At 36.7% G+C, this 72,089-nt stretch overlaps 1 long non-coding RNA gene across 2 annotated transcripts; it reads right to left on the reverse strand.

Annotated features, from left to right (window-relative positions):
• Window positions 1–28,588: 28,588 nt before the first annotated feature.
• LOC149124533 (uncharacterized) lies at window positions 28,589–43,155 on the reverse strand. Of its 2 annotated transcripts, XR_016213728.1 has the most exons (4): window positions 43,126–43,155; window positions 39,854–39,937; window positions 32,419–32,541; window positions 28,589–28,879 (listed from the first exon to the last, which is right to left on the reverse strand). It is a non-coding gene; the product is annotated as an uncharacterized LOC149124533 (long non-coding RNA). The 2 variants fall into 2 exon arrangements; XR_016213727.1 differs by lacking the exon at window positions 28,589–28,879 and having other exon boundaries at window positions 32,359–32,541.
• Between the last annotated feature and the right edge of the window lie 28,934 nt (window positions 43,156–72,089).

Below are 72,089 nucleotides of genomic sequence, written 5' to 3' on the forward strand. Positions count from 1 at the left end.
AAACTATGGCAATAATTTTATGAAACTGAAGAGAATTTTTCAATAAATATGGAAATTATATTCCTTTCTTTAAATATCCACCATTGAGTAAATATATAATTTACTCTGTAAGTTAGCTCATTTATATTGTTCACTGTATAGAAATTCAAAGCTTTCATATTCCTAGTTACAAGAAACCAATTTGTTTTTCTTTTGCCTAATCTTCCTAAAATTTTCACCTCATGAAGTAAATAAAAATAAATTACAAACGAATTGTGGAGATTAGATGTATCATATGAAGCTATATGTAGAATAGAGAAATAATTTTAATGTTCCAGTATGAAACACTACATCATACAAGTATTTGCAGATCAAGGGTAAGAGAGAGAAAGTATTAGAACGAGGAAAAGAGAATAGGATTGAACAGGAGTCCTATTTATTACCCCACATTTTGGCTCAAAGCAGAGCACTGGCATTACATCAAGCAAGGTTCTTCAGAACAGAGACAGGAGCAGCTGACAGTGCTCCCCAGGTGACAGCCAGAGAACAAATATCCAGAAGGCTTCCATAAAGATACCTTCACAAAACCCTATCTGCTGAACCTGTTAAAGTAGAAGGAGTAATGTGTCGCTCAGAACCCATAGATTTAGATTTGAGCTCCAGCGACGTAACTCCACTTGACAGACCTCTGATAAGTAAAAAAGAGAGAAAGTGACTTAGATACTGAAGAATTGATGTAGTGAGTCACATGAAAAATTTTTCAGGAGTTAAAATTTGTATTGACCAAAAATATAGAAGATGCTGAGATGGTTATGCCACAGAATATTCTAAATTGTGCCTGGTGTGTTTTAGCAACTCCTTTAATTGCTAAAATTATCCCAGTTTGAACAATAAGATGATCATCAGATATAGTTGATATTCTTCAAGGGTTTTGCCACTGAAAGCATAAATATAAGAAGAGAAAATTGTTTATTTCTGTCCAGCCTACAAAACTGCAATTCAAGGCGAGAATGGTTCTTGGGTGAAGAGTTCTGCCTGACTACAATGTACAGAGAGGTACATAATCTTTATTTCATTTTATTCTGAAATTCTACTCTCATATATTTATTTTTATGGAAATTATACTGTGTCCTTTCTTTCATGCTAAATTTAACTGTTATTTCCTTTTATATGGCCTTAAATTTACTGTTACTTCTTTTTATATGATTTCTCAATGTTTTCTATGTAAGTTCTCTTTTATTAGCATCATTGGAAGAACTCTGTAACCAAATATTACCCTTAAGATACATTAGGGTTGGCCTGGTGCAAAGGATTAACCTGCTTGCAATATACAGAAGTGTTGTTTCCAGTCCCAGCTGTCATCTTTCTAATCTAGTTTCATGCTAAGGCACCAAGGAAGGCAGAAGGAGATGACCTGGATGTAGGACACCTGGATGGAATTCCTTACTCTTGGTTCCAGCCTTGCAAAGACTTGGCTATTGCAGATATTTGGGGAATATATTAGTGGATCAAAGCTCTCTTTGTCTCCTCTTTCTCTGTCTGTTTCCCCCATCTCTGTCAATCATTCTTGCAAATCAATCAATCAATCCATCAATAAACCTTTTTTAAAAAGATACATGGCAGGTTTCTGTATTCTGTAGGACTTAAGAACATGGGCCTGAAGCTAGAACCTAGAGTTGTAATTTTGGTTCCACCCTTACAAGATGAGCTGCCTTTGTTTAAAGAATTAAACTTTTCGGCTGTTGAGAATTTACCTGTAAATGCAGTTATTCGATGATGATTAAATAAGTGAATTCATGGAAAATGCTTACAGCAGTAAAAAGTATATAAGTCATGAGTAAATGGCTGGCATTATTTATACATTTTTATTCTAAGTATTGCCAGGAAGTTTCCTAATCATGCCTACATCCTATCATTTAGTTATACTTTTGCTAATTTCCAGCAATAACATCATATGCAGGGGCACTTCAAGATGATAATGAAACAATACAAATAATATATGAGCTATTTTGGTGTTGAAGTAACACCTTGACAGTAAGGACTCCATTTTGGAGCACTTGAGACTCCATTCTGGGAAGGTGCCCCCCACACACACCGTTAACTGTGGTCTGAAACAGTTGAACAATAACAGTCCAATACATCACACTTGGCAGAGCATAGAAACCCCCTAGCATGATCGCTCAAGCTTGGAAGTGCATAGGTTACATCTGGGTTAATGATAAAAACATAATTTGTCTATGCCCTACATATGATTAAAACCAATACCTAGATTAATGTCAAGATTATAATTGGAATTGTTAAGATTGTAACTGGTATTGTCAAGATTATAACAGATACTAGTTTTGCAAAGGTTTTAGGTCAGCTTGACCCCGGTAACCATGCATTACCCCCTGTTCCTAGCAACCAAAAATTCCCCTCCTGATTTTGTGGTTTTTGCCTTTATAAACCCTGTTGCTTTGGGCTTCAGGGTCAAGAGTTCTTTAGGGCATGAGCCCACTCTCCACTGCCGGCAATAAAGGACCATCAAATTTTATCAATGTGTGTACCTCCTTTGTTTGCACTCGTTCAGGTACAGCGGTGTATAAATTTGAAACATATACATTTTTACTTATAATACATTAATTCCATGAACATTTTTAAGATCTTTAACACTGCAAGAAAAATCTCCTGAAATTATCTCTTGAGAAACCAGGTTTGGTTTTGGAGAAGCCAAAGAATAATTTAGGAACTTTATGCAAGTTCATACCTCTTTTTTTTTTTTTTTTTTTTTTTTTTGACAGGCAGAGTGGATAGTGGAAGAGAGAGAGACAGAAAGGTCTTCCTTTGCCGTTGGTTCACCCTCAAATGGCTGCCGCGGCCGGCGCGCTGTGACCAGAGCACCGCTGTGGGGAGCAGCCCGGACTGGACTGAGTTACTGGAATTAAGACTTATTCTATGCATCTGCTCTCCCACAATATGGCGCTGGGAGAGAAGTAAAAGGCTTCTACACAGCTGCCTCCAGTTCAGCCAATAAACTGTAGGACTTGCTCCTGATTGGAGGAGAGCAGCGTACTCGGCATGTGGGCAGCCGAGTTGGGATTGGCAGAGGAGGACTATAAAGGAGGAGAGAGACGGCATGCACCAGGAACATCTAAGGGGAACATCTATCTAAGGGAACACCTGTGCAGCCCCCGAGAAGAGCCGGCTGGCGGTGTGCCGCTCCCCTGCGGAAGTGGGGAATGTGGCCAGGGGGAACTGCCCTTCCACGGAGGTGGAAGGGATAGTAGCCAACCCGGGAAGAACCAGCAGCAAACCCGGGAAGGGCCGAGCAGACGAAAGAACAGCGCAGGGTCCTGTGTCGTTCCTCCACGAAGAGGGGGAGCGACATAACGGTGCCGTGACTCGGATATGAAGCCTAGGCAGGGTTTAGTGTCATTCCCCCATGAAGACGGGGAGCGACATAATGGTGCCGTGACTCGGATAGGAAACCTAGGACGGATAGGAAACTTAGGAGGGAAGAAACGGAAAGAAATGGGAAAATACCGGAGAGAGAGACTAGCAAAGAGCCTAGGTGCCGGAAGAAGCTATTGAAAGCCTAGGCATAGACTCGGATATGGACTGTGGGAAAGAAGTTAGGATTGAAAGCGAAAGTGAAAGCTTTCATAGACTCGGATGCGGACTATGGCGGGGAAGCTAGGAGATTGAAAGCGAAAGTGAAACCTGGAGGAGGCTTGGACTCGGATACGGACTGTGGGGAGAAGCCAGGAGAAATGAGAGGAATATTGTTGGAAGAAAACTTAAGGAAACATACCGGGTAGAGAAAAATGTTAGGGAGGATGAAGCCGCGAGTGCAGGCCGAGGCGGAGATATAAGCCACCTTGGAATTCTTCAAGTCACCCCGGGGAGCAAGAGGCGAAGATCTGGAACCAGAGGCAGAGACGTGGGCTGCCAGGTTGAAATTCGCCAGGTTAGTCCGGGGAACTTGGACTGAATGCCGGTGGTTGCGGAAACATTCGCGGAAGCCGCCGCGTGCAGAGAGAGCACGGGGCGTGAATAGATAGGGAACGCGGGGCTGGCGCTAGGCCGTGGTGCGGGCGCGAAGTGTGTGGAGACCGCGGAGCGTGCGCGTGAAGCCGAGCCGCACAGAGCCGGGAACCCGCCTGCGGGGCGAGGCGCCGGGAAGCCGCGCAGAGCCGTGAAGCTGCCGCAGGCCAGGTGCCGAGAAGCAGCCTCGGGGCGAGCGCCGCTGGGAAGCCGCAGGGATAAGAGAAACAGAAGTTTAGAAGTAAAATGAGAGAAATAGGAATGCTGGAAGATAGAAGTAAAATGGGAGAAATAGGAATGCCTGGAGATAGAGAAATAGAGAAATAGAAAGGCCTCCCCTCAACATGGCAATGAGAAAGCTTGGATTCGGTCTGCCTGATTAGGGAGGCGGTGAGCACCTGCGGCGGCTAGCAGCTTATGCGCCGCAGGTCACCGAAAACAGGCACGTTATCAACACCAATAAGTCACCCTATAACATGGCAATGAGAGAGCTTGGATTCGGTCTGCCTGATTAAGGCGGTAAGCACCAGCAAGCAGCTCGACCAGAGTATGAGCTGCAGGTCACCGAAGATAGGCACGAACCAACACTAATAAGTCTCCCCCACAATATGGCAATGAGAAGGCTTGGATTCGGTTTGCCTGATTGTTAGGGCTTGTAAGCCCCTGCAGGCTGAGCAGAGCATGCGCTGCAGGGCACCGAACACAGGCACGCATCAGCGCCTAAAAACCTCCTCACAACATGGCGAAGAGAGGACCCGGATTCGGTTTGCCTGATTGATAGGACTTGTAAGAACCTGTGGCAACTCTAGCAAGTAGAGCAGAGTGTGTGCCGCGGGACACCGAAGACAGGCGCGTATCAACGCCAAAAAATAAAAAGAAAGGGGGATCTGTGGGGAGCAGCCCGGACTGGACTGAGTTATTGGAATTAAGACTTATTCTATGCATCTGCTCTCCCACAATATGGCGCTGGGAGAGAAGTAAACAGCTTCCGCACAGCTGCCTCCAGTTCAGCTAATAAACTGTAGGACTTGCTCCTGATTGGAGGAGAGCAGCGTACTCGGCGTGTGGGCAGCCGAGTTGGGATTGGCGGAGGAGGACTATAAAGGAGGAGAGAGACGGCATGCACCAGGAACATCTAAGGGGAACATCTATCTAAGGGAACACCTGTGCAGCCCCCGAGAAGAGCCGGCTGGCGGTGTGCCGCTCCCCTGCGGAAGTGGGGAATGTGGCCAGGGGGAACTGCCCTTCCACGGAGGTGGAAGGGATAGTAGCCAACCCGGGAAGAACCAGCAGCAAACCCGGGGAGGGCCGAGCAGACGAAAGAACAGCGCAGGGTCCTGTGTCGTTCCTCCACGAAGAGGGGGAGCGACACACCGCGCTGATCCAAAGGCAGGAGCCAGGTGCCTCTCCTGGTCTCCCATGGGGTACAGGGCCCAAGGACTTGGGCCATCCTCCACTGCACTCCCGGACCACAGCAGAGAGCTGGACTGGAGGAGGGGCAACCGGTACAGAATCTGGTGCCCAACCGGGACTAGAACCCACTGTGCCAACGCCGCAGGCAGAGGATTAGCCTATTGAGCCACGGCGCTGGCCTTCATACCTCTTTTTTTAAAATGAATACAAAGAGAACAGATTTCACACATTTCAAAGATGCAGTTCTAAGAAGATAACTATACTTCCCTCCTTTCTTCAACCCCCCCTTAATTCTTTTTTTTCTCTAACTTTTGCAATAGCAGACTTTTAATTTACTTTATAATCACAGCTTTGTTGCACCACTAGTCATAATGTTCAACAATGAAAAGTTGAAGGACCACTGTTTCACAGGAACATAGATAAGAGCTATAAATATTAATTAAAAAATTCATAAGATGTCTGTTTCATTCTTATGCATTGTGAGTTTTAATGTATTCTAAATTAACTGCCATATATCAGAGAAAACATATGCTATTATTCTTTTTGGGGACTGACTTATTTCACTAAGCATAATGGGTTCCAGTTGCATCCATTTTGTTCCAAACGACAGGATTTCATTCTTTTTTATGGTTGAGTTGTAGTATTCCATATGTACACCACATTTTCTTGATCCAGTCATCAATTGATGGACATCTGGGTTTATTCCATATCTTAGCTATTGTGAATTGAACTGCAATAAACACGGGGGTACAAGTAACCCTTTCATATGCTGATTTCATTTCTTTTTGGTAAATTCTCAGGAGTGGGATGGCTGTGTCATATGGTAGATCATACCATCTTCCATAATGGTTGCATTATATGCACAAGAATACAACTGGTGGCTAACTGTACTGCATGAGCTATCCGTTCTTGGCAAATACAGAAAATCATCCAATGTTATAACTTTACAGATAATAGCTCACATATCTGGCTTAAATTTAAAAAAGTTTTTAATTTTTTTAAGAGGAATTTAATTTTTTTAAGGGGAAGCCCAATGGGCCAGAGGGAGAATGCAAGAGAGTAAGAGAGCATAAGTGAAAGAGCACGTGTTCGGGAACAGGTCCTGTTAAACCTTTGCTGAGAGGTGGGCAGGCAAGTAGGAGCACCTGACTTCCATTGATTGTATGAGAATTACAAAAGCATAGAATGATATAAAATAATAATTAAAAAAATAAGGTATTACAATGTAATACTTTATCCATTTTAGTATTTTTTTTTGTTCTAGTACCATTGGTTGAACTCTGTAATTAACACACAATTATTCTTAAGTGTTTAAATTTTAACTGAAAAGTGATCCCTGTTAGGAATTTGGAAAACATTATGCTGAGTGAAATAAGCCAATCCCAAAGGGACAAATACCACTTGTTCTCCCTGATAGGTGACAACTAACTGAGCACCAAAAAGGAAACCTGTTAAAGTGTAATGAACACTATGAGAAACGATGACTTGATCAGCCCTCACCCTGACTGTTGATGAGCAACTTAATATGTTATCCCTCTTAGTATTTTTTTTTTGTTTGTTCTACTTAATACTTTTGGTTAAATACTGTAATCAATACACAATTCTTCTTAAGTGCTGAAACTTAACTGAAAAGTGATCACTGTTAAATATAAGAGTAGGAATAAGAGAGGGAAGAGATGTGCAATTTGGGACATGCTCAAGCTGACTTACCTCAAACGGTAGAGTTAGAAACATACCAGGGGATTCCAATTCAATCCCATCAAGGTGGCATGTACCAATGCCATCTCACTAGTCCCAGTGATCAATTTCTGTTCATAATTGATCATAATGATAGGACTAAGAACCAAAGGGATCACATAAACAAGACTAGTGTCTGCAAATACTAGCTGATAGAATAAAAAAGGGAGAGAATGATCCAACATGGGAAGTGAGATACACAGCAGACCATAGAATGGCAGATGTCCTAACAGCACTCTGGCCTCAGAATCAGCCTTAAGGCATGCGGATCTGGCTGAAAATCCCATGAGAGTATTTCAGGCATGGAAAGCCAAGACACTCTGGGGGAAAAAAAAAAAAAAAAAAAAAAAAAAAAAACCTAAATGAAAGATCTCTACAAGTGAGATCCCAGTGGTGGAAAGAACGGGTCATCAAAGAAGGAGGTACCTTTCTCTGAAGGGAGGAGAGAACTTCCACTTTGACCATGGCCTTGTCTAAATATGATCAGAGTTGGTGAACTCAGGGGGCTTCCATAGCCTTGGCAGCTCATGACAAGAGCCTAGGATGATTACTGATGCCATAAACAAGAGTGTCAATTTGTTAAGTCAACAACAGGAGTCACTGTGCACTTACTCCTCATGTAGGATCTTTGTCCTTAGGGTGCTGTACATTGAGATTTAATGCTATAACTAGTACTGAAACAGTATTTTTCACTTTGTGTTTCTGTGTGGGAGCAAACTGTTGAAATCTTTACTTAATGTATGCTAAACTGATCTTCTGTATAAAGAGAATCGAAAATGAATCTTGATGTGAATGGAAGGGGAGAGGGAGTGGATAAGGGGAGGGTTGCGGGTTGGAGGGACGTTATGGGGGAAAGCCATTGTAATCCATATTCTGTACTTTGGAAATTTATATTCATTAAATAAAAGTTAAAAAAAAAATGAATTCTTTTGTATGCTTGAGGATGTGAACTGGAATTATTCAACCCTCTTTTTATGAACTCCTAGAAACGCATTTAATGGAAACTCAATGCTCTAGTTAAATCTATGACTCATCAGAGAACCATTTAGTTAACCACAAAAGAAATCAGATTTCACAAGTCAGCTGATTTTCCTATCAAAGCACAAGGGTTAAAAAGTGAAGATTTTTATAAAAGTTTGTAGTTTATTACTAACATGATGATCAAAATATACCATATGAACAAACATGTATATCATAACAGCAGTGTTTCCTGTTCAGAGTTCCTAGATGCAAAGAGTAAAATCCTCTCTAGGTTACTTAATCAGGATTCATTAAAGGATATTTAGCAGCTTACATAATCTCTACTAAAAACTAATGAGCCAGACAGAGGCAGCACCAGTTCCCCAAAAAGGGCATGGACTTTTCTACTAAAATGATTGCCATTATCAACTGGGTCCTTTAGCAGTTAAGAATTGATGTTCAGAACTCTGTCGTTATCTTCCTTGAAAATAACAGTGAGTACACTGAGCAGCTTCAAGTAATGGATGAACTCAACAGTGTACAAAACAATGTAATTTAAGAATGTCTTTGATATTTATAATGTGTGCTATTTTAAGAAAAACAACTAATGATTCTTTATATAACACTATGAAATTTATATATTCATATAGATAACTATTTTGAACTAATATTTATAAATTGTGGCAGTGTAATAGGTACAGATTCCACAAATTTATGAACATCCTTCTAAACAATATAGTACACAGAGTACATAAACTTTTAAATAGATATAGTTTCTTAAAATATATATTTATTTTATTATTGGAAAGGCAGGTCAACAAAGATGAGAGAGAGAGCGAGAGAGAGAGAGGATTTATTTATATATTTGCTGGTTCACTGCCCAAATGATCACAAGAGCTGGGACTTGGTCAGGCTGCAAAGAATTGTATATCTCATGTATTTTTTCTTAGCATTTTCTTAGGTATCCAATCAGCAGCCTGAGAGTTGGGTTTGTCATTTTTTTCTAAATTCTTTCGGCAAGCTTAATTTTAGTAACTCATGACATGAGAGCTACAGTTTATACTAAAGTACAGAAGCAAAAGCTCATTCTTCTACTCTTATACTTTCTTTTCAAAAACTACCTCTGTCTACAAACCAGGATTCGTGCTGACAAATCTCTCTTTTCTGACACCTACTTAAAGAAAACCATGTCTACTCATGACACTTCTTGACACCAAATGTATGAATTGTACGCAAAAGACAATTATCTAATTTTCTGCCTATTTCAATTGAACTCCTAAAATTTAATTTAATTGCGAGACAAAATAGTCTCAATTCACACAGATCCTGTAGATAAATGATTCAGTCTCAGAAAACCCTATTTCCTAAGCCAATCACAACTACAGACTTCCCATATGTCTGATGGATCAGCTATATATCAGAAGTTCCTATGACTTTTTCTTAGGTCATATAATTTGCTAAAATAGCTCAGTTCACTTTCAGTTTCTTGTAAAGGATATTAGGAAGGATAAAATGAATATCTATGTGAAAATTACATTGCAAAAGATCCATAATGATCCTAACTGCAGGAGCTTCTGCTCTTGGGGTTGGGTTTCACCACACTTCACACTTGGAAGTGTTCACCAATGTGAAAACTATCTGAACTCCGCGATTTAGGGGCTTCATCACACCTCACAGGCAGCATAGAGCATCAGTTCCATCTTCAGTCCCATTCCCTTCCTCAGAGAAAAGAGTGGAGAATTGTGAAGTTTAAAGTTCTAAACTTCTCGGCGCAGGCACTGAGTGCAGTAGGTTAATCCTCCACCTGCAGCGCTAGCATTCCATGTGGGCGCTGGTTCTAGTCCTAGCTTCTCCTCTTCCAATCCAGCTCTCTGCTGTGGTCTGGGAAAACAGTAAAAGATGGTCCAAGTTCTTGGGCCCCTGCTTCCTCATGGGAGACCCAGAAGAAGCTCCTGGCTCCTGGCTTCTGATCAACATAGTTCTGGCTGTTGCGGCCATTTGGGGAGTGAACCGGCAGATGGGAGACCTCTCTCTCTGTTTCTCTCTCTCACTGTCTGTGAATCTACCTCTCAAATAAATAAATAAATCTTTGAAAGAAAAAAGTTATAAACTTCTAAACAAGACTTGGTTTTTGCTTGTGAATAGCCTCCATTTTGACATTTTCTGTGAGCCCACAAAGAATAACCTCATTAAAATAAATGTATTCCTATCACTTGAAATTCCGTTTGGACTCCCATATAAGCCCCTGTGTGGGATACTTTTATCACCTCTGTCATTCAGGAAGCTTAAAAGGGTTTTAGGAACTCTGAGTCAGAACCTGGAGGCAAATTCCAGATTATTTATTTATTTTTTACTGTATTACAAATGAGATCAAGACTGCCTTCTCTTGAATACTGGGCATCAAGATGCCCTGTCTCTGTGCTTTTCCTCAAGCTGTGAAATTCCAAATTAGCTTATCCTTTTCTTACTACATCACAAAGTTCTCTTTCAGTTCTTGTTCCTACCATTTCCAAAATTTATTGCTGTGTTTAGCGGGGAGATGCAAGGACAGAACAGGTTATGTCAATTAGTTGGAATCAAGAATTTCTTGAGTTTAATTTAGTTTAATTTAGTTTCCACAAATGTTTCACTAATGTTCTTAAAATGTATAATAAACCATCTGTATAGTACAACACACTTCATTTTTTTTGGGAAAATTCATTTAATTTCATATGAAAAAAGTTAAAAATAATTTTAATGTATATTAAATGACAAATTATATTTGACATTTCAAATGTACAGGTTGAGCTTAAAGTTATTTTATATTGGCATTACATGCAATTTAAGAATTTATTTAGTGAATAAAGCAATCTAATATATACAAAGTTAAAAACTACTTTGGACAGACATAAAATAATCTATATATATACATATTTTCTATAAAACAATTAGATAACTGAACAGAAAATTTTTATGTGTCTGAAGGTGGCACTTTTCAATATTGATGTTTATTCTATCAGGATGAAACATATGGAAGAACCGACCTTACTACCCTTATGAACATCAAGACTGTTTTCCTTAAGTAAGGCTTGTTCTGGAACACTCAGAGGAAACTGAGTCACACTGCTAAAGGAGATCAAATTTGTACAAAATACTCAGAATTATTCCTCTAACATAAATGAAATTTCTTAAATTGCACTTGAAGGGCTATTATATCCTCACTAAAAAACAATTGATACTATATTAATGTGTGAAATAGAGAAAATAGTCATTCATATAAAAGAGGATTTATTTACTTGTGAAATACAAACAATTTCAATTACTAATAGATGATGATTTTTTTTTTTTACCAGTTTGAGTTTACTGTTTGAATTGTTTGGGGATACAGGGTTGATTAATCTATGACCAGTTAACTAGTTTCTTAGATGATGATTTTATACTTAAACATTTTTAAAGTTTCTCGATCACTCTTAGTTGAATAGAATAGACTTTGACATGGAAATGTTTAACACTTAGAAAAATCTCATTTTTCTCATTGAAATTCAGAAAATTAAATAAAAAATTACATTGATTAAAGCTGTAATTGAAAATATTTTCATTATTAATTTTGAGTCATATTAAGTATTCACTCATTAACTCAAATTTGACTATCAGAATTTAAAAATACATTTAACTACCAAATATATTTTTGTTACTGTGGGATAACATTTCATAGAGCTATGTATTTAAATTTGTGGGTAATAAATTTTAACTTCTAATGTGAATAAAGACCTCAAATTTTCTATCTAAAATACAAAAGAAATATGTCTAATTCTTCCCATGTACAAACCATGTATGTGTGTATATATATATACATACACATATATGTATATACACATATAAATATGCACACACATACATATGTAAAACATAGAGCAATTATGAGAACTTAGCCAACTGCAATTAAAAGGAGAAACTCCAAAAGAATAGTTCATAGAATTGGTTTCTTTGAATCTCCTTGGGATAATATAAAATGCCTATTATTTGTTAAAAAATCTTTAAAAATATTGTCATTCCATTTGAAAGGCCAAGAGAGACACACAGAGAGAGAGAGAGAGAGAGAGAGAGAGGGAGAGAGAGATGAGAGAGAGATCTCCCATTTGCTGGTTTACTCCCCAAATACTTGAAACACAGGTCCAGGACAGGCCAAAGCTAGTAGCCCAAATACAATCCACATCTCCTCCATGGGGGGTAGAGACCCAAGTACTTAATCCATCACCTGCCTGCCACCCAGTGTGTGCATTAGTAGAAAAACAGATCCAGAGAAGAGGGACCAGGACTTGAATCATGTCTTCTGATATGGCATGCTGACGTACAAAGTGGCAGCTTAACTGCTGCACAGAAATGTCCATTCCTGAAATACATATTCTTCTGTAAGATTGGGTTTACCATGAAGGTAAGGGAGTATAAGTTAATGGCCTCTCAGTTGCATGGGCAACTCCCAAGATCATAAGTTTGTGTTTGTGGCTTTTCATTCTTTTTTGTTAAGGGGTCTCCCCACAGATTGTATATAGTTTAGTCTCACCCAATCTCATTCACCTCTGATCCTCATGCCCTAAATATTTCCTGACTGAAATTGTGACAACTAAGTCCTTTAGACCTGTAGACACATACACTTTTTGATAATACCTATGCAGACTAAGTCATACTCTCACATTTTAGATTTTTGATTACAGACAAGTTTAATAGAAAATAAACAACAAAATGCTATAATTGTCCCAAAAAACAACCTTACACTTTTTCCCCAAGAAAGTGTATTCTTGTTTAGGAGTCCTTGATTATTTTGTGGAAATATGACTCCAAACATCAAGTGCTCAGTGATATAAAGTATCGTGATACAGAGGTCAGCATTGTAGTGTAGCAGGTAAAGCTGCCAACTGCGATGCCAACATACCATGTGGGTGCCTGTTCGAGTCCAGGCTGCTCCAGTTCCTATCCAGTGACCTACTAATGGCCTGGAAAAAGCAGTGAAGGATGATCCAAGTGCTTGGTCCCTTGAACCCACATGGGAGTCCTGGGAGAAGCTCCTGGTTCTTGGCTTTGACTTGGCTCAGCACTGGCCGTTGCAGTCATCTAGGGAGTGAACAAATGAGTGGGAGATCTCTTGCTCTCTCTCTCTCTCTTTATCTCTCTAACTCTGACATTCAAATAGCTAAAAAATAGATAAAATTTAAAAAGAATCGTTATACAAATTAACAGTGGCATGTGAGACACAGCAAAAGACACTGATTGAAAGCAGAGAGATCGTTCTCCAGACACTGCTTCCACTGTGACCTTGATTTGAGTCTTCCCAAACATCAGACTATGAGAAATAAATTCCTGTTCTTTACAAGTTACCTGATCTAAGGTATGTAATAGAGCAGTACAGATTGAGACATCTGGGACGTATCAAAAAGCAAAGTAATTTAAAAAAAAAAGTGTAGTGTAAACAATTGCCATTCACATATTATTTCTCTAGTAAACTTACTATTAGTTACACTATAAATTCAATCAACAGGTAAACTTTGCTAAGAAAAACTTAAAGCAAAATCTTGTTTAACTTACCATACTTTTAAGAAGTCTATTAATATTTTAAATTCTCAAGGTAATAGTAAACTCATAATTACTAAGAAATCTACCAATCTTGCTAATAGATATATAACCAAAGGAAATGAAATGAATACTCCAAAGAGATACTTGTAATTACATGTTCATTTATCCTGGTTCTGGCATTATTCACAATGCATTCATCCATTGATGAAGAAAATATTGTATATAGGGTTAAAATTGTGATGCTGTTGGTTAAATTTCCACTTGGATGCCAGAATCACCAATCAAGTGACTGGCATTGAATTCTGCCCCTTCTTCTGATCTGAATGTCTGATAATGCATATTCTAGGAGGCAGCATACAATGATTTAAGTACTTGGTTCCCTGTCACCCATGTAGCAGACCTATTTTGAATTCCTGTCTTTTGACCTCAGCCAGTCCCAGTCCTGGCTGTTGCAGCTAGTTGGGGGAATTAAACAGCAAGTGAAAGATTATCTCTCTTTCAAATAAATTAACATAAAATAAACTTTGAAAATGTTATATATGTACACAGTATAATATTATTCTGCCATATAAAGAAGAAAATCCTGTAAGTTCTGACAATGTGGATGAAACTAGGATATATTATTTTAGGCAATATAAGCCAGCTCAGAAACACAAATACTGCACAATCACGTGTATATATGAAATCTAAAACAGTCAAACTCACAAAAAAAAAAAGTGAAATAGTAGTTACTGAGTACTAGGGTAGAGGGCTGAGATAATTTGCAAAAATGAAGAGATATTGCTCAAAGAATGCAAAAGTTAACTTAGGAGAGGTAATCACCTAAGAGGAGTTAGTTTAACCATTATTGAAAATAGCAATTTATTTTATTATTAAAATTGCTAAGAGAGTGGCATTTCAGTAATTTAATCAGAAAAAGAAAGTATGTGAGGTAAAGAATATGTTAAACAGTTTGATATGTATATTTTACAATGTGTTCATGTATCAGAACACCATATATATTACATATGTATGATTTTTGTCAGTTCAGAAAATAAAAATAAATTTAAAAATCAGTAACAAAGTAAGTTTTGTCAAAGCACAATTTGGCTATGTTAAAGATAAAGCCAATTCTAAAGAAAACCAGACGCCAGTACTGTAGGAGCACATTCTCTCAGCTGAGGTAATGGCAATGAAGAAGTTATTTTGGATTTGGTTGTGATGCTAGGAGGTTTAATGACAGTTTGAAGGCACTGGGGACCTTCAGCCGTGACAGAGACGCTGAGATCTGTCAATCAGGGATGAGTGGACAGTGTGAAGATCTATGAGCCATGAGAATAAAGGAAGCAATGTAGAGACAGTCTTTCCTCTGGAGAAACACAAGCTTTCAGAAATTTACACCTCACTTAAAGAAACAGCAATGGATAAGAGAAAAAGATGGCATAAGGAAAGCAGGAGTCGAGGTTATTAAAAACTTCCATTTTGTAGAAAATTCTCCACCTCAACAAGAAAAAGCCTACCTTTAAATAAGAAGATAAAATTCATAGAGTTGTAGAGGTTTCTATATTCATGCTTAAAAATTATGAAGTTTTACATCCAGTTTCAAAAGAATTATGCTTTTCCTCTATGCTACTTCACATTACTGAGGATAAAGTTTTAAATGTTAATAAATTACAGAACAAAAAAATCTTCAATCTAAAGGCAATTTATTTTTTTAAATAATACAATGATGCTTCTCTTACTCCATTTCTTCTGTTCATCAGAGGAAATGATCAACAGAGTGAAGAGAGAAAACCAACACAAAGAGAATTTGCAAGCTACTTATCTAACAAAGGATTATTATCCAGAATATATTAGCAACTCAAAAAACTCAAAAATAATATAACAACCAATCAGAGAATAAAATGTGCAGAGGACTTCAACAGATAATTCTCAAAAGAAGAAATACAAATGGCTAACAAATCTATGAAAAAATTCTCAACATCAATAGCCATAAGGGAAATTGAAATCAAAACCCCAAACAGGTATCACTTCATCCTTATCAGGATATCTGTTACTCAAAAGACAGAAAGTAACAAATGATGAGGATTCCCACTACTGGTGGGAATGTAAATTGATATAGCCACCATGAGAAAGAATGTGGCAGTTTCTTAAAATAATAAAAATAGTCTTGCCAAAAGATCCAGCATTCCCATTACTGGGTATATACCCAAAAGACATAAACACATTGTATTACAGAGAATTGCAAATATTCCAACCATCACACTGTCTCTCAAGGTCACCAAAAATCATTTTTATTCAACTATAATATCCACTTCATAGCACTTTCCATTGTCATGCCCTACTTCTTCATAGCATTTTCATCAATTTCCATCATAATTAATGAATTCCTTATTTGTGTTATGCTATTTGTACCTATTTATTCTTTATGTCATTGATGAGAAAACTATCTAGGCCACAGTGAGGGAGCCCGGGACTAGAAGCAAGCCAGACTGGCTCCATCCTGCAGCTCTTTGCCAGCATGTATACAAAACATGATGGAAACCCATTGTAACAAATATTTGCCAATAGACAGCAAGATTTACTTTTCAGCAGAACCAATTCTCTTTAAGACTGCCCCTGCATTCATAGCAGCTACTGTATAACCACTGCATTTGCTCTTTGGGGATAATGTGCTTTATACATACAAATACCCCTAGACAGTTAGAGCTCAGTGGCTTGGGCTGGCCCTACCTTGTTGGGAGCTTCTCTTTTCCATACTTAAATACAACTTCATTTCCTCTACTCTCATCTTTGTATCTTATCTTGAAAATCATCATCAACCATAGGACATGAACTCACGCTCATCTCACCAGTTTTCCTGTAACGGTAGTAGGCACTTAATAATTATTTGAACTAATCATCTATAGAGGTAACTTCTAATTCTGAACTCTAAGACTTCATATATATTCTAAAACCGTATTATTAACAAGAAGCAAGTATTCTTGAGAAAGTTAATGTAAATGGGATTGGGCATTTGGCTGATTCTGAAGTTTCTGCTCTTCTTACAAATTCCTGATTCCTGCTCACATGCACCCAGGGAAGCAATATGTGGTGGCTCAAAAGTTAGTCCCTGCCACTCATGTGAAGACATGAACTTGGTTCTAAGCTCGAGCTTTGGTCTGTCCCATCCCCATCTATTGCAGGCATTTGGGAAGTGAGCCAGCAGAGACAAGCACTCTTTTCTCTTGTCACTCTTTCTCTTTCTCCCTGTCAATAAGTAAATAAATAAGTGCATGTTGTTACAGAAATTTTTAAATTCATACAGATTTTTTTTTCAGAAGAAGTGAGTATCATAAACTTCTTTAAGAGTCTTGATGTGAGTGAATTTCAAAAGGCTATGCACCAAAATAAACTTCATACTTAATTTCATTTTCCAAAAAGCATTTTTAAGGGCCCTGTACTATCATAGAAATGTGAATTTATTTAAATATTTAGCAATTTATTTTACTCAGTATTAATTGAATTTTATAAATTATTAATCTGAAGTAATTAAACATTAAATTATAAGTATCAATAATTATTTATATCCAATAATTACAGGTGAATAATTAATCAGTATTGATGGCCTTTGTTCATCACTTATTTAAATTTATTCATGAGTTATTTGATGTAGAGCCAAGACATTTAAAATGATTTATTAATTGAGCCCAATATGAACTTTTATTGTGTTCAAGTAGAATTAGCCATGAGTTCATCTTTCACTTTTCCTAAAGACTCCATCTGCATTATTTTGCAGTTTTTTCCACCACCTAGAAAACCTGTTTCTTTTTCTGATTTTTAAGATTTTTAAGCTATTATTTAAACATTCTGAAGCCAAGATTGCTCCAGATGATTATGATTTTGCATAGGCTTATAACCGCCCTGTGCATTCTTAACTCAATACGCTTTTCTTACCTTATATTTAAGATGTCAAAACCGTGAAAACTATAACTCTACATACACATTTTTATAGGTTTGTGCAATGTTTAAATAAATAATATAAATAGAACTCCAAGATATACTTACATTAATAAGCTTAAAAACCAAGAAGCTGAAGTGGGAAATTGAGCAGCAGTTAATACAACAGTTGAGATGCCTGCATCCCATTATCAGAGTGCCTGGGTTTGGGTCCCAGCATTTCTTCCAAAACCAGCTTTCTGGAGATGCACACTCAGGAGCCAATGCAACCAGGCTCAAGCAATAGGACGTCTGACAGCCAAATGGAAGACCAGGATGTAGTTCTTAGTTCCTGGCTTTGGACTGGCGCAGCCCCAAGGGTTGCAGTAATTTTTGGAGAGGACCAGCAGATGAAAGAACTCCCTCTCCTCTCTCTCTATTTCTCTATCTCTGTCTTTCAAAGGAAATTAACTAATTCAAAAACTAAAAACCAGGAAACTTGTTTGCTTTCCTGCTACCACTGATAAATTACCACAAAACAAATATTTAAAGAATATAAATATATTATCTTACAGACCCAGAAGTGAGAATTTTGCCTTTACTGACTAACCAATGTCAGCAGAGGTTTTCTTTTTCTTTTCTTTTATTTCCTGTATACCCTAGAGGAGGACCCACTTCTTTTCCATTTCTCAGGACCATCTGTGTTCCTTGCTGGTGGCCTCATCTCCAAGGTTAAAATCAGAGTCCTGGCATCTTTCTCCTCTCTGATGTTTCCTTTAATTCTCACTAATAGGCACCATCTAGCTTCACTGCAGAGATAGTGATTTTAAAAAATAGATAGTTGGGGTAAAAATTGAAATTACTGAAAAATCTATTTTAAATTTGTGGTGTTAATCAGGATATTGATTCTTGCTTAATACAGCTATGCTATTCTCTCATAATATATTGGATAGGAATTTAAAACTATGTGAGAAACATGGAAAGGTAATCATTGATATTTTTAATTTTTATTTTTTAATTTTATTATAAACACCTTTATTCAAACATCAAGGAAATTAATTATTATTTTTATTTAATCAACTCTAATACCTCATTTTTTTAAACTTTTATTTAATGAATATAAATTTTCAAAATACAGCTTATGGATTACAATGGCTTCCCCCCCATAACGTCCCTCCAACCCGCAACCCTCCCCTTATCCACTCCCTCTCCCCTTCCATTCACATCAAGATTCATTTTTGATTCTCTTTATACAGAAGATCAGTTTAGCATACATTAAGTAAAGATATCAACAGTTTGCTCCCACACAGAAAAATAAAGTGAAAAATACTGTTTCAGTACTAGTTATAGCATTAAATCTCAATGTACAGCACCCTAAGGACAAAGATCCTACATGAGGAGTAAGTGCACAGTGACTCCTGTTGTTGACTTAACAAATTGACACTCTGGTTGATGGCATCAGTAATCACCCTAGGCTCTTGTCATGAGCTGCCAAGGCTATGGAAGGCCCCTGAGTTCACCGACTCTGATCATATTTAGACAAGGCCATGGTCAAAGTGGAAGTTCTCTCCTTCCTTCAGAGAAAGGTACCTCCTTCTTTGATGACCTATACTTTCAACTGCGATCTCACTCCTGGAGATCTTTCATTAAGTTTTTTTGTTTGTTTGTTTGTTTTGTTTTTTGTGTTTTTTGTGTTTTTTTTTTTTTTTTTTTTTTTTTTTTTTTTTTTTTTTTTTTTTTTTACCAGAGTGTGTTGGCTTTCCATGCCTGAAATACTCTCATGGGATTTTCAGCCATATCCAAATGCCTTAAGGGCTGATTCTGAGGCCAGAGTGCTGTTTAGGACATCTGCCATTCTATGGGTCTGCTGTGTATCTCACTTCCCATGTTGGATCATTCTCTCCCTTTTTTATTCTATCAGCTAGTATTTGCAGACACTAGTCTTGTTTATGTGATCCCTTTGGTTCTTAGTCCTATCATTATGATCAATTATGAACAGAAATTGATCACTGGGACTAGTGAGATGGCATTGGTACATGCCACCTTGATGGGATTGAATTGGAATCCCCTGGTATGTTTCTAACTCTACCATTTGAGGTAAGTCAGCTTGAGCATGTCCTGACTTGCACATCTCTTCCCTCTCTTATTCCTACTCTTGTATTTAACAGCATTCACTTTTCAGTTAAGTTTCAGCACTTAAGAATAATTGCGTATTGATTACAGTATTCAACCAATAGAATTAAGTAGAACAAGCCAAAAAATACTAAGAGGGATAACATATTAAGTTGCTCATCAACAGTCAGGGTGTGGGCTGATCAAGTCACTGTTTCTCATAGTGTTCATTTCACTTTAACAGGTTTCCTTTTTGGTGCTCAGTTAGTTGTCACCTATCAGGGAGAACAAGTGGTATTTGTCCCTTTGGGATTGGCTTATTTCACTCAGCATAATGTTTTCCAAATTCCTAACAGGGATCACTTTTCAGTTAAAATTTAAACACTTAAGAATAATTGTGTGTTAATTACAGAGTTCAACCAATGGTACTAGAACAAAAAAAAATACTAAAATGGATAAAGTATTGCATTGTAATACCTTATTTTTTTAATTAATGAGACCTATACAGTAACTTTTAGTCCCTTTCAAGTGTACTCCTAGGCTAAGGAATTGTTTTCAGAAGGGATAAAAGATGACCAATTATCTGTGTAAACATATAGAGAATATTCAGTAATGATAAGTAAAATAATATGGCAATACCATAAATCTTTATCTTACTTAAATTTCACTATAGATGTGCATCCTACATGAAAGAGTGCATTTTGCTTTCGCATTTACATAAAAATGCAATATGGCAATTATCTGTCAATTGTTTTAAGTAGCGACTGTGCTTTCCTTTCAAAGCTTATTATATGATTGAGAAAATTTATGAACATGTGTATGGTTTTTTTAAGAAATTTATTTATTATTTGGAAGAGTTACACAGCGAGAGAAGGAGATGGCGAGAGAGAGAGAGAGAGAGAGAGAGAGAGGTCTTCCATCCGCTGGATCACTCCCCAGTTGGCCACGACGACTGGAGCTGCGCTGATCAGAAGTCAGAGTCAGGACCTTCTTCCAGGTCTCCCACACGGGCACAGGAGCCAAAGGATGTGGTCCATCTTCTACTGCTTTCTCAGGCCATAACAGAGAGCTGGATTAAAAGTGGAGCAGCCAGGACTTGAACCAGTGCCCATATGGTATACCCACACTGCAGGTGATGGCTTTACCTGCTATGCCACAGCACCAGCCCCCATATGTAGGGTTTAAATTTGATTTAACTTTCTTTTGGTGGTGCACTATTCTTTGAAAATGCTTGAAATACAGTTCACAGAGCATATAGCTCATTAAAAAAAACAATTATTTTAATTAATCTTCACTTTACAATCTGACTTCTCATATTTCTCTTTTGTAACTTTTTAAAAATAAATTCTACTCACTATACTGCAACCAAGCCAAAAGCTTTGCATGGGTTTTAGAAATATTTTAACATTGCCAGATGCACAGTCTGCCATATAGGCTTCTCAATATGTGATTGTTAACAAAATACATTGAATTATATCGATGTTTATCTTCCCTATTCTTTTTTTCTTAATAGTCAACTTCTTAATCTGCCTCCATTCTCAGGTGTTCTATTTCTTCAAGCTGTCACTCAGTTTACCAAATACCCTGATGCTGAGTCTTTAGAAAAACTCACATAGCAATGTTATGTTCCTTCAGCTTAATACCATTTCCTCAGCAGAATTATAATGTGTTATAATTCTTACTTTTATCACATAAAGCCTGTCAAATGTAAGTTTGCTTATGATGAATCAGTAATAAAATCATGCTAATGATGAATCCTTAGAATGCCAGAGTAAGGGATCATAATCTATCTCTATATTTCCTCAAACATTATATGAGTCCTTTCTTACTCATTTAAAAAATGCACATCAGTGTAGTGAATTGCTTTATTTAATGGCCTTGAGATATATGGGACAAAATGAAGTATATTAGATTCCTTTTAAAGTTCACAAGAAATCCTGAGTCTAAATTCATGATAGCTGTCAGGCATGTATGACATTAAAAATATAATATTTGTTACTGAGAAATTTATCAATCGTTCAGTTTTACACCTTCATTTTACAAATGCATTTACTGAGGAAGACAACCATGAATTAGTGAATAGTGCATTAACAAAAAGACAATTGAAATAATATTAGAATTCTCTGATTACTAATTACTTTCCCATTACATCTTACAAATTGAGACAGCATAATTGACGCTTATAGAATTTGGTGCAAAATTAAATGAATGTATTTTTAACTCTATTTTAGTAGCTGTTTGGACACCTGATTAAATAAATTTCAAGCTGTATCATTTTTTAAACACTGCAGGCCTCTTATCTTCAAGTTTGTGAATTAATTCTGATGTAATTTTTTGATAAACAAAAAGCATATTTCATATACTTTCAATCTAAAAGTTGATAATAAATGTTTTTCCTTATAAAATGTTGAGAAAATCTAAAAGAAATTATATAATATATTTGTCCTTCATGGTAACGATGCACCATTCTTACTTAATCACCACTATAAACGAGATCGAGTTCTAAGTAGAGTTGGAAAATGAGTTAATTTGATACATCAACTCTACCAGGAGAATGGTTATACTGGCCTCACATAGAATATTAAATACAATATATCATTCAAAAACACCCCACCAAAATCTTTAAATAATTATCCAATTTCATCTAAACTCATTTTGGCATGGGTTGAATACTGCAGTACTTATATACATATTTGAAAACTCTTTCAAATTATATAGATGGGTACTTTAATGAGGAGGAAATATCTGTCTTTTATATCCATTTTATGTAGTTAAAATCACTTTAAATATTTTATTTGAAAGGCAAAGAGAACAGAGACACACACAGAAAGAAAGATATCTTTCATCCACTGTTGGTTTCCCGCAATGCCCACAACAACCAGAGCAAGCCAGGCCACAGTCACAAGGAAGGAGCCCAGGTTTCCCCTGTGAATGGCAGAGACCCATATACTTGACTTCTGCTGCCTTCTGGATGTGCATTATCAGGTAGCTGGATCAGAAACAGAGGAACAAGAATTGGAACCAGGAAATCTGACATGAGATCCGGGCATCTCAAATCATGTCTGAAACATCATACCAAGCACCTACCCTAAAAATTCCATTTTAGAGAAACTAATAAATCAATTTCCCTTGTAATTATATATTTTGCACATTAATAGGAAAATATTGATTTATTGGAAGGCATGTTTATACATATAGGGATAAAACAAAAAGGTCCTAAATCTTATATAAAATTTTTACTAACAATAAATACATTTTTCAAAGCTTAAAAAATAGAAAACCAAACTCATAAAAAGAAAACAACCATAGGTGTACTTGAAAGGTGAAATTCTGCATGAAAAATATTTAAAATCATACAGAATTCTAAATTCTGGTGGATTTTAGTTGTTCTTATAATCATTGTTCTTCACACCCTGCGTTTTCCTCCAGTGTTAAAGTTGCTGAACAGCTGTGTCATTTCCTAATTTTGTGCCATTCTTCTTTCGTATCCTTTCAAAAATGCTATTCTTTTTTGTGGATCAATTTAATTACTGTTTTAGTTTGTTTGCATTATTTTTAAAACTGCTGAGAAGAGAAGGTTCTGATATTGTCCTAATTGTGAAGATGCCCAGTTAAGTGCCGACATTGTGGCATATCAGGTTGAGCCACCACTTGCAATGCCAGCATCCTACGTTGGGGCCTGTTGGATCATGGCTGCCTCACTTCCAACCCATTTCCCTGCTGATGTGCCTGGGGAGGCAGCTGAAGATGCCTCCAGTCCTTGGGCTCCTGTACCCTTGTGGGAGACCTGGATGAAGCTCTTGGTTCCTGTCTATTGTAACTATTTGTGAACCAGTGAATGGAAGATCTCTTTCTTGCTCTCTCTCTCTCTCTCTCTCTGTCTCTCTAAATCTGCCTTTCAAATAAATAAAATAAATCTTTTAAAAAGTAATAAATAGATACTTTTGAGGTTTGATCATATGTAATTATATATTCATATCTAAAACATTTAAAAGCATTTGGGGCCAGCGCTGAGTCACAGTAGGTTAATCCACAGGCTATAGTCCTGGATGCTCCTCTTCTGATCCAGCTCTCTGCTATCTCATGGGAAAGCAGTAGAAGATGGCCCAAGTGCTTGGGTCCCTGCACCTGCATGGGAGATCTGGAAGAAGCTTCTGGCTCCTGCTTCAGATCGGCTTAGCTCTGGCCATTATGGCCATTTGGGGAGTGAACCAATGGATGCAAGACCCTTCTCTCTGTCTTTCTTTCACTGTCTATAAATCTACCTCTCAAATAAATAAATACAATCTTTTTTATTAAAAAAACATTTTATTGGAACATTATTTTCTGTGAAATTAGAATAATCATTTCTTAAAAATTTGATCAAAGAAAAATTGAAGATGCATCAAATAACACAATATTTGAAATTAGTTCATTACTATATATCATTCCTGTAATTGGTTTGGTAACACTGAAAAAAAACTGATACAAATATCTAAGTATGCAAAATTTATATGGGTTTTTCATATTAGCAAGCTCAGAACTTGAAAGCAAAGGAGCAGAAAAATTTTATTCAAAAAGATCCTTAAAACATATACATATTTAACAAATATGTATTATTATTGGCGTGCTATTATTTATATATATAACTAATGAATATATATGTATATACATATATATATGGTAATTTTATCTAAATTGAATCCAAAGTCTGCAGAAAGATAAAATTCTTGTTTTTTTTTTTTTTTTCTAACAGTTTTCTTTTGTAAAAAAAAAAAAAAAAAAAAAAAAAACTTTCCATATATACTTTTCTTATGTTTGGTGTAAGTAAAAATGTTATTGAGCCGGCGCCGTGGCTCAATAGGCTAATCCTCCACCTTGCGGCGCCGGCACACCGGGTTCTAGTCCCGGTTGGGGCGCCGGATTCTGTCCCGGTTGCCCCTCTTCCAGGCCAGCTCTCTGCTATGGCCAGGGAGTGCAGTGGAGGATGGCCCAGGTGCTTGGGCCCTGCACCCCATGGGAGACCAGGAAAAGCACCTGGATCCTGGCTCCTGCCAGGATCAGCGCGGTGCGCCGGCTGCAGCGGCGGCCATTGGAGGGTGAACCAGCGGCAAAGGAAGACCTTTCTCTCTGTCTCTCTCTCTCACTGTCCACTCTGCCTGTCAAAAAAAAAAAAAAAAAAAAAAAAAAGTAAAAATGTTATTGAAAATCATAGTCAAATATAGTTCTCTTGATGAAATAGTAATTATTTTCTAAAGGTGTATCTTTCTACATTTTGAATAAATAACTGTTTTCTGTATAATTGCAGACATTCACCTATGAAGCAGATTAACCATGTGATAAAATAAATTGTCAAATAAAGCTCATTTTTTCTATGAAAGTAATGGGAAAATATGAGCTACCATATAGTTTATTTGATTTTTCTTTACATCATGTGGCCTTTACTAAGATCCAAAGATGAAAGAAATGTGTGATTTCTTGCTACATGTAGAATATTTTTCTAAATTTAGCTGTAACCACAATTTAAAACAGCAAACCAAGTGTCTTTTGAAAATTTTCCCCCATTATCATCCTCTACAGAGAGATTAAAGGAAAATGAATGAGAGAAAATAAATACTCGATTTTTTTCAAGTATGCTTGAGATTTGGAATTATAAATTACTGTATTTCATGCTTAGGGGGTTTCTTTTTTCAGGAAATGGGAGAGTGTAACAGGAGTTTTTGTAATTGAAGCATCAAGGGGAAATCCATTAAGAAGGAAGTCTAATATCACATCTATTATAATTATGAATATGTATACCATTTTCTGAACAAATGCACATAGTCTAATGAAGTGAGATACACTTCGCATAAGCAGGGAGTCCATTCAAAAATTACATTAAAAAGCTAGATGTAGGGGAGAATAATTTGTGAATATCATATTTAAGTAGGTTAAGAAGTTCAGGAGGTTCAATAGTTTAAGTGGTCTGTGATGTAACTTCAGGAGTGCACAGATCAATTTTTTAAATCTCACATCAGGATTTAAAGCACAATCAGGAAAAGCATATTAAAATCTTTTTCGGTTAAATTAAATCTTTGGTTAATTAAATCTTTTCTTAAGTGAAAATCTTTTGGTATGGGAATTATCCATCATCAATATTAAAATGCAGCATTAAAATATAAATTTCATCTGTAAGTAGCTGCCTCAGAATATCCTACCTATTAAGATTAAAAATTGAAATAATGTTTGTTTGTCAACATGATTGAGTTCTGCTGAATTATAAGATTCAAAGGACAGGGCCAGCACTGTGGCGCAGCAGGCTAACACCCTGGCCTGAAGCGCCCTTGTCCCATATGGGCACCAGTTTGAGACCCAGCTGCTCCATTTCCGATCCAGCTCTCTGCTATGGCCTGGGAAAGCAATGGAAGATGGCCCAAGTCCTTGGCCCCTGCACTCATGCAGGAAACCTGTTGGAGGCTCCTGGCTCTTGGCTTCAGATCAGCGTATCTCTGGCCATCTGGGGAGTGAACCATTGGATGGAAGACCTCTCTCTCCCTCTGCCTCTCCTCTCTCTGTGTAGCTCTGACTTTCGAATAAATCAATAAATCTTTAAGAAAATAAGATTCAAAAGACAAAGTAGACTTAGGGTGCCAAAACTTTATGCCAGAGGACATGGCATGCATATATAAATCAGACAATTTTTGACCCTGTGTAGATGCACATTTCTTTACCAGCAAATGTTGAGGTCTTTCGTCACACAGCTTGTTATTTACGTGCTGAGAACTATCATTTCCATCAATATGGACAGTCTCACCCCTCAGGTGGCCATCCGGGTCATCTTCCTTTCTAGGGACGTTATTCATGTCCTTTTCCTGCCTCCTTTTCTGAGAACTGCTTTGTGATCCTTTTTAGTTACACAATTCCTTATTTACAGGACAGTGACTATCTTGTCTGCACTAATGTAAATTCTTGACAGTTGACGTAGCTCCCATCTCAACTTACAGTCTTTGCCTTGAAAATCTGAAATCTGTGAAACCTTGGAGCACAAATACAAGACAGCTTTAGCTGTATTTCCCATATTGCGGCTCTAAAAAAGTCTGAAGTAATACTTTTTTTTTCAATGAAATTGTTCCTCAGTTTCTCTTAAGGTTTGACGGTTTGTTTCCTATACTGTTTGCTTAGGAAAGACAACTCTAATTAGCTTGAAAGGGAGAGAGAGAGGTTAATTTTCCATCTTCTGAGTCAGTCTCCAAATGGCTGTGGCAGCCAGGTCTGGGTCGGGCAGAAGCCAAGAGCCAGGTCATTATCCTGGTCTCCCACATGGGTGAGAGGAACTTAGGTACTGGGCCATCTTCCTCTGCCTTCTGCATCCTATTAGCAGAACAATGTTTTGAAGTACAAATATTATGTAAAAGAAAAGCTTACCCTGACAAGATTAATTAAATTTATTATTTAAAGACAGTTAAAAGTATTTGAAACTCCACCTCTAAGAAATATTTAGCCATTGATGATCATATTGCTTTACAGAGAAGTGTAAATGCTGATAGGTATTATACTCAAAAATAGCATACTTGAATATTGATAGATTAGATGTTATTGCTTAACATTGCAAAAATCTAAACATTTTCCTTTTTTAGATATTTCATGCCTTTGGCCTAAATTCCAGCATATGAATGTGATGTATTCTTTAAAGAACTATTTTTATTTTTCACTAATTTTATTGACAGAGACTGTATTCTGACTTGTTTCTCAGTAAATCACAGTAGGTACTCTTTCATAACAACAAAGTCCTGATTTAAAAAGATTATTACTTTCCTGAATATTTCTGACAAAAAATATATTTAGGCTCTGGAAATTCTGTTTTATTACAGTTATATCAATATTATCTATGCATATGAGGGCTTCACTATAAAAAAGCATAATTTATGATATTACTACCTATGGTGCATGATTGAACTAAATAAAAGGAATGCTATTTAACCCTTTAGAATGTTTTTTGATCATTGGTATGTATGTATTTAATTAGATGAAGTATAAATGAAATTAAAATAGGGTACAGAGGGTGTTCGGTACAGCTCCTTGGGATGCTTGTATCTCATATTGGAGAACCTGGTTCAAGTCTTAGCTCCACTACTGATTTCACCTTCCTACTAATGGTTTCCTTTGGTGCAAGCAGCTAATGGTTCAAGTACCAGGCTCCCTGTCACCCATGTGGGAGATGTACACTGATTTCTGGGTTCCTGACTTTGGCTTGGCCCATGCCCAGCTGTTGTGGGCTATTAGGGCATAAACAAATAAGTAGAAGCTCTCTTTCTCTCTCTCCCTCTGTCATTCAAACAAAATGAAAATAAGAAAATAAAAATTTAAAAATGTTTTATTGAAGCAATAGCTACATACTTTCACAACAAGATAATTCAATCTAAATGCTTAGTTGTACTCATAAAAATAATAATTTTTCTTTTTTTTTTGACATGTAGAGTTAAACAGTGAGAGAGAGAGAGACAGAAAGGTCTTCCTTTCTACATTGGTTCACCCCCTAAGTGGCCGCTACGGCTGGCACGTTGTGGCCACTGCGCTGTGCCTATCCGAAGCCAGGAGCCAGGTGCTTCTCCTGGTCTCCCATGAGAGTGCAGGGGCCCAAGCACTTGGGCCATCCTCCACTGCCTTACCGGGCCACAGCAGGGAGCTGCACCGGAAGAGGAGCAACCGGGCCAGAATCCAGTGCCCCGACCAGGACTAGAACCCAGTGTGCCGGATCCACAGGTGGAGGATTAGCCTAGTGAGCCGCGGTGCCGGCCAAAAATTATAATTTTTCTATTTATCTATTGCTACTTTATGCAATTTTCATTAGCATACACTGGTTTATTAAGATCCAAATAAATATCTACTTTTAATCACTTAGCTAATAATTTTACTTTAAATTTAATAACTAGACATAGTCAATTATAATATATCTAATGTTATAATCATTTAGTTGTTTATTTAGATGAAAATTGCTCATGTGCTTCATTCTTTTTCTTTTTCTTTTTAAGATTTTATTTATTTATTTGAGAGGTAGAGTTACAGACAATGAGAGGGTGAGATAGAGAAAGGTCTTCCATCTGCTGGTTCACTCCCCAGATGGCCTCAACGGCTGGAGCTGCGCGATCTGAAGCCAGGAGCCAGGTGCTTTCTCCCAGACTCCCATGTGGGTGGAGGGGCCGGAGGACTTGGGCCATCTTCTACTGCTTTCCCAGGCCACCGCAGAGAACTGGATTAGAAGAGAAGCATAAGGAACTCGAATCGATGCCCATATCCGATTCCGGCACTGCAGGCGGAGGATTAACCTACTGCACTATGGCGCCGGCCCCTCATTAGCTTTCAAAATGTGTTCAGACTTAAAGCTCAAAAACAGAAATTTAATATCCATAAGTTCAGCCACTTTTAGTAGTTTTATCATTAGCCATAAGCCATAATTATACTGTTTTAATAGGGCAATAAATAGGATTTTGAAAATATTTTGCACATGTAAAGCCAATTCTGTGTCTAACTCCCTTTAAGTCCATGCTTATTCAATGACAGAAAACTGTGATCCATATTTGAAATAAAGAATGAAATTCAATAAGGCAAAGAAAGTATGTAAGCTCTGTGAATGAACACATATCGCAGGTCCCCTTGAAGTCTGTAGAGTTATGTAGGTGCCATTAAGAGGACCTTCTTTAGACTGCAGAGTTTGAATTTTAGGTGATCTACAGACCAGTTAGAAAACCATAGAATGTGCTATTTTACAGCAGTTCTCAGCTCTTTGCAAATTCTATCTAGTGCTTTAGGAAAATTCAGATCATGTAGATTTCTCCATTTAATTTTTAAAAATTATTTTGCTTATTTGAGAGAGAGGAAGAGAGAAAGAGAAAGAGAAAGAGAAAGAGAAAGAGAAAGAGAAAGAGGAGAAAGAGAAAGAGAAAGAGAAAGAGAAAGAGAAAGAGAAAGAGGAGAAAGAGAAAGAGAAAGAGAAAGAGAAAGAGAAAGAGAAAGAGAAAGAGAAAGAGAAAGAGAAAGAGAAAGAGAAAGAGAAAGAGAAAGAGAAAGAGAAAGAGAAAGAGAAAGAGAGAGAGATCTACCATCCCTAATTTGTTATCCAATATCCAAATGCCCACAGCAAAGGCTGGACCAGGCTGAAGTCTGGAGCTAGGAACCGAGTTCAGGTCTCCCCTTGGTGTGGCAGGGATCCAAAGTACTTCACCCCCTTCTTGCTGCCGCCTGGGGTGCATGTTAGCAGGAAGCCAGAATTGGGAGCCGAGTTGAGACTCAAACCTAGGTACTGTGATCTGGAATGTGAGCATGCCAAGGTGCTTCTTAAACTCGACCAAACACTGGCCCCCAGATCTCTCACTTTCAAAATGCCTTTTCTTTTCAATTGGAAAAAAAAAAAATCTAGGTTTATGAAGAGTTTTCTTCTGATGTACAATGGAGCTTAAAAGCTTGTAAGATCAAGGAAACTTTCACTATGTCTAAGAATGAATGTGGAAGAGAGCAGTATGTTTATTTTGCCAGACATATGAGGTTACTTATGTTTTAGTGTGGGTCAAAGCTAGCCTTCACGTTTGTGAAATTAAAGAAGAGTACCTGCTCTCAGGTAGTAGGCTACAAAGGGCCTTCCCCTGGGTGTTGTATTACAGTGAGAACAGATGATTGAGCATAAGACATTTTTGTTTCTGGCAAATTATCCCTTCTTTTTGGCAAAGGAAGTCATGTAGCTTGACCAATGGCACCTACATGGTATTTAATTTGCCCCCCCCCAGCATATGTCTATGTGCTCTGCACAAACTGAGCAGTCATCAACAATGACCTTGAATTCAGCTTCCTAAATTTAAAACAAAAGTTCACATTATAGAGTCATAGACCCACATTCATATTTGTTCCAAATGTGAATTTCCTACTTGCCATATTTAAGGTATAGATTCAGTTTTCAAGTACAAATTTTAAAAAGTCACAAACAAGTTTCAATCTTTGTTTCACAGAGAATTTGGAATCTAGTTTTCATTTTATTATCTGATTAAATATACCATTAATCAGTCTTAAAGTTATGACATTTTGTCTCTCTCACCAATTCAAAATTATTTCCTTCAGAATGTGGTAAGAGATTGAAGAAAATCTAGGGTAGTGGTGTTGACATTTTGGCGTAACAGGTTAAGCAGCCACTGGTAACACCAGCATCCATGTGGCTGCTGGTTCTAGTCCTGGATGCTCCACTTCGGTCCAGCTACCTGCTAATGCCATGCAAAAGCTGCAGAAGACTGGCCCAAGTACTTGGGCACCTGAACCCACATAGGAGATCCGGGTGAAGCTCTTGGTTCCTGGCTTCTGCCTGGTCCAACTTTGGCCATTGTGGCCATTTACTGGAGTGAACTAGAGGATGAAAGATTCTCTTTCTCTCTCTGCTTTGCTTACTCTCTAAAACTCTGTCTTTCGAATAAATAAATCAATATTTTAAAAAAATAATAAAAAAACAAAATCAAAAGCAGAAAAAGTGATCTAATTTTTATTTAAGAAATCAATATTAATATTATAAAACTTTTTCAAGAATATTTTTGTCTGTTTAGTTGAGGAAATGAGCAAAATGTGTTTCCTTTAAAAGTATACCAGAGGGGCCAGCACTATGGCATAGCACATAAAGCTGACACCTGCAGTGCCGGCATCCCATTTGAGTCCCAGCTGCTCCACTTCCAATCCAGCTCTCTGGTATGGCCTGGGAAAGCAGTAGAAGATGGCCCAGATCCTTGGGCCCCTGTGCCTGCATGGGAGACCCAGAAAAAGCTCCTGGCTCTGGGCTTCGGATCAGTGCAGCTCCAGCCATTCTGTCCAACTGGGGAGTAAACCAACAAATGGAAGACCTCTCTCTCTCTCTGCCTCTCCTCTCACTGTGTAACTCTGACTTTCAAATAAATAAATAATGAATATTTTTAAAAAAGTACACCTGAAAAAATCCTGTTTCAACTGAGAAAAATAATAGTGTCAGATATGCCCATTGTATTGTCCCGTATGAAGGAGGCTCTACAATCAGGTGCTGGAGGAAGTTTCAAGTCACATCCTGAGTGCCCACAGAGGATTTTACTCCATGATGCAAGCCTAAGTTTGAAGTTCAGCCCAGTGTATTCTGTTTCATATTGGTCAATCCCTTCACCCTCCACTGCTTTGGCTTATTTGTTCTGCAGAGTGGTAAAAGAAGACACAAATGAATTTCAGTTCTTGAGAGTCAAATGATCATGACCCAGTTTTTAATGACTTTAGGAAACACAAATCAACAAAAGAATAGTTTAGACAATTTACTTCAGTCATTAGCAGGCCGGAAATAATTCACACTATGTAAACCTTTATATATTTACATGCAACATTTTTAATTAGTTTGTAAGGAATAGTTATTGATACATTATAAAAAAGGATGTGGCTAATTCAGTTTGAGGAAGGTTATTTTAAGAGTTTGTTCCTCTAGCTATTAAAATAGTTTATATTTATCTCATTGTTCTACTTCCTTATAAAATTCAACCTATATTAGTATGTGTGTATATCTATAGTTGACATTAGAAATAATTTTGGATGCTAATTACACTCAATAAACATTTGTCACACATTGAAAACTCTGAGTCATGTTTCTCTTACATTCAAAATTCTGAAAAAACCAAAGTTATCAACCGCCTTTACTTTTTAATATTTATTTATTTTGAAACTCAGAGTTACGGGGTGGGGAGAGAGAGAGAGAGACAGAGAGAGAGAGACTCTTTCATTCACTGACTCTCCACAGATGGTTACCATGGTCGGTGTTGGGCCAGGCTAAAGCCAGGAACCAGGAGCTTCATCTGCATCTCCCATGTGGGTGGCAGGGACCAAACACTGGAGTCATCTGCTGCTGCTTTCCCAGGCCATTAGCAGGAGCTGGATGGAAGAGAAGCAACCAGGACTTGAACAGGTGCCCATGTGGTATGAGGGCATCACGGGCAGTGGCTTTACCCACTATGGACCTGATCAACCATCTTTAGATTAATATATATATTAATATATATATTTCTTTTAAAATATATATTATTATATTATATTTCTTTTAAAAATATATATTTATTGTGGGGAGCAACTCGGACTAGACTGTTACTGGAATTAAGACTTATTCTATGCCTCTGCTCTCCCACAATATGGCGCTGGGAGAGGAGGAAACAGCTTCTACACAGCTGCCTCCAGTTCAACCAATAAGCAGCAGGACCTGCTCTTGATTGGAGGAGAGCAGCGTACTCGGCGTGTGGGTAGCAGAGTTGGGATTGGTGGAAGAGGACTATAAAGGAGGAGAGAGACAACATGCACCAGGAACATCTATCTGAAGGAACACCTGTGCAGCCCCCGAGAGAGCCGGCCGGCGGTGTGCCGCTCCCCCGCGGAAGTGGGGGAAGTGGCAGGGGGAACCGCCCTTCCACGGAGGTGGAAGGGTCGGTAGCCAACCCGGGAAGGACCAGCAGCAAACCCGGGAAGGGCCGAGCAGACAAAAGAACAGCGCAGGGTCCTGTGTCGTTCCTCCACGAAGAGGGGGAGCAACATAATGGTGCCATGACTCGGATATGAAGCCTAGGCAGGGTTTAGTGTCGCTCCTCCACGAAGAGGGGGAGCGACAATTTATTTACTTATTTGAAAGGTAGTGAGAGAGAGAGAGAGGTCTAGAGAGAGGTCTTCCATGCTGTGGTTCACCCCCCAAATGGCTACAAAGCCTGATGCCGGGCCAGACTGAAGCCAAGAGTCAGGAGCCTCATCCAGGTCTGCCATGTGGATGATAGGATTCAGTCACTTGGACTGTTTCTGCTGCTTTCCCAGGTGCATCATTAGCAGGGAGCTGTGGAGCAGATGGGACATGCACCTATCCTTCTGTGAGATGTCCATGTGACTGCTGACAGATTCACATTATGCCACAATGCTGGCCTGCACAGACAGTAGATTTTAGAAGTAATTTCTTGCTGACATTAGCTAATTGTACACTTTTACTTTCCTTTCACCCTCATTTAATGACCTATGAAATTTTATTTTTGTTTATTTTTGTGATACCATGCATTTATACAAGGCATTTTAAATCCATGGAAATAAAACCATGTATAAATAAGTAAAAATATGATGGCTTTTTATTCCTAGGCAACACATTTATCTAGAATTTCCTAAATCATACAACACTAAAATGAATTCAGGCAACAAACAAAATTTGGAGCAGAAAAATAACTATTACTATAAAGCCTTAATTAGCTAAAACCCATAATTAGCTAGTATTCATTAAAGACTGTTTGAATCCACACAAATGGAAAATACATAAGTAGCCATGTGCATTTTGTTTAGGAGACAGTTTCAGCAAGGTTATTTACTAACGAGAAAAATGCACATGGATATAAGCAATGGCAATGGCATTTATGCATAATTGTGCACATGGTGCATGTACATAGAGAAACCAGACACTTAAGCCAATTTTGTTATAATGGAATGACACTTGGGCTATGCAAAGCACTGCATTCATTGTCTGCCAGAAGGTTTATTTTTTTCCTCAGTTTTCTGGTTTTGTCATTCTGTGACAAAATTATAGGACAGCAATAATAGCACAGCAACAAATAGCTTAAAGCCTTTTTCGGGAAAAGATAATATACTATTTTATAATAACAATTGTTTAGTCTATCTGTAATTTATCAAGTGAGATTTATGTGAAAAAAATTCTAAAAGAGATAATTATCTAAATTCCCTAAAAATACTTAAAATATGCCAAACTTTTATTATGTATTTAATAGCACATTAAGTGAACTCTGTCAAACCTCCAACAAAAAGGTAGTTATGGCTTATAACAATGCTTCTAAAAGTTGCTTTCCTTCTGATTTGAGAAGGAATAAATATAGCATGCATTACTTTCATAACTGAATGTTAGGTGTTTTGGAGTCATATCAGCTTCAGCAAATATGAAAGATTACGTTGCCTCACCTTTTATCTGATGATATGTCATCTTCTCTTAAAGTTTTCATGAACCCTGGCACTTTGTGTGTGTGTGTTTAATGATCTTAAATAAAATACTAAATAAAATAAATTATTTAAACTTGCCAAATGCTATATAACTACTTGGTTTATGTTGAGATGATTGAATATTCATTCTACATGGGTTATTCAAGTTCTTTGTAATATGCAGGACAATAATTTGTTCTGAACTATTTTTACAATCGTATCTAAACCCCAGAGACATCCATTTATCTATATTATTATTTTATATTTATTGTTGTAACCATTTTTACATTTTTATTTATGTATTTTCATTTTATTTGAAAAACATACATAGAGAAACAGAGAGAAGAGAAACACAGAGAGAGAGAGAGAGCAGAGAGACAGATGGCGAGATCTGCTACTTCACTCCCCAAATGCCAACATCAGTCGGGACTGGGTCAGGCCTAAACCAGGAGCCTGGAACTCAATCTAAGTCTTCTTTGTAGATGACAAAACCTAAATACTTCAGTAATAACTTGCTGCCTCTCCCTGAGTGTTAGCAGGAATCACACTTCAAGAATAACCAAGAATCACACCTCACACTTCAATAGGAGATGGGCGATCTAACTCCATGACAAACCCTGTTTGGATTAAATATCAACCATCTGTAATGGTTGGGGGAGGAGAATCATCTGTGAACAAATAACAAAGAATTTGCAGTATGAACTTTGTTCTGTGCTTTGGGGTCCCAAGTGTATCCTATAGCAACTGTCAATGGTCAAAATTTTGTGTGTGAAGTGGGTTTGACCACAGTACCTACATATTGAGTCAGGCACATTTAAATGTTGTTATGAATGTATTTCTTTCTGGTGACATTAACTTTTAAAGCAGTAGGTTTTCAGTAAAAACATTTATCCTCCATAATGTAGATGGTCTTGGTCCAATCATTTGATGACCCTAAGAAAAAGATTTCCCTTAAGACGTAGGAATTCTACCAGCTGTCTGCCTTTGAGCTTCAGCTGTATCAAGTCTTCCCTGAGTCTCCAGCCTGCTCTTCTTCTCTGCAGACTTTGCATTGTCCTGCTTCCTCGATTGCATGTGATTCATTAAAAAAATTTAACTTTTCTCCCTGTTACTAACTCTGTATTACTTTCTCCTTCTTCATATGTGTGTATGAATATATATTTACATATATATATCATTTTATATTTATCATTGTAACCATTTTTATATTTTATATTTATCATTGTAACCATTTATATATATGTATATAATATATATATTATGCTTCTCTGAAAACTCTAATGCACCAAATATGTTATGTACATTTATTTTAAATACATTTCTTTGTAAAAACAAGATTTTTTTCTTTTTTTTTTTTTTTAAGTAAGCATTGTCCAGTTATTACATGAGTTTATTTTGAGTGTGGACCAAGGCAACAATGATAAATAAGACATGGGTTGTACACTGAAGGGGCTTGAAAACATTTGGTAAGGGATAGACATGAAAGCAGATAATTTAAAATAAGCAGCAGTATGTTCAAATACATGAGTAAGATTTAAATAAGGAGAATAACTTTTGCAATATATAAATAAACTGTTTGAAGAATGACTATTAAGGAGAAAAAACCTGTAGATGAGCATGGAACCAAATAGCACAGAGGATTATGAATGTCCTAAATGGACACTAAATTTTATATTTCAGATTAGGGAATTCATTGAGAGTTTTTAAGCTTGGCTATAAAAATGTTTTGCTTCAGATTTGGGTTTGCTTATTGTAGGTGGTAGATTTGTATAAGGTGGAAGTAGAACACAGAAAATAAATTATTGAGTTAAGCTAAGGAAGAGATAATTAAAAATTTCAATGAATAGATATGGAGTTAAGGAGACAAACTTATGAATTTTAATGAGATTGATTTAAATGGGTTATATAATAGGGTAATGAGAATTATATTTACAATTTGCTGACACAAAATAGATGTCTTGTCTTTTCTCACCGTGGACAATTTAGAAAATTTCTATTCTATTCCTTGAATAATAAATAAAAATCTGTTTTTTATTTTTAGTTGTTTTGGAATTAATTTCCTGTTAATTTATGAGTATTTCTTTCTTGGCTATTTCTTTGGATTTCTTGGATATTAGGATATTTCTATCTGATCCCTGCATTACTCTGGTTTCTCAAAAGAAAATATTTCAAATATATAATGGTATAAAGTATATGTATGTGTGTGTGTGTATAGGTACACATATGTATTTATATGTGAGATCTGTGGGAAAATGGTATTGAAAGCAGAGGTTCATCAGTGCAAATAATTTGAAATTCATAGTTTTTTCATAATATATATTTCCATCTATTATGAAAAAGACTTTTTATATGAATGAAAGAAATTTATTCAGCTCACAGTTTGATTATTTATTTATATAAAGGTTACAGATTTCATATATTTCATATGTACAGTTTTAAGAAGATGATGTTACTTCCCATCTTCCTTCCCTCCCTTTCACCTTCGCACCTCCTTCTCTCTTATTTTCTTTTAATTTGTGTAATGATGTACTTTCAGTTTACTTTATACACACAAGCTTCATCCTCTACAAATTCAACAAGTAGTAAGTAGAGAGACCCCTGCTCCTCACAGTACAGGCAAGAGTCATAAACAATAATCCAATCTCAAGATGAAAATTTTACTCCTGTACGTTAGGTTTTCTGTACTCCCTATATTAGGTACCACAGATCAGAGAAAACTATATTTGTCTTTTGGGGAGTGGCTTATTTCCATAAACATAATGACCTCTAAATACATCCATTTTGTTGTGAAAAATAGGATTTCGTTCTTTGTATGACTGAGTAGTAGTCCATTGGATATATAAACCCCAATTTCTTTATTCGTCATCTTTTTTTTTTATTTGACAGACAGAGTTAGACAGTGAGAGAGAGACAGAGAGAAAGGTCTTCCTTCCGTTGGTTCACCACCCAAATGGCTGCTATGGCCGGCGCACTGCGGCAATCTGAAGCCAGTATCCAGATGCTTCTTCCTGGTCTCCCACGCGGGTGCAGAGCCCAAGCACTTGGGCCATCCTCCACTGCCTTCCCGGGCCACAGCAGAGAGCTGGCCTGGAAGAGGAGCAACCGGGACAGAATCCGGTGCCCCAACCGGGACTAGAACTTGGAATGCCGGAGCCGCAGCTGGAGGATTAGCCTAGTGAGCTGTGGCGCCAGCCAAAATTGGGTCTCTTTCTTTCTTTCTTTCTTTCTTTCTTTCTTTCTTTCTTTTTTTTTTTTTAGGCAGAGTTAGACAGTGAGAGAGAGACAGAGAGAAAGGTCTTCCTTCCGTTGGTTCGTTGGTTTACCCCCAAAATGGCCACCACGGCCGGCATGCTGCACCAATCCGAAGCCAAGAGCCCGGTGCTTCCTCCTGGTCTCCCATGCGGATGCAGGGCCCAAGCACTTGGACCATCTTCCACTGCCCTCCCAGGCCACAGCAGAGAGCTGGACTGGAAGAGGAGTGACCAGGACAGAACTGGTGCCCCAACGGGGACTAGAACCAGGAGTACCGAAGCCGCAGGCGTAGGATTAGCCTAGTGAGCCGTGGTGCCGGCATTCAGTCATCTCTTGATGGACATCCTTGTTGATTCCTTATCTTAGCTAATGTCAGTTGAGTTGCTATAAACCTGAAAGTATAGATACCTATTTCATGTGGCTATTTTGTTCCCAAATTATTACCTACCTTATTCCATTTTCCTTGAACATTTTGAACTTCCCTCATATATAGTATATGGAAGCAATATTCATGTGCGCACACACACACACAGGGAGAAAGAGAGAGAAAGACAGAGAGAGACCCATCATAAATACTTTGTTACATTATTATGGAAGCTGCGAAGTTCCAATATCTGCTGCTGTCAAGATTTTGCAGATGGGTTTCAGTCGTAGTCTGAAGAAAAAAGAAGCAAAAAAGAGAATGATATAAATCGCAACCCGTGTCACATTTTGAAGGCAGGAGAAGACTGCTTTTCTTCATGAAGACAGTCAGACATAAAGGGAGATGAGGTCTACCCATATTGGAGATGCCAATCCCCTTTACTCTTTCTACCAATTAATATATTAATTTTACGCAGAAATGTCTATAGATACACTCAGCATAATATTTATACAAATGCCTGTACCCTAAGCCTAGTCATCTTGACATACTCTGTTCATAAAAACATAGAAAATTTTAGGATGCCTGCAGATATTTTTCTTCTGAAATCCTTTCCTTTCCTGTGTATATGGTTGTTTTGAAGAAGAGAGTTGGAAAGTTAGGAAGCTTGTTAGAAAGTTGGGAAGCTGCTTCTTTTCACTTGTTTTCTACAATATTGTTGTTCTTATTTAGTTTCTCTCCTTAGCAGAAACATGTAGCACATAAAAATGGTGAGTGAATGTTGAGCTAGAAATCAGGAGATTAGGCTCATCCTTTGTTTCTACACAGCTCTAAAATGTGTAATGTTAGAATGGATTATGTAAAAGTAAGGAACTAAGAAACATGTTTATAGCCTATCTCACATGATTATTTTAGGAATAAGGTTGGATGTACATCAACACATATAAAAGACCAATTAGCATGTTATAAATGTCCACTCAAGTTTAGTGAATTAGATATCATTTCGTTGTGGAAAAATTTAAAATTCTTACTTTAAATTCCTGATTGGAGAGTTATGTGTCCCCATTCCTGAACATCTTAACCATTATCTTTTCATAAAAAATAACTAAATTCAACTTGTTTTGTTTTTAAGAAGAATCATTATTCAGATTACTATAGTCAAGTGAGGTCATTTTATGGCCTTTAGACAAATTATCATTGCAGTATTTGACCTAATCATATCCTATAGATTCTATCATCCTCAACTGCTGTTTACAATTATTTGCTCCACCTCATTTGTCACCAAAATCACTGTGCCTTTTTTTCTCAGTTACAAACACCTAAGAGACAGGCTTCACTTGGCCAGATAATCACTGCTGTACGTAGCCAAACACTTTCAGCAGCTTTTCTCCTCATTAGCATCACTAAACTAACTGCAGATTGATGACATTGGGAAGGCACCATCTCCTACTTAATCACTGTGGGCCAAGTTGGCTGAATCCCTTACAAGGAAGCTTAAGGCTTATCTGATCAGGACCACCTCTGGGTCCTTGCAGATCAGACATTTCTGCACATAGAAAGCTTTGAAACTTCTAAAAGATAAAACATGAGCCAATGACGTTGTACAGTCCCTGAAGCCAATACCTATAACACCAGAATCCCTTATGGGAGTGCCACGAGGTGGAGTCCAGACTTTTCTGCTTCTGATCCAGCTCCCTGCTGAGGTGCCTGGATAGAGCAGAGGATATTGGCTTAAGTACTTGAGACCCTACCACCAAGTGAGACCCAGATGCAGTTCCAGGCTCCTGCCTAGCATCAACCTGTTCTGGCCCTGGCTGCTGTGGACAGTTTGGGATGAACCAGCAAATGAACGTTTTCTCTGTCATTCCGACTTTTAAATAAATAATTTTTAAGTAGAAAGAAAATATCACACAAGTCTTTTGACAATTTTATGAACTAATAAAGTCTTATGTTACTTTTTGATGGATTGATTATAATATAGCCCTATTCAAACAAATTAAAATTTCCACTAAAATAATTTGGAAAACTGGAAATTTTGCCAAACTGAATTAAACAGGGGAACATACACAAATTAAACATGGGAACATACACAGATGTGCTGGAGGAGATATTTTATAAAATTTAATATATGAGCTATAATTTTATCAAAATTGTATTAACATGCTGGATAAGCATATTTGTGAAATGTTTCCTTCAGGATAACCATATGTCAAAATGGTGTAGGAGGATTCATGTATTAGGAAGAAAACCATATGGAAAAAAGTTAAAAGACAATTTTTTTCTTTTTCTTTACAATTATGAAATCACTGTGATGAAGAACTATTTTAAGTTTCATATTTTGTTAATAACTATGTGTTAGGTAGAATAATGTCCCTCCCTCTTTCTAAAGTGCTCATGCTCTAATCTTCAGAACTTGAGAATTTGCTAGGGGGAATGGCAAAAAGGAATTAAGATTGCCAATCGGCTGACTGCAACATGCAGAGATTAACCTGGATTTTCCGGTTGAGTCCAAAATAGTCAAAAGGTCCTGAAAGCAGATGAGGGATCAAAGGAAGAGAATCAGAGCCAGAGATGAAAGCAGCAGAGCATGATTGGAGAGTAAAAGGACTCGACCTGTATGTGCTAGTTTTAAGGACTGAAGAAGGGTAACATAAACCAAATATTTCAGGCAGCTTCCAGAAGCTGAAAAAGAAAACGCTTTTATCTAGAGGAGATTCAGGTTGAAACGGAATTAAGATTGCTAATCAGTTACCTTTAAGCTGTCTTTGTACCCAATGGAATCACAGGGCCCTCATATAGCTTAGATCATAGGGTCAAAGGGGAAAGACAAGAGAATGAAGGAAAGTGCAAAGTAGGTGCTGTGCTGATGGCTCTGGCCATAGAGGAAGGGGTTGACAGCAGGGAATTCTGGTGGTTTTTAGAAGCCAAAAATTACAAAGCAATGGTTCTCCTAGAGCATCAGGGAATCAAAGAATGCAGCTCCTGCCAACACCTTAATTTTAAAGGGAAGTAAAACCTGTATTTGACTTTTGCTTAATGAATAATAACACAAACTTCTCTTAAAGAGCTAAGTCTGTGATACTTTTTCAACTGCGATAGAAAACTGATACGAATCACTTTCTAACAAGTTTTAAATTAAGCAATTCTGCAATATGAATGAGACATAGAACTTACCTTTTAATCAAATCAAATAAAGCTTTCAATCAAATAAAATAGAATTGTAATGATGAATAGTGGGGTATAATTAGAGAAAAGAATCATTGTCCTAAAATTTTTCAACTCATGGTATTTCTATTTAGAGTATTGCTATTATCATAGGAAATATATTTCCCAGACCTGAATGTGATATATTGACCCTGATGGAAAACTTACGAAAATAAAAGCAAAGAACAAGGAGTGTTTGTTTAGATTAGTTGTTAAGAAATCTGCATTCTACATGGCAGTAAGTTGTTTGCTTTGGCTCCTGATTAACTATCAATCACTGCAGACCCCGGGGAAGCAGTGGTTATGGCTCAAGTAACTGAGTTCCTGCCACACATGTGGGGCACGTGCTTTGAATTCCTGTCTCCTGGTTCCAGCTCTGGTCCAGCCCCTGAAATAGTGGATATTTTAGTAATGATCTAGTAGATTCAAGTTCTCTCTCCTTCTCTGCCTGGATTCAAGCTGGTTCATTCTCTCTCTCTCTCTCAAATAAATATTTAAATTATTTGTTAATTATTGATATTGGCTTTGTACCTTAAAATGTGTTCTCATTTGTAAATGTCTTATGCATGTATTTTACGATTTCAGTAATGAACCAGTGGATTAAAATTCTTTGTCCTCTGATTGCATTCAATCTGGTTCTCTCTCTCTCTCTTTAAAGTAAAAACAAAAATAAAATAAAATAGAAAACAACCCTGACACCAAATATATAAGCAATCAAATAAGCATATGAATAAAAAAGCAAAACTGTGGAGTCCTGGTGGTGAAAAGGCAGGAGCCTGAAAATACATTCTGACAGGATTCAGACCACAGAGAACACTAGGCCTCATGTTAATAAGAAAAAAAAAAAAAAAGGAGAAACAGGCTAACAGACTAAAAGCGCTGTGAAAGCTTGATGATGTTAAATCACAGTAGTCTTTAGTGCTTTTTTTGGTGTAGATTCAATGTTGTTACAATCTAATGCAGCAAGCACTTATTTCCATGAAAATAGGCAAAATACTGATAATTATACTGAAATGATGAATAAAAATAATTACTAGAGAAAAAAGATATTGCAATAGCTTGCTGTCCAAATATTAGAATAAGCACCATAAACATTTAAAAATAAGTGGATAATTATGTTTTTAAAAGTATGTCCTTTGAACATAAGATGATGATTACTGGAGAATGGAATGGGAAGGAGGCTGAAATGGTTACAAAATCAGTCTTAGAAGGAAAGAATGAATTTCCAGTGTTAGACAGCATAGTGAGGTGACTATACTTTAGAATAACCTACCATATACTCTATAAACAAATAGAGAGCAGCTCCAAGTCTCCAATCATAAAATAATCTCAAAGAATGAGAAATTGTTGATTACAATAATTTGATCAGCACACATTATATGCAGTATTAATGCTTCATGGTAGCTCATAAATGTATACACTTACTACTAAGAAACATATTAAAAAGAAAAAGAGGATTTATACAATTTACACAATTTTCTAAGCCCAACGAAGAAAATGATGTGCTAAAGAACTTAAACATCACACATTATTTTCAGATCTAGATCAGCAAAACGTCACTGATTTGCAGAATACACGGAACAAAATAAAGCATCTTGCAGCAATTAATGTAAATATAACTTATTCTCATCACTATTCAAGCTCATAAAACACTCCAATACAGGCAGGAGAAGAATTAGAAAAGGGCTTACCCTGAACCTCTAGTCATGATTGAATGCCCCTGGAACTCCTTCCGATTTTCCCTCCTTTTATCTAGCCTCTAACCCTATTAATTACTCACTTATTACATTAAAAATTAGTAAGCTCTCTTTCACTAGGACATAAACTCCTCAAGGTCAGCAACTTTGTCTATTTTGCTTACTAATGGATTAATAAATGCCTACAACACTCACGTAAATAATGTTTGCAATACTTTTTGTAGAATGAAAGGATTTCATGTAGGAGGGGATATTTTAAATTTGCTATTATAAATCAATATAAAATGTGACTGATGGAATTTTCAATTATACCATTTTTTGGTTCTCCCATATTTCTCATTAAAAAATCAAAATACAAGAGTTAACCAAAGTGTATAAAAACTGCATATTAAAACCAAGATTCCAGGTGCCAGCTTTGTGGCATAATGGGTTAAGCCACTGCCTGCAACGCCAGTAACCCATTCCATCCTACTGTGCCTGGGAAACTAGGAGGATGGCCCAAATACTTGGGCCCTTGCCACCCATATGGGAGACCCTGAGGAAGTTCCTGGCTCTTGTCTGGCCCAGCTCCAGCATATAGTCCTTTGAGGAGTGAAGCAGTGGGTAGAATATCTCTCTTTTTCTTTGTCTTTCCCTCTCTCTCTATAATTAGAACTTTCAAATAAGTAAATCAATCTTTAAACTAACAAACAAAACAAGATACTTTTCTCTTTGAAAGCTCAAAGCCAGTTAAGTGTGAATTCCTAGGTTAATACTTAAAATTTATAACTGTACTTGTATAGAATTACTAAGATTTATTATATGTGAATATGAACGGAAGTATATAGATGTTATTTTAAAAGGTCAACATTTTCTGTTTATCATATTCTTCCCTTCAAAATCAGGTTTGGGGACTAGTATCCTTTTACTCATTTTATGAAATTGTGTATTTAATTTTAGGCATTTCTATATGGAAATCTCACCAAGGAATGTTTTTCAATCGCCTAATTATTTAATATGTAGCTATAAGTTCATGTCATTGTTGCTTATAATTTATGCCTCAGATTTCCTTAATGTCCACTGAGCAGTTCTGTAGTACTCAGTTTAACCATAAATCCTGTATTAAACATGTTTTGTTTAGCAGTTAAATTGGAATGAATGTTAGCTCTCTTATAGGATTAAAACACCTTGGTGGCACCGGAATATTTGTTCTGACTCCATTTTGTTCATAGACTTCAGTGCAAATATTACCTACTTAATAACCGTTTTCTAATGGCTAGGGACTGGGATTGGCAACTGGCTTCACAGAAGCTTAAGAAAGGTTAACTGGTGATATTATTCATCTATTTTTATGATTGCTGAAATGGAGCTAGTAATTTATTCACACTTGGATTGAGTTAAAATTAGGGCTTTTTATGTTATATTTTAACTCTTAAGTCAAGCTCTTCTAAGGACTCAGACACATGAGGACCATCAAGTGGTACAGAAACATTCTGGTCTCCCAGGAAACACAAGTGAGAATACCACAACTCATTCAACAAATAATTTGCATACGACATAATGGCAAAACCAACTGGTGAAAATTAGTATATCATTCTATGCTTTGCTCCTAATCATTTTACTGCATTTGAGTTTCTAAAATTCAGTTTATTCTGAATTGAATGGATGAGACAGGGGAGTGGAATAACGTGGCAAATGCTTCTACTGGCTCTACAATTTCATGTATTAACAACAGCAAACTTCCTCTATGCAATTTATTATTTAGATTGAGCTCATTTTTTAAACTTTTATTTAATGAATATAAATTTCCAAAGTACAGCTTATGGATTACAATGGCTTCCCCCCCCATAACGTCCCTCCCACCCGCAACTCTCCCCTTTCCCACTCCCTCTCCCCTTCCATTCACATCAAGATTCATTTTCGATTCTCTTTATATACAGCAGATCAGTTTAGCATACATTAAGTAAAGATTTCAACAGTTTGCTCCCACACAGAAACACAAAGTGAAAAATACTGTTTGAGTAGTAGTTATAGCATTAAATCTCAATGTACAGCACACTAAGGACAGAGATCCTACATGAGGAGTAAGTGCCCAGTGACTCCTGTTGTTGACTTTACCAATTGACACTCTTGTTTATGGCATCAGAAATCACCCTAGGCTCTTGTCATGAGTTGCCAAGGCTATGGAAGCCCCCAGAGTTCACCGACTCTGATCATATTTAGACAAGGCCATGGTCAAAGTGGAAGTTCTCTCCTCCCTTCAGAGAAAGGTACCTCCTTCTTTGATGACCAGTTCTTTCCACTGGGATCTCACTCATGGAGATCTTTCATTTAGGTTTTTTTTTTTTTTTCCCCAGAGTGTCTTGGCTTTCCATGCCTGAAATAGTCTCATGGGCTTTTCAGCTGGATCTGCATGCCTTAAGGACTGATTCTGAGGCCAGAGTGCTGTTTAGGATATCTGCCATTCTACGGGTCTGCTGTGTATCTCGCTTCCCATGTTGGATCATTCTCTCCCTTTATGATTCTATCAGCTAGTATTTGCAGACACTAGTCTTGTTTATGTGATCCCTTTGGTTCTTAGTCCTATCATTATGATCAATTGTGAACAGAAATTGATCACTGGGACTAGTGAGATGGCATTGGTACATGCCACCTTGATGGGATTGAATTGGAATCCCCTGGTATGTTTCTAACTCTACTGTTTGAGGTAAGTCAGCTTGAGCATGTCCCTAATTGCACACAACTTGATTCTTGGCATAAGGTTTGATTTAACTGGTTTACCTTTGATAATCCTACAGAGAGTCTCTGGATTATTATATTTGAGACCTAGAATTTTTTAAGGATTTATTTATCCATTTATTTATTTATTTATTTGAAAGGAAGAGTTACAGAGAAATACAGAGAGGGAGGGAGGGAGAGAGGGACGGAAGGAGGGAGAAAAAGAGAGATAGAGATAGAGATAGAGAGATATATATATATAGAGAGAGAGAGAGAGAGACCTTATATCAGTTGGTTCACTCCCCAAAAGGCCACAATGGCCCAGGGTTGGTCCAGTTCGAAGAAAGGAACCTGAAACTACATCTGGGTGTCCCACATTGGTGGTAGGGGCCAGATCACTTGGGCCATCTTCTTCTGATTTCCCAGGCATATTAGCAGGGAGCTGGATCAGACGTGGAAGAGCTTGGACTAGAATCAATTCATGTATGATATTCGGCATCATAGGAGACAATGCTGTATCACGATGTTGGACTGCAGCATCTACATTATTAATTAATTTTGTCTTACCAGAAACTATCATATCTTTATATAAAAAACTGGTAAACATTCTGCTTACTAAAGTCATGTTTCTAGTTGTATAAGTAGAACTGATCTAACAGTTCTCTGATATTCTTTCTTAGGGACACACATTCTTAAAGTTTTCTGCAAATCGCTTCTGCCTCTCTGAGCTTCATACAAGAAGATGAAACCTACCGTATAGCAACAGTGGTTTAACTTGCTTTAAGTTCTTAAATTTTTTGTTCAGGTTGAAACAAACTATGATTCTTTTTGCTGGAGATTACCATGTTTACGTAGGGATTATTTTGCTGTATTGTTTTCAGAGTTATGCTGGGGCCTGAATTCCTCTGTTTCTCTTGTTTTCTCTAGAAAGCCCTCTGTCTGTCATGTTGTAGGAATCTTGCAGCATTGTATATCAGAGTGTGTTTAGCTTATGCATTTAGTGGATTTGTTGGAAGGGCAGTACTTCAAACCAGTTCAACTACAAAGTTATGAGCCTCGGACCTAAAATCTTCTTTGTCAAGAGATAACCTCCAAAGCCTGTGGTTGAGTCATCATCTTGTATGGAAATATCTTTCTGTTTCTTACCTCATGTGTGCCTCTTTGTTCTGCCTAAGCATGTATGTCAGTGGTCCTCAGGCATATTGCCATTGGAGTTTCGATATTTCAGATTTTGTGGGGAAGGGATCGATATCTTTCACTGAAGCATGAATATTGTGCACAGAAAGCAGTGTCCTGTCTGTGTTTTTTCTGGAGGTGGGAGTGACCTTCTCCCTCCATCTGCAAAAGAGCAATGCAAACTGTTCTAGCAAATCATGGGCTAGGTGAGAAAAATATCATTCTATGCAATGTTTGATTGTTTTCTTTTTTCCCCTTGGGAACTCCCAAACTAAGAAGCCGTGGGCAGAAGTGATTGGGCTTCTCTTTCTGATGGTTGGCATGGTGATGATCTTTGCTATCCTCCATATAGCTGGAGTCCTCCACTATCTTTGGTAACCTGTGCACAGTGATTAGTTCCACAGTATTCCTGTTACAGAGAAAAGTATGCAACAGTTTATATGATGATAAGCCTATTTTCGTATTTAACAAGTAAGAATCACATTAACAGTAGGAAGGCCAAAGTCCTCTTACTAAGGCATCAGTTCTTAATGTTATTCATCTTATTGTGTGAATACAATCCAACCCATGAGCAAAAATTCTAAATTAGTAGACTATGTTCTTATCTAGTGGTAAGAAATTGGAATGAACTGCAGGTTCTCGACAGCACAACAGCGAATTTTCCTTAGGAAGCAAGAGAAGTGATTATCTGCTCACCAGTGGGCTAAAATCCACATATGGCCAAGCCATTCTGTCATTCTGATTGATTAACTTTAGTTAATCCTTTACCCAGAGGTGATTCCTGATGCTTGACAATTTTGTTGTGACAAATAAAACTGGTTATCAAGTCACCAGAAGTAAAAGTCACAAATTCCTTGAAAATGTTATAATCCCTTCCATATCAGAAGCTTGCAACACCATACTCATGTGTTGTTCCTATGATTATTATTGAATTCAGTATGACTTCCTTTTAATTTGATTAATCTGATGGTCTTGCCATGTTTCAGTTTTTTACAAAGCATAGATTCATGCGAAAATAGACTTAACAAGGAAAAGAGAAACTCTTTCCCGTGTCAAAAAACTGCAGCATTCAACAGTTTTCACAGCTTGAATTGCTAATTAGTGAGCTTTCTCCCACACATATAACAATATTTACCTTTTATATTTAAAAAAAGACTTAGGAAGGAAATAATGGATGTCATAGAATAGCTCAAAATCTTTGGTATCAAAGAGACCTGTGGTTTTCCAATGCCTCTACATGTTTACCCAAGACCTTGTTTGCGTCATTGAATCTAACAGTTGGTGTCCTTACAAAGGGAATGAAAAAAAATGCTATACTTAATTTACACTTGAAAATCTTTGTATATATCACATTCAACCTGGTTCAACCTGGCACAAAGTAAGCACTTGTTAAATGGTGGCTGCTTAAATGAATGTTCCAAGGCATATCATATTGTATCATTTCATGGCTGATTTTTGTCATAAAATATACTTTGAGATCACTTTTTTTTTTCTTTTCTGGAAACGTCTGAATTTTTAAGCAAATATCAACATATATCCAGGCTGAAAATTATTATGGTTCAGAGAACTCCTGCTTCTGCATTTATTCATTTTCTCAAACTGTTTAGGTCAATGTTTTTCTTTGTTCTTCTGGCTTTAATTAGATTCAGTTTTTGTTCAGTTTTTCCTTTTGAATATATAATATACTTAAAAATTTTGTGCTACCCTTTCTTAGTTTTTTTGTGGTATAAAAACTAATTCATTTTTGAAACAGAAGGTTTCATAAATATATATATATATATATGTAAATAAGAATTTTGTATACATGAATCATTTTAGCATGACAAGAAGCAAACACAATAATTGATATGATTCAAAAGTTAGAATATTTAAGTAACTAAAACAAATGGTTGTTTGTAAACTGTAACACATAAAAAAATTAAGATTAATACAAAATAATCCAGAGAAATTTTAACAAAAATGAGCATATGGTAAATTCAGAAATAATTAAAAATCATAACATAACCACTAGATAGGGGTATTAATCGAAATAGGAGGAGAAAATTGTCTTAAAGTTTATTAATATTCAGAAACATGCCAAATTTGTAAAGAAAAGATCACCTAAACTTAAAAAGCAATGTTTTAATGGCCACCAGAATTTATTACAGTCAGTAACATTCAGATATTTCTCTAAATTATAAAATTTAAAAAATATAATTGGCAGGGTTCCAACTTTTTGGGCCATCTTCCACTACTTTCTAGAAGCACATTAGCAGGGAACTGGACCAGAAGCAGAGCAGACATGACTGAAACTGGTGCCCATATGGGATGCTGGCATCACTGGCAGTGGCTTAACCCGCTGGGCTGCCACTCCGGCTCCATTTACTCCTTACAGCCTCACGTTTGTAAGTCAGTATCATACAATGAACACAGATGAGTGAAGTGTCCAGATAAAAGTTAAGAAACTTTTTAAACTCAGTGATCAGAAGATAATAATCTGATATCATGTTATTCTAGGTTCTACTAGCACAATTATATTTAGTCAATTTACTTGAATTATTTTAGTTACCACAAATGAATTATAATGAAACTACTGTATAGGGACTTTGTGAGGATGAAATGAGGCACTACATAAAGGACTTGCATTGTGGGGAGCAACTCGGACTAGACTAAGTTACTGGAATTAAGACTTATTCTATGCATCTGCTCTCCCACAATATGGCGCTGAGAAGGGAGTAACAACTTCTACGCAGCTGCCTCTCGCCAACTTTAGTGATGACCTGCAGGAGCTGATCCTGCTCCTGATTGGAGGAGAGCAGCGTACTCGGCGTGTGGGTAGCAGAGTTGGGATTGGTGGAAGAGGACTATAAAGGAGGAGAGAGACAACATGCACCAGGAACATCTATCTGAAGGAACACCTGTGCAGCCCCCGAGAGAGCCGGCCGGCGGTGTGCCGCTCCCCCGCGGAAGTGGGGGAAGTGGCAGGGGGAACCGCCCTTCCACGGAGGTGGAAGGGTCAGTAGCCAACCCGGGAAGAACCAGCAGCTAACCCGGGAAGGGCCGAGCAGACAAAAGAACAGCGCAGGGTCCTGTGTCGTTCCTCCACGAAGAGGGGGAACGACATTGCATAAGCGTGTATGGCAGACTAATCTTTCAAAGTACATAAGCTCTCCTTCATTATGCAAGCAAGTTTTTTTTGGCAAGTGTAGACAGAGCATGAAGTCCAAGAAGAGACAATGTAAATGAATTCCTAGAGAAATTCAGTATTACAGTTTGCACACACTAACTACAACACTATTAAAGACAATGAAGATTAGGCCATAATATACAGTTGAAAAAAAAAAAAAATGGACAAGTCTAAGAATTTTACCCCCAACTGATACATTTTCTCTTTCTTGATTCCAAAGGTTGGTAGTTCCTGGAATTCATGTTTCACTTGGAACCACAAGGGATTTTTTATTTGCTGACCAATGATGCACCAAGGATTCATAGAATAAGTGTAACTCTTTACTTAAACCTGAAAGCTTCCACCAAGCAACAGTAGTCCTGCTGACAATGCGAAGCCTGGCCTGGCAGCTTTGAGACTCTTTTGCTCACAGGCATAAAACATATTCCATCTCATGTCTTGTGGGACAGCCTTGATTGGGCCAGGGATTAACAAAGGAGTTGTTTTTGTGTGTGTGTGTTTTAATGAACAGAGAATAAATATTTAGGTCATATTTCTTTTGTAATAACAAACTTATAATTGAAGCATAAAATCAGCCATAGTAAATACATATAGACTGTTCAGTCATGCTTTATTTGTAGACACTGAAGTGAATTCTATTTAATTTTCACATTTTCTTCCACTGATTGGTTCTTAAAGAGATTGGTGTATACTATTAGTAAACTATACAAGTATAACAAGATATTGTGGGGGAGTGGGCTTTCCTTCCAAATTTTGGATGAAGATTGCATTCTCTGATCACAAAATAGGAAATTAAATTACTGTCTACTTATATGCTTATTGTAATTTTCCAATTCAGAATGGACCAATTAGTTCAGTTTTTGGGCTTGTCTCTAATATCAACTCCATAGGTTATAACAGGAGACACAATGTTTTGTTTCTTCCCTAAGGTAATTTTAAAAAAGTATTTATTTTATTTATTTGAAAGACAGAGTTACAGAGAGAGGTAGAGACACAGAGAGAGGTCTTCCGTCCTCTAGTTCACTCCCCAAATGGCCATAACAGCCAGAGTTGTGCAGATCTGAAGCAAAGAGCCAGGAGCTTCTTCAGGGCCTCCCACATGGGTTCAGGGGTCTGAGAACTTGGGCCATCTTCTACTGCTTTCCCAGGCCATGACAGAGAGCTGGATCAGAAGAGCTGAACCACAGCTCTGGCCCCTACCCTGAAGTAATTTCAAAAGCTAGATATTACTTATGGTTGTCCAGAGCCATGAATAGCTTTCAGGAACACCACTGATCAAATTCATTGTAGATTTATTCATGATTTCTAACTGAAATAACTGATTATTGAAAAACACATATTACTTCATATTTTATATATTTATCTTAATTTTTTAAATATTCCACATGCAAGTCTCATATTTATTTGTTCTCTGAAACATCAGTGAGATTAAGCAAATAATTACTTCACCCATGCCATTCATAAGGGTTCTCATTTTCAATTCCTTTAATTGTATCTACCTATTCTGGGCACAGAGTACTGAAGTTTATAGTTAGCCTTCATAAGTCAATTCATTCCTTCCAACTACCAATAGGAACAGCTGTGTAACGATATTGATGGTGTGATGGTGTGAGACATATGTTTGCCTTATGAGAAAATGCAGGAAGATATTCGTCCAAACATCCTCAATCCTTACACTTGTTTTGCTTTCTCATATATTATTTAGGACTCTTGATTTTATACTGAAAGGAAAGGTCAGTTAGCTTAATAGTATTATTTAGTTTGTCAAAGTTAACCCCCCTATTTCTGGATATTCACATAATCTGACTTAATTATAAGAAATAATGTATAAGATTAATATGGATGAATCAAGAAACAATCATTTTATTTTCTTATATTTCACTAATGAGATACCATATGCATCTTTGGGTTATGTGACCTATTTCATTGTATTTTAATTATGTGTATTTACTGGGAGTTTGCAGAAAATTCTGAGCAAGTTAATCTTTCTTTGTTGGAGGATCAGGGAAGAGAAACAAAAAAGCTCAAGACACAATCAAGACACAAAATTTGGGGAGGAATTTAATGAAATGCAGTTTTGTAATGAAATATGTTACCCAGACATGGTCTTCTTTTCATTTTTTTCTGTTTAAAGATTTATTTATTTACTTGAAAGTCTGAGTTACACAGAGAGAGAAGGAGAGGCAGAAAGAGAGAGGTCTTCCATCTGCTGGTTCACTTCTCAATTGGCCACAATGGCCGGAGCTGCACCATTCCGAAGCCAGGAGCCAGGAGATTCTTCCAAGTCTCCCACATGGGTACAGGGGCCCACTGCTTTCCCAGACCACAGCAGAGAGCTAGATAGGAAGTGGAGCAGCCTGACAGAAACCAGCACCCATATGGGATGCCGGTGCTGCAGGTGGTGGCTTTACCCGCTCAGCAACAGCACCAACTCCTTCTTTTATTTTTAATTACCTTGATCATGCAGAATGTTTTGACTTTTAAACACTTTACACATCTTGTCTAACCAAGATGAACTAAATTGACAAAAGTAAAGTGTTCTCATAGTTTAATTATATTTGAGAAACACATCTATACAAATAATAGAATATTTGTCATTAGATAAATTAATAGATTTGGCATTTACAGTCAGTTCATACAGTATTTGTGTTGTGTTTAGAGGCTAATAAGATCTTTCTTTGCAATGGTGACATTGTGGCATAGCAGGTAAAGGTGCAGCCTGTGATGCTGCCATCCTTATGGGCACCAGTTTGTGACTCAACTACCCCACTACCAATCTAGCTCCCTGCTAAAGCACCTGAGAGAAGCAGTGGAAGATGATCAAAGTATTTGGGCCCCTGCCACCCATGTGTAAGACCTAGAAGAATTCCTGACTCCTAGATACGGCCTGCCACAGATCTGGTCATTATGGCCATCTGGGGATGAACTGCGGATGAAGAAGCTGTGTGTGTGTGTGAATGGGTGTGTGTGTGTGTGTGTGTGTGTGTGTGTCTGTAACACTCACTTTCAAATAAATAAATGAATAAATCTTTGTAAAAAAAACTTTCTTTGCTACATATTACTAATTTTATACTTGGGACCAAATTGTGAATAGACAAGAGCCAATTATATTTATTCTTTTTACAAATAATCCAGTTCTCATTATCACTTTTCTGTTGATATTTTAATTCTCTTCATCTATTATTTACCAATTAACTGTTAAGTAAAAACTTGTAAAAAGAAAACTGTGGTTTTAATGCATATTTTATCACTGCCCAAACATAACAATATTGGAAAACCTGATTAATATAGCCCATTTTGAATTTTGACATACATATATTAGGTATTGTTATCCAAAAGTAACCAAACATATTAAACCTTGCTTAATTATAATTACTTGAAATTCCCTGCCTAGTAAAATCTATAACACAAAAGTATTTCTTGGGGCCAGTGCTGTGGCACAGTAGATTAATCTTTGCCTACGGCACCAGCATCCACGTGGTCACCAGTTCTAGTCCTGGCTGTTCCTCTTACAATCCAGCTCTCCGCTGTTGCCTGGGAAAGCAGTAGAAGGTAGCCCAAGTCTTTGGGTCCCTGCACCTACGTGGAGATCAGGAAGAAGCTTTTGGCTCCAGGCTTCAAATCGGCACAGCTCTGGCCATTGCAGCCATTTGGTGAGTGAACCAACGGACGGAAGTCCTTTCTCTCTGTCTCTCCTTCTCACTGTCTGTGACAGATTAATCAATGTAATATTGCAAAGGAATTATTCAATAGTGGAAAGCCTTAAGAACAAACTCAGTGAGGCAGATGAAAAAATATCCTAGTTAGAAGAAAAATGTATGGAAATTATACAGTCAGACCAAACAAAAAAAGAAGAATTTAGAAATATAAAAAACAGTGTTGAAGATTTATGAGATTCTCTCAATTGGCCCAACATATAGGTGTTAGGAGTTCCTGAAAGCCTGGAAAGAGAGAATAGATTGCAAGGCCTTTTTATTGAAATAACTACAAAAAACATCCCAATTTGGAGTAAGAAAGGGGCATCCAAGTACTGGACCCACAAAGAATTCCTAATAGACATGACCAGAAAAGATCTTCACCATGATACAATGTAGTCGATGTGTAGGATAAAAAGGCCAGATTGCTTTCAGAGGATCTCCAATTAGACTCACAGCTGACTTATTAGAAACTCTGCAGGCTAAGAGAGAATGACAATATATATTCCAAGTTTTAAGAGAAAAAAACTATCAACCCAGAATACTTTAGCCTGCAATGCTCTATTTTATGAATGAAAGTGAAATGAAGACCTTCCATAACAGAAATTGAAAAAAAACTTGTCACCACTCATCCAACTTTACAAAAGATGCTTAATGATGTATTACACACAGAAAGATGGTCTCATTATGAAAGAAGCTGAAGGCAGAAAATCTCCTAGTAAAAGTACAAAAGAAAGTACACAAAGTACATAATAGGAATACTTATGGAAAAATGGCAGGGCCAAGTCATTACTTATCAATAATCACTTTGAATTTCAATGGCCACAATTCTCCAGTTAAAGGATATATGCTGGCTGAATGAATTAAAAAACAAAACCCATCTATTTGCTGCTTACAAGAAGAACATCTCACCAACAAAGATACAGACAGACACAAAGTGAAAGGATTGAAAATTTTCCATGCTAACAGAAACCAAAAATATCTGGTGTAGCCAACCTAATAACGTCAAAATAGATTAAAAAAAAAAAAACTGATAAAAACTGATAAAAGAGACAAAGAAAAGCACTATGCAATGATTAAGGGAGCAATTCAACAAGAAAATGTGACTATAATAAATGTATATACACCTAATTACAAGGCACCTGGTTATTTAAAATAAATGTTAATGAATCTAAAGGGAAACATAGACTCCAGGACAATATTAATGCAGTCCTTCAATACCCCACTTTCAGCAATGGACAGATCAACCAACAGAATATCATCAAGTAAACAACATATACAAATACATGGAGACTGAGCAACATGTTCCTGAATGAACAGTGCGTAATAGAAAAAAAAATCAAAAGAGAAAACAATGTTTGGAAAAGAATTATGATGACAGTTCAACATATCAAAACTTACCGAAGACCTTCTTCTCAGATCTGGAAAAAATGATGCTGAAATTCATATGGAGACACAAGAGACCTCGAATAGCTAAAGCAATCTTGTACAACAAAAACAAAGCTGGAGGCATCACAATACCAGATTTCAGGACATACTACAGGGCAGTTGTAATCAAAACAGCATGGTACTGGTACAGAAACAGATGGATAGACCAATGGAACAGAATTGAAACACCAGAAATCAACCCAAACATCTACAGCCAACTTATATTTGATCAAGGATCTAAAACTAATTCCTGGAGCAAGGACAGTCTATTCAATAAATGGTGCTGGGAAAACTGGATTTCCACGTGCAGAATCATGAAGCAAGACCCCTACCTTACACCTTACACAAAAATCCACTCAACATGGATTAAAGACCTGAATCTACTACCTGACACCATCAAGTTACTAGAGAACATTGGAGAAACCCTTCAAGATATTGGCACAGGCAAAGAATTTCTGGAAAAGACCTGGGAGGCGCAGGCAGTCAAAGCCAAAATCAACTATTGGGATTGCATCAAATTGAGAAGTTTCTGTACTGCAAAAGAAACAGTCAGGAGAGTGAAGAGACAACCGACAGAATGGGAAAAAATATTTGCAAACTATGCAACAGATAAAGGGTTAATAACCAGAATCTACAAAGAGATCAAGAAACTTCACAAAAACAAAACCAACAAACCACTTAAGAGATGGGCCAAGGACTTCAATAGACATTTTTCAAAAGAGGAAATCCAAATGGCCAACAGGCACATGAAGAAATGTTCAAGGTCATTAGCAATCAGGGAAATGCAAATCAAAACCACAATGAGGTTTCACCTCACCCCGGTTAGAATGGCTCACATGCAGAAATCTACCAACAACAGATGCTGGCGAGGATGTGGGGAAAAAGGGACACTAACCCACTGTTGGTGGGAATGCAAACTGGTCAGGCCACTATGGAAGTCAGTCTGGAGATTCCTCAGAAACCTGAAGATAACCCTACCGTTCAACCCAGCCATCCCACTCCTTGGAATTTACCCAAAGGAATTTAAATTGGCAAACAAAAAAGCGGTCTGCACCCTAATGTTTATTGCAGCTCAATTCACAATAGCTAAGACCTGGAACCAACCTAAATGCCCATCAACGGTAGACTGGATAAAGAAATTATGGGATATGTACTCTTTAGAATACTATACCGCAGTAAGAAACAATGAAATCCAGTCTTTTGCAACAAAATGGAGGAATCTGGAACACATCATGCTGAGTGAAATAAGCCAGTCCCAAAGGGACAAATACCATATGTTCTCCCTGATCGGTGACACCTGACTGAACACCAAAAAGGAAACCTCCTGAAGTGAAATGGACACTATGGGAAACGGTGACTTGATCAGCATAGCCCTGACTGTTAATGAACAACTTAATACATTATCCCTCTTAGTAGTTTTTTTGTCTGTTCTACTTAATATGACTGGTTTAATTCTGTAATTAATACACAGTTATTCTTAAGTGTTGAAAATTAACTGAAATGTGATCCCTGTTAAACATAAGAGTGGGAATAAGAGAGGGAAGAGATGTACAATTTGGGACATGCTCAAGCTGACTTGCCCCAAGTGGTAGAGTTAGAAACATACCAGGGGATTCCAATTCAATCCCATCAAGGTGGAATGTACCAATGCCATCTCACTATTCCAAGTGATCAATTTCAGTTCACAATTGATCATAATGAAAGGACTAAGAGTCAAAGGGAGCACATAAACAAGTCTAGTACCTGCTAACACTAACCGATGGAATAAATAAAGGGGAGAGTGATCCAACATGGGAAGTGAGATACTCAGCAGACTCATAGAATGGCAGATGTCCTTAATAGCACTCTGGCCTCAGAATCAGCCCTAAAGCCATTCGTATCTGGCTGAAAAGCCCATGAGAGTATTTCAGGCATGGAAAGCCAAGACACTCTGGCAAAAGATCTCTGTGAGTGAGATCCCAGTGGAAAGAACAGATCATCAAAGAAGGAGGTACCTTTCTCTGAAGGGAGGAGAGAACCTCCACTTTGACTATGACCTTGTCTAAGCAAGATAAGAGTCAGAGAACTCAGAGGGCTTCCATAGCTTTGGAAACTCATGACTGGAGCATAGGGAGATTACTGATGCCATAGACAGGAGTGTCAGTTGGTAAAGTCAACAACAGGAGTCACTGTGCACTTACTCCTCATGTAGGATCTCTGTCCTTAATGTGCTGTGCATTGAGATTTAATGCTATAACGAGTACTCAAACAATATATTTCACTTTGTGTTTCTATGGGGGTGCAAACTGTTGAAATCTTTACTTAATGCATACTAAACTGATCCTCTGTAAAAAAAAAAAAAAAAAAAAAAAAAAGAAATTATCAATTCCCAACTTGACTATCACTGGGATTAAACATGAGAATAGGTCTGATCTGGTTTCATCATCATTTAAAAAAAAATCATCTATTATTTTTTTCACTTTATGTTTCTGTGTGGGAGCAAACTGTTGAAATCCTTACTTAATGTATACTAAGCTGATCTTCTGTATATTAAGATAATCGAAAATGAATCTTGATGTGAATGGAAGGGGAGAGGGAGTGGGAAAGGGGAGGGTTGTGGGTGGGAGGGACGGTATGGGGGGAAAGCCATTGTAATCCATAAGTCGTACTTTGGAAATTTATATTCAATAAATAAAAGTTAAAAAAAAAAGCTTATGGGATACAGCAAAAGCAGTGTTATGGGGAAGGTTTATAGCAATTGGTGCCTACATCAAGAAATTGGAAAGGCACCAAATAAATGATCTATCAAAACATCTCAAGGACCTAGAAAAACAACAAACAAGAAACCAAAGCAAAAAAATAATAGGAGAAAAGAAGCAATTAAAACTAGAGAAGAAATAAACAAAATCGAAAATGAAAAAAATGCAAAAGATCAGCAAAATGAAGACATGTTGTTTTGAAAACATAAACTAAATTTACATACCATTGGCCAAACTGACTAAAAAAATAGGGAAAATTCCAAATCAAAATAATCAGTTATGAAAAAGGAAATGTAAGAACAGATACCCCAGAAATAAAAATAATCATCAGAAATTACTACAAACACCTGTATACCAAAAAATTGGGAAATCTAGAAGAAATGGATAGATTTCTACATGCACAGAAACTACCTAATTGAGCCATGAAGACATAGAAAACTTAAACAGATCAATAATTGAGACAGAAATTGAATAAGCAAAAAAGACCCACCCAAAAATATAAACCCAGGACCATATGGTTTTAGTGCTGAATTCTACCAAATATTTACAGAATAACTAACTCCAATTCTTCTCAAGCTATTTAAAACAATTGAAAGAGGAAGTAATCCTCCCAAACTCCCTTTTTGACTCCAGCATCACTTTAATTCTTAAATCAGAAAAAGGTACAACAGAGAAAGACAGTGATATACCAATTTCCCTGATGAACATAGAGACTAAAATCCTCACCAAAATACTAGCTAATTGAATCCAACAAAACATAGGAAAAATCATTCATCTGTAATAAATGGGTTTTTTCCCAGGTGTGCAGGGATGTTTCAACATTTGCAAATGAATGTGATACCACCATGAACAAACCGAAGAACAAAAAACATATGATTATCTCAATAGATGCATAGATAGCATTTGATAAAATATGACATGCTTTCTTGTTGAAAACTTTAAGCAAATTGGGTATATAATGAGCATTCCTGAACAAAATCTTGGCAATTTATGAAAAACCCATGGCAAGCATCCTATTGAGTGGAGAAAATTTGGAAGCATTCCCACTGAGATCCAGAACCAGAGAAAGATGCCTACTCCCACCCTTGATACTCAATATAGTCCTGGATGTTTTAGCCAGAGCCATTAGTCAAGAAAAAGAAATCAAAAGGATACAAATAGGAAAGGAGGAAGTTGAACTCTCCCCATTTGCAGATGACATGATTCTATATATAGGGGATCCAAAATACACCACTAAGAGACTATTAGAACTCATAAAAGAGTTTGCTAAAGTAGCAGGATATAAAATTACACACAAAAGTCAATAGGCTTTGTATACAGAGATAACACCATGGCTCAGAAAGAACTTCTAAGATCAATCCCATTGACAATGGACACACACACACACACACACACACACAAAAATCAAATACCTAGAAATAAATTTAGCCAAGAGCCTGGAAAATCTCTATGGTGAGTCACAAAGCTTCAAAGGAAGAAACGGATGACACACCAAAAAATGGAAACATCTTCTATGTTCATGGATTGGAAAAATCAATATCATCAAAATATCCACTGTATTATTTGTTGAACACTTTACTTAGATAGAATTAATCTTGAGTGTATAAAGTTAGTTGAAAATAGATATTAGTAAATAGTAAGAATGAGAATAGAAGAGGGAGGAGGACGAAGGGTGGGAGTGAGGGTGGGAGGTTAGCTATAGTGGGAAGAATCACTATTTTCCTAAAGTTGTATTTATGAAATGGAAGGAGTTCGTATGCCTTACATAAAATGTTTCTGGAGAAAAATATATGCGCTAACACCAGATCAGCTAAATAAATATTACTAGATCTAAAGTGTTAGATAAAGTCCAATACAATAATACTAGGGGACTGTCATTCATGGACAGATTATTGAAGAAGGAAATCAACAAAGAAACTTCAGACTTGGAACGTACTATATGGCAAATGAACTTAGGAGGCATTTTCCAAATTTTTCATCAAGTAGCTACAGAATACACGTTCTTCTTATTAGCATATGGAAATTTTGCTAGGATAGATTATATGTCAAAAATAAAGTCTCAATACATTTTAAAAAGTAAATAACACCAGATAGCTTCATATACTCAATGGAATAAAAGAAGAAATCAACCAGATGAAGCATAGAAAATTTACAAACATATAAAGTTAAACAACATGCTATTGAATGGCCAATGTATCACTGGAATGGAGAAGGAAATAAATCATTCTTGAAACAAATAAAATTGGGAGCAAAAGCAATGGTAAGACAGAAGATTATAGCAGTGAGTGCATACCTTTAAAGATCAGGTATCCAAATAAACAGTTTAATGGTGTATCATGAAGATTTAGAAAAAAAGAAAAAATGAACTCCAAATTAGTAGGAGACAAGAAAAAACAAGGATGAAAGTAGAAATAAACTGAATTGAAACTAAAAACAAAACTTTGCAAAATGTTGTAGTTGGTGGGCTGCAGTGTTAAAACCACTGCTTATAAATGCTGGCATTGAATATCAGTGTTGTTTTAGTCAACTCTGCTTTTGATCCAATTTTCTTCTAATTCTCCTGGAAAAGCAAAAGAACATGCTATGAACATAAATTAGTGAAATGATAGTGCTTACAATACCTGATTTCAAAACATAACACCAAACTATGATAATTAAACAGCATGGTACTAGCATAAAAACTGACACATAGATAAATCCATTAAATTTGACAAAGGTATAAGAACATATTGGAGAAAGTCTGGTCTTTTCAATAAATTATTTGAGATAAACGAGATATAACTTTGTAGGATGAAATTATTATTTTTTAAAATATGTTATTTATTTATTTGAAAGGTAGAGCTACAAACAGAAAGGAAACACAGAGAGAGAGGTCTTCTGTCACTGGTTCACTTCCAAATGGCCTCAATGGCCAGAGCTAGACCAATCAAACGACAGGAGCCAGGAGCTTCTTCCAGGTCTCCCAGTTGGGAGAAGTTGCCCAAGCACTTAAGCCATCTTCCACTGTTTTCTCAGGCCATAAACAGAGAGCTGGATTTGGAAGGGAAGCAGCAAGGACATGAACAGGCACCCACATGGGATGCTGGAACTGCAGGCAGAGGCTTAGCCTACTATGAGAGAATCAATGCCTGTATTTGAAATTAGATCCCTACCTCTCACCATATAAAATATTATTGAATATAAATCAAATACCTATATAAAAATCCAAAACTATGGAATTTTTGGAAGAATATATAGGGAAAGACCTCAAAACATGTGCGTTGGCAATGACTTTTCTTTAGATAAGATCTCAAAATTGTAGACAATCTAAATGAAACTAGAAAAATGGGATTATATCAAAGTTGAAACTTATGTACAAAAAAGAAAACAACAGAGAAAAGATACTTGCAACAGAATGAAAGAAAATGCTTGTAAGCTATTTATCTGACAAAGCATTAATATCCAAACTACATGAGGATTTAAAAAAAAAATCAATAACAAACAACTGGGTTCCTTGAGAGATGGGAAAAGAATCTGGATAGACATTTCTGAAAAGAATTACTCCTTATGTATGTATGGAATACATATTCATGTAATACTATTTACATGGTAAAAGAATAAAATCCTGTCATTTATAACAAAATGGATGGAACTGGAGGTATTTACTGAAATAAACCAGAAACAGACAAATATTGCATGTCCTTCCCTATATGTGGAAACTAAAAAGCTAAATTTCACCATGAAATAGCTATTTGCAGAGCCTGGTGGGGGTACTGAGGATTCAGGGAGTTTGGATAGCAGGTACCAAATTGGAAATAAATCAAAGGGATAATTTTTTAGTGTTACACAACACAGTGGAGTGACTATAGTTCATAATAAACTATTATATATTTTATGAAAAAAAAATATATATATATATATAAGAATGGATATGCCAGGCTCCAATTGCAAAGCAATATTAGATAAGGGGAAATATTTACATATTATAGGTACTTATTGAAAGGGAATATTGTAACCATAAATATGTACAATTAATAACGCTTTCTAAAAATCCCTGAAAAACTACTTCTCAGGCAATTTCTTTAGAAAGTTCAACCTTACCACTGTCTCATTGACTTGTCACAAGAAAATAAACCTTCCTCTGAGCAACTCCTACAAATGGTGAATTATTCAGGAATATATCAACCAAACAGTAACCTTATACTTGCTAACTATACTAAAAGTCCTTCTTATGTCTTCAAGTTTTCATTGAAAATGAGCATTATAAAAAACATTCATGGATTTCAAACAAATTTTGCATCAAAAAGCATTTATTTTACTTCCATCTTTCATGAATTTTTTGGAGTACCCTTGTATGCTAACCTTATACAGCAAATTTCATAATATTTAATGCATTTCATCTCTTCTGTAGCTTTTATACTGAGATTCTTGAGATCCCTGTAATCTGCAATTATATATCATGTAGAAAGACCCCTAAAATTTGGGGGTTAGAATATTTAAACACAAAAATTGTTCCAGATTTTAGACTTAAGTGGCATTACATTTTTCAGTATAGACTGATTAAGTAAACACAAAGTAGATAATAAGTTACAGAATAAAGAATTGAAAAACAAAGAAAGAAGAAGAAGTGATGTGGAAGTTGACATCAGCAGAGAAATTAGGACAATTTAACTCAAAATACAGGGGAAAAGAGATTGGAGTTGACATTTGGAAGGATACCAACATAAAAGCAAAGAGTAGGCATAGAAAGGGAATGAGGTTGGAATTAGAAAGAGGTTTTCCTGCCAGAAAGAAAGCAGATATTGGGATCTGAGCCAGATCTGGCTGTGAGGGTGGTGGCGTCCTTTACAGAATTGAGTTATGACTTGAAAGGGGAACAAGATGTGCCCAGCCAGGAGTAGCATTGGAACAAAACTGCAGCACATGACTGAGAGAAATGAATTCAGAGCTGTTGGAAGCTGTGGTTATTTAATCATAACTGTGTTCCCTCTGTTGCCAGAAGACTGATGGAACTCCCTCCCACAGAGGTCAAACAAATGGTTCCCTCAGCTCACTTAGTTAATTACCAGCCCTGTGAATAGAAGGTCAGGATGCTGACTAACCACAATTTAAGACAAATGAGATGCATTAAATGTGCAATTGTGTGCAAGGTGCCTATGACCTAACCATTTTAGGGATTTAGATACTGTTCAGTTAAGATCAGACTAGCACGTTAAAATCCTTGCTTTATGTTTTCATAATATTTTCTCGCTATGAATTACATAAACTATTAAATTATGAACATGTTATGCAGAAAATATGGGTCATCATTAACATATCCTAGTGGAAATTTTTCCTAGTTTTTGAATCAGAAAGACCTGAAATGGAATTCCAGGTCTTTACTAAACACTTGGAATGAAAAGTTAATGTCTCTGAGCCCCAGTGTTCTATAATTAATATTTAATGGAAACATGAATCTCATATGGTGTATGCAATTATAAATTGTGACAACACTCAGCAGATATTTAGCACAGAATTGTAACTGTTAGTTAGACAAGACACTGGGTCCTTAGGACTCAAATTGTCCTGCTTTTACCCAACATATTTTATTAAAGCCTTAGTAGAATTATGTTTCAGCCTAACTTAAAAACATTTCCTATCTAAATAGTGTACTTTTTTAGTGGTTGCTCATAGAAAGATACAAACTGGCACTAACATTTACTGATGAGTAAAACTGTTCCCTACCAAAGAATTTTTATTTTTCTAATTTTTATTTACTATTTGAATTTTATTTGAAAGATAAAGAGACAGAAACAGACAACCAAACAGATGGACAGAGAATTTCCATCCACTAGTTCATTCTCCAAATGCCTATGATATCCAGGGCTGGACAAGCCAAAGTCAAGTGTCCAGAACCTAATCTGGGTCTCCCACATGGGTAGCATGGACACAAGCATTTGATTCATTATTTGCTGCCTCCCAGGATTCCCATTCCAGGAAGCTGGATCCGAAGCAGACGACTTAAACCATTCTGATGTGGGATGTAGGTGTGCCACGTGATATCTTAGTTGCATCAAATGTCTGCCACAGGCAGAATTCTTAGTGCATGCTTGTCAAAAATGTTTATACTGTTTGCCTTTTCTTAACCTGTCCACAAGTCTTATTTTCTTTATATCCAGTGTGATACAGCTTCCAACCATAAATTATACTTTATTTCACACTTGTCAAAGTTGATGCATCTCATTACATTCTGTACCACCTAGTATTTATAGATACACAAACATCAATTCTACTACATATCTCCCTTTCTCTTTTTCATATATATATATATAAATCTATCTAAAATATGCCAAGTTTTACATAAAGTCTACATTGCATTCTCTATTGAGAAAAAAGTACCTATTAGTATGAGTAATCACATAAAGCTGAAAAGCTGTCTAGTTTTCTGATTGTATTAGTCAGCTCTCACTGCTAGAACTGAAATATCATAGAAGTTTTTCTAGAAAGGAAGGTTTATTCTGTTAACTGTTATTGAACTTCAAGGTCCAAGATCAGAAAACATGCAATATTCCCATAAGTCTATATTCTTAAATATGTTCTCAAATTACTAACTTAATACTCTTACATAAATTTATGTGATGTAAAATCTTCAAGAACTTTACTCTGGGGCTGGCGTTGTGGCTTAGTAAGCTAAGCCTCCTCCTGCAGCACTGGCATCCTATATTTTCACCGCTTTTGTTGCAGCTGCTCCTCTTCTGATCCAGCTCTCTGCTGTGCCCAGGAGGGCAGTAAAGGATGGCCCAAGTCCTTGGGCCCCTGCACCCGCATGGGAGACCGGGAAGAAGTTCCTGGTTCCTGGCTTCAGATCAGCCCAGCTCTCACTGTTGTGGCCTTTTGGGGAGTGAACCAATGGATGCAAGACCTCATTCTCTCTGTCGCCCCCTCTCTCTGTAACTCCACCTTGCAAATAAATAAATAAAATCTTAAAAAAAAAAGAAAAAGAACATCACTCTAGGTTAAGGTCTGTACATACTTTATTTAAACAAAATCATTTAATTTCTGACCTTGGAAACTAACAGTTCATGCTCATGTTTCATCATAGATATATACCCATCCTTATACACACACTGCACATTGGGATCCATTGAAATTGTGTTTGTTCCTCTGGGTGTGCAGCATGGGTTCCATCAGTCTCTTGCTTTGGTCACTCCCTTGTTTTTGCATAGATTACTTTTGAACCTGCTTTCTCTAAATACTATGAACACAGGCTGAGTCTCATTTCATAGGGCAGTGCTCTTTGTCCCAGTTTGCCTTTTTTATATTTGATGTCTCCAGGATCCTAGACCTCTATAGTTACATCTCCAGCACATTCTTACAAGTTACAATTTTATTTTTCTATTTCTTCTTTAGGAAAATCATAGATCCTGCACCCCCAACCCCTAACCTTGTCAATTCTTAAGACTCATTGCCTCAACAAATCAGATATTCCATCTGAAACTATGGCATATGTAGAAGTAAAAATAAATGAATAATTAAGAAAAAAAAAATTTGTGTGTATTTTTCTGGTTACATATCCACCACAGGTGGTGGGACTGACATACTAACAGCACTGGCATCCAGTAGAGCAGCCTCAGCGGAGCAGCGCGGTGAAGATCTCAGGTGCTACACGTTCATCTGCACTCCTCAAACCTTTACTATTATTTCAGTTAACCTCTTAAACTATTTACTGTTTCATCATTTTTCAAGTACTTTCATCCATTTTATGTACATCAAGTTGATGTATTTTTTAATTTATCTACCTAGAGTGATTTACCTTAAAAATAAACAAGATAGGAATAATTTTATATACTCAGCACCAAAATGTATTTAATATCATTGAAATTTAATTTATATGTGTGAACTGTAGAAGTGAATGAATAAGTTGTCTGTTTAAAATAAATATTGTATTAAAAGTTATCACTGAGTGCTCAATTTGTAAAATGTTCTCTTTAGCATTCTTTGCAGAAATGGAACTGTTTATTCCTAACCACATCCTTGTGTGGCAAATATTCTAATCTCCGCATTGCAATGGAAGATATTGTTGAATGGTTCAAAGTCACATGCAGTAATAGCTATAAGCAGGATGTTTTATGTTGGTACTTGATTGTTGAAATCCCTTTTATTTTAAGCAAAAGGAAATGAGGACTCTGAATTTTTAACATTAGAATATATTTTACAATGTATTTCATCTGGAATAAAACAAAATATGAAAAAATTACAATTTGATCAAAATCCAGCAGGAAAATGAAAAGTAATCTTTTTTTGGTCTTCTAAAGCCTTTATTTATTTATTTATTTATTTATTTATATTTTTATCTTTTAACTTGTATTTAATAAATATAAATTTCCAAAGTACAACTTTTGGATTATAGCAGCTTTTTCCCCCCATAACCACCCTCCCACCCACAACCATCCCATCTCCCACTCCCTCTCCCATCCCATTCTTCACCAAGATTCATTTTCAATTATCTTTATATACAGAAGATCAATTTAGTATATACTAAGTGAAGATTTCAACAGTTTGTACCCACACAGAAACACAAAGTACAAATTACTGTTTGAGTGCTACTTATACCGTTAATACACATAGTACAACACATTAAAGACAAAGAAGTAATCTTAACATCTTCTGAGTTGTGTTATTTGCTTGTTGATTTGCATAATCTATAAGTAAATCAGTTACTATTGATAACAACATCCAAGTGAAGAATACATAACACTAGTGTTAAACGTCTAAAATGAATTTCACTTAAGGCATCTTATTTTGCAAATTTTATGTTAGAATAGAAAAGTGTATATATTTAACAATACCCTACTTTATTGTATATAGACATAATATACATATATACATGTATGCATATATCATAGTAAATATCTCTATATTTTATTTCCTTATACATTAGGTTTTTGATCTTATGTCTTTATACAGGCAGAGTCTAAGCCAAAATAAGAATTATGTTGGCTAGGTACATGAAAAGTTATCTTTTGAATTTCTTCCTAAATGCTCTTATATTATTAAACCTTTGTCAGAACTGCAAGAACAGAGAGTTCCTGAGCCTTGGAACCATGACAAAGACATCTTTCCCTGAATTTTACATCATTTATTTCAGCTAACTACAAAATGTCAGAAATTAAAAGAAATTTTCTCAGATCTTAACTTTTTACCCCAATGATGGCCATTAGGATGAAATATAAAAAAATTCAGACAACACAGCCTGAAAGTATAAGGAAGCTGACCAATTTCCAAAGACTCACTTTAAATGCTATATGTTAAAGGATACATTGTCTTCTAAAACTCAATGTTCTGCTATTATCACTTTTTCTTTATCTATCAAAAAGCCAAGAGCCAGGTACTTCCTCTGGGTCTCCCAAGCAGGTGCAGGGACCCAAGCACTTGGACCATCCTCCGCTGCCTTCCCGGGCCACAGCAGAGAGCTGGACTGGAAGAGGAACAACCGGGACAGAATCCAGCGCCCCAACTGGGACTAGAACCACGGGTGCCGACGCTGCAGGCGGAGGACTAGCCAAGTGAGCCACGGCACAGGCCCAGTGAGCTTTTTTTTTAAAGAAGCAATTTACTTACTTGCATTTTAGATCTTTGTGGTTTAACTAGGAATTTTCTGAAAATATCAGGAATAATTAGCTGGCTATCCTTAGAGCAATCTTTGGCCTTTTGGGTATTATAGCCTGACATTTTTAAAAGAGCAGGAGAGGAGATAGCAACAATTTTTTAAAAGAAACAGATATAATTTCTCCCTTTTTCTTGTTATATTTGTTCTTAAATGTAAGAGAGCATGTGATAATAATGGAAAGTAAGAAAAAATAACTATGTGAGTACCTGTTGGCTGTAATGGTTATCTTTCTCCTTCAAATTGTCATCCCAGTAGAGCTATTTCCGATATGATATAGCTAATAAGGACTTAGAAATCTTTAAAATGAAAGTACCTTTGGGCTAGGAATGGTGACAGCAAGGAGTTGGTGTAACCCTGATGTCACTGTATTACAGTCTATAAGATTAGAGATATAATAGGACTTTGCAGATACTCATAATTTTTGGGGTTGTTCTTGTTCAGTGGTGATTGCCTTAATCTTCTGTCAGTGGCTGCTACCTTTTACCTTTTGCTCTAGTAAGGTCACTGGGAAACCATATTATTTATATTAACTTAGAACTAAGTAGAAAATCAACGAGATTAGTTTCCAACTCTTTTTTGAAAATCTAGCAGAATTGTTAACCAATGACTTTGCAGTTGCCACACAATGAATAAATTTCTATCTATACCTTATGTTTTTATTGTGCCACATTGAACACTAACTTTTCCCTGGAACATAAAGATTTTGTAACACTTTTGTGTTCTATTGTTCCCTTGTTTTTTTTCTTCCTATCTTTTTTTTTTTCATTTTCTTGGATCTTCTTCCTTCACTCATTTAATTATTAAATATTAGGGCCAGCATTGTGGTATAGTAGGTTGAGCTGCCAAATAGAATGCCGGCATCTGATTTGGCCCTTAGTTTGAGTCCGGGTTGCTCCATTTCTGATCCAGCTCCCTCTTAATGAGCCTGGGAATGCAGTGGAAGGTGGCCCAATTCCTTGAGCCCTTGCACCCATCTAGGTGATTCTGAAGAAGATTCTGACTACTGGCTCAATCTAGCCATGCCCTAGCCATTGCAGCCATTTGGGGAGTGAACCAGCAAATAGAAGATCTCTCTCTCTCTCTCTCTCTTTCATCATTTAAGTTCACAATGAGATCATAAGTAATGTATAATAATCTGTTTATATACATATATTCTTATAAATTTGTATTTATTTATTTCTCCTTATTTGAAAGACAGAGTGTCACTGAGACAGAGAGATCTTCTATCCACTGGTTCACAATAGTCAATGCTTGGCCAGGCCAAACTCAGGAGTCTGGAACTCAGTTTGGGTCTCCCATGTGAGCGGCAAGGAACCAAGTATTCCATTTGTTCCCTTCTCCCTCCAAGAATGCACATTAACATAAAGCTGGATCTGAGGAAGAGTCTAGACTCAAACCCAAGTGCTTTGATATGGAATGTGGGAATCTCAAACAGCATTCTTAGACCTTCAAAAAGACAGTCATCTTCAAGCCAAGGAGAGAGGCCTCAAGAGAAATACTGTGCCAAACACTTGCCCCACAAATATTTCAGGAACACAATTGTTCTTATTTTCCACTATTCTGAAACAGCAATGATTGGTTTACATTTCAATATGATCACCCTAAATATCCACATATCTACCAGCATACGTGATCTCACCTGTGCCTGGAAATAATCTATCACAATCAAAAGAAAGCAATGGACCTAAAATTCTGTAACAAATATTTATTTTTAAATCTTTTGAAGTAATACTGTAATAATAGTATTAACTTATTGGAAGAAAACACACAATTATATATGTCTACATAAGATGGCATTCTGTTCTGGAGCTTGCCTATGAATATCAGTATTTTTTCAGCAAAATTCAAAGCTATCATCAATAATCTTAGTTCTCTTTTTCAGTATGCAGTTTCCAAAATTTGAACTTCAATGCATTTTTCAAGAATTATGTAGATATAATTAAATCTTTAATCTTTAGCATCTCAAGAATTTTCCTTATAATTGAATTCTACATATCTTCAGTAAGATAAATGCCACCTATTGTTTCAGAAACATTTTAGTAGCATAGTAAAGAAGGTAGAAGATCTCATTTCTTGTGCTGGGATTCCATTTCTCAAAAAAACAGTACATATGATTTAAATATAGTTCAGTGATCATATATGCACAGTTTGTTTCCAGAGTTGACCCCTGAGTATACTCTTCTTTAATTTACTGAATTTTGCAAACTGTAAAACAACAAGATCAATATGCTATCATCATATCTTATCTTGAATAATTCATAACACTTTGTATAGTCTTTTCCTTTTAAGAAAATTTTCACTGTAGTAATATCTGATTTATGTTTATCATAACATAATCAGAAACAAAAGACATGCTTAATAAAGGTTTTGTAAAGGAAAAACTTTTAATAAAAAGTTGAAGCAATTAATTTGGCAATACATACCTTTTAAGATTTATGTTCGGATTATAATAAAAACAACGGACTATATTACAATATAAAGACATTAAGTACAGTAAAAAAAGAAAAGTAAAATTCACCATAACTATGGACAGAATTTTGATCCCTTCCCTTAAATTCTTATGTTGAAGACCCAAAATGTAGTAACTGAGCATGTGCTTATACTTGGAGACAGGGCCTAAATTTAAGGAGCTAATTAAGGCTAAATGAGACCTTAGATTGAGGCTGTAATCCAGTATTTCTGGACTTCTTATGCAAAGAGTAAAAGAGGCCTGGAACATGCATGCTCAGAGAAAAGCCAAGTAAGGACATTTGAAAACAGCTATTTTCAAGCCAAGGGAGAGGCTTTAGGAGAAAACAACCCTGCAAACACCCTGATTTTAGGCTTCCATATTCCAGAAATGTGAGAAAATAAATTGCTATTGCTTAAACACTCTGTCTTTGACATTCAATTTAAATGTGTTTAAAGCCCTGGTAAATGAATGCAGCTATCAAAACATAACATCTCATCGCTTCTCAGCCTTTTGCTAACATCAAGTGCAGTGAAACATAATATCTCCTACTCATTTTGACTTCTGTGAACAGGAATGATTATCATTTCTATAATTGAAATATCAAAAGTTTATATTGTGTAATTACTATCACTTCATACCATTTCAAAAATGTCACAACAATTTCTATTTCCATGTTAAATCTAATACATTGCTTTTTTAATTAGCGCAACATTTATTAGTACTTAAGATTATGATGTGCTATTGACAAATAAATATAATATTCTTTTAGGAAGTATTAAATGAAATAATAAGCTCATTTGAACTTAGGCTTTAAGACATTAGAAAATCAAAGCAACTTTTAAATAAGAAAACACTAAGCACCACTTGAAAAGAAACAAAATATTAGCAAGAAAAATCATATTACATGCAGTAACTTCAATTTTTAAACTCAAAATTTGAAGGACTTTCATAGTTCAAACTTATGCATATGTTATTACAATATATATCCTTCAAAACATCAAATGCATTTTTTCTTCTATATTATATAATGATATTTTCAACTCCCTACCAGCCATATAATGTCAATTAGTAGTTAATATAGATTTCAGATCTTCCTCTTTTAAATATTTAAAATGTTTGACAGCCTCTTAAAACTATGATTAACATTTGTTAGAAAAATGTTTCTCTACTTTGAATTTTACGATTTGAGAAGTTGTGCTATTAGAACTTTTTGGCCTGTGGTCTAGTGAACTAATATCCACTAGAGTCGAAATCTAGGCCTACTTTTTCCATTTTCCACTTTCTTATTTTTGACGTCTTTTATTAATCTGGAAAGTCCCTGTTGCGCAAAAATATTTTATTCTAACATATGTAACACACTGAGGTTGGCAACTCATTGAAATAGGAGATGTCTTATAGTGATCAACATATTTTAATTTTTAGAAAGGAAAAAAGGCAGATATTTTTGTGTAGTGTGTTAAGCCACTGCTTGGGACACTCACATCCCTTATCAGAGCACTGATTCTAGGCCCAAATGCTCCACTTGGATACATCTTCTAGCAGTATGCCTGGGAAAGACAATGGCCTAAGTGCTTGGGACCTGCCACCCATGTGGGAGACCCAGGTGGAGTTCCTGTCTCTTGGCTTTGACCTGGCCCAGCCCTATATGTAAATAAAACTTTAAAGGTTTATATTTTGCTGATTTTGATTTTTATATATTGATTCATGTATTTCTGAGTAGGAAAGACAGAGAAAGCAGATACAAAAAGAGAGAGATCCCATTACTTGGTTCACTAAAATATCTAGTGGCTGGGACTGGGCCAGGCCAAAGACAGAACCCAATTATTTGAGCCACCACTACTACCATTCAGCATTGGTATTCAAAGAAAGCTGCAATCAGGAGCCAGAGCTGGATATCAAACTCAGTTACTACAATACAAGACACAGACAGACATCTTAACCACCATTTGAATTCTTATCAAATGCTCCCACCTGGTAT

The sequence above is a fragment of the Oryctolagus cuniculus genome, chromosome 9, assembly GCF_051225735.1.
Source record: "Oryctolagus cuniculus isolate XC-2025 breed Fujian yellow rabbit chromosome 9, ASM5122573v1, whole genome shotgun sequence".
In the NCBI taxonomy this organism is placed as follows: domain Eukaryota; kingdom Metazoa; phylum Chordata; class Mammalia; order Lagomorpha; family Leporidae; genus Oryctolagus; species Oryctolagus cuniculus.